The following is a 72,089-nucleotide window of genomic DNA, read 5'->3' as shown; positions in this document are numbered from 1 at the left end:
AGTTCCCCCTTTTTATGTCAACACCAAGTAATCCTGAGCCGTCCGCTACAAAACGACATCACGTAGCAACCGTACACGTGTCCCACGTCTTCACTAACTCCCTGGACTGGCCGAGGCGTCGCCTCGGTTACGAAATCCATCATTACTCACATTAATGACGAGAAGACGGCTAGGCTTAGCAGACAAACCTCCACACGCTAACCCTCTAGGAGTTGGCCACGTGTCAACCGTCGTCTTCTTCAGCTTCCAAGGGAAGTCACCACTTGAGAAGAAACTCCAAGTGACGGAGTCTCCGCTGAGCGAAACCTCGCCAGCAGACCTTCACTTGCCATTCTCCAAGTGACGGAGTCTCCGCTGGGCGAAACCCCGCCAGCGGACCTTCACTTGCCATTCTCCAAGTGACGAAGTCTCCGCTGAGCGAAACCCCGCCAGCGGACCTTCACTTGCCATTCTCCAAGTGACGGAGTCTCCGCTGGGCGAAACCCCGCCAGCGGACCTTCACTTGCCATTCTCCAAGTGACGGAGCCTCCGCTGAGCGAAACCCCGCCAGCGGATCCTCACTTGCATCTCCCAAGTGACGGAGTCTCCGCTGAGCGAAACCCCGCCAGCGGATCCTCACTTGTCATCTCCCAGGTGACTCTCCACTGAGTGAAACCCCGCCAGCGGACCTTCACTTGCCATTCTCCAGGTGACGGAGCCTCCGCTGAGCGAAACCCCGCCAGCGGATCCTCACTTGCATCTCCCAAGTGACGGAGTCTCCGCTGAGCGAAACCCCGCCAGCGGATCCTCACTTGTCATCTCCCAGGTGACTCTCCACTGAGTGAAGCCCCGCCAGCGGAGCTTCTCTCGTCATTTGGTAAACGGGGCGTCCTCCGCTACACAGCGCACCGCTAGCTGACCCCCTTTTCTCATCTGACAAGCTGCGTACTTTATTCAGCGCAACACCGCTCAATAAAATACCACCAAGCACGTCTACTTGACGCTGCTTCCTGCTACATCTAGCGGGGGACTTCCGCCAGCGGCGGATCCCGAGGCCACGCCTCTCTGACAACGCCGCCACGCGGAGTTACGGTCAGAATGTCCCTACGGGACACGGGGACTAGTCAACAGTCTACGACAACCCTGATCAGGTACGTTGACCCCCGTCACTTGGGTGCTAAGATTGGGCTCGCAACCCAACACCCTCTGCTCCGTGCAGCTCCCCCTCAACAAACAATAACAGCGACCATCCGGAGGTCCATCTTAGCCGGGGAGTGGGGGACTCCCTGGGGTGCCTAGCAGGGGCCCACCCGAAAGGGCACAAAGCGTTTGCTCAGTAAATCCATGGCTGACAACGCACTGACGCTAATTATGCTTCTGCAAAGTCTAGCGGGAGAAACGCTTCAAACCGCCGATCAACTCCCCAACCAAGATTGCCCTCCTTGACTGGGGATTTGGGGGACTTGTACATACATGTGCATTTGCAAGCATAATTAGCTATAATGAGCCACGCTCAGGGTACCACCAGGGGTACCAACGCCCACCTCATGAGTGACTGGCATAAAGACAGCTAGCCAGGTTACCGCCTGAGCCCCGGATCAACCCCAAAGCACCGCCGACGCGCCGCCACGCGCCGTGTCAAGGTAGCATCAGAAGCTACTGAAACTGGGAACTGAAGCACATCAGTCCCACATCGAAAACAAGGAGAAGATCATCCTCTTCCTCACCTATAAAAGGTCCTCTCCTCTCTCCTCATTTATGACACATTCAATACTTACCTACTGTTACTTTGTCAACATAAATACATTGACTAACTTAGGCATCGGAGAGTTGAAGACCGCCCGGCGCGGTCTCCCTCTGACGCCCATTGTATTTTATTTGACAGGTAACGAGAACCACTCACAACATAGGTATCGATCCGCCCGCCGGATCAGCGTTAACTAAGGTCCAGCTACCGCTAGACTTTTAAACATTAACAGGTACTGTACTGTATATGAATATTTCTTGAAATGTAGTCACATGCTTCTTTTTCTTTATCTTGCTTCCAGATATGCCTGCAATATGCTTTGACAAGGAATGAAACAAATAATAATGAACTCAGAAACCCTTGAAGCTAAAGCGTTGGAGAAGGTGGAGGATAAGTCCAAATGAGAACTCTGAGGCATTGGCTTTTATCATTGATTAGAGTTCAATAGGTTACACTTTAGAGGTATATGTCGAGCACCTCTTTTATCATTTGTTTGCTTGATCTTTTATAGTATATTGATTTGAGTTGAATTATTTACTGATCTTATATATTGTTATCAAGGCATAAGCGATGGAGGAGGTTTCAGAGAATCTTCAGAAACAATTGAACAAGTCAGTGCTCGATGATGAAATTAAACATCTCCTGTAAAAGATATCGTAAACAGACATAACAAGGTGCTCCGATAGCAGATATGATGGAAAAGGCTAATCCATGTCAAGGATGAAAAGATGATTTTGTCCCTGCTTCATCTCTGTTGCCCGACACCTGTCTACCGTCTCAGAACTCCCGCGTCTTCCTTCTTGACACCTGGTCTGCTGCTTAGTCCTATGGTGTCTTCGCTACTTCGCTGCACAGAGAGGTGGAGAAAGAGAGGGAGATAGCGAAGGAGGTAGTACTGTTTGTTGGCCTCTACGATTCGGATTCGATCTTCCCTGTGTGAATCTGGAAGTCTCTATCTACATGGAGAGAAGCGTCTATCTACAATAATATTTGTTATCAGGTTAGAGTTTGGGTTCTTCTTGATAGCGTTCAGTCTGCCAGATTATCAGGTTTGGTTATCGATCAAAGCTTGATGTTATTCGATGGCGGCTATTGTGAGGTTGCAATTGAAGGGAGCAGAGCAGAGGAAGACGAGAGAAGCTATTACAAAATTGGGATCATATTGATAAAAACTATACCTGAATCCAAAACTCCTTTAACCAAAACCAAATAGTGTTGAACGAAGGTTGGCCTCAAAACGAGTAGGACAGGTTTAGTTTTCGGAGTGGTGGATTCGAAAAGTTTGATCGAGTTTGGGGGATAATTTTCAGCAGGAAAAAGGTAAGTGTTTGGTTTGGGTTTGTATGGATTGTTTGAAATTGTGTTTTGATTATGAAATCTATTTGTATTTGTTGTTTGCTCTACAATCTCACTATTTGTTTCTGCGATTTGGTTCGACATGGTTGCAATTTAGATAGGTTTCTATGTGTGTTTTGCTTCTTAAATCCTTCATCTATAGAATGCAGTTCTGATTTTCCATTTTTTTCTTAGATTACCATTCTTCATGTCGAATAATAGAAATTCAATCGTGGATTAATTCTATATAGGTCTAATAAGTAATCGAATAGGTCTAATAAGTAATCGAAAAAAGCCTGGTATCCCAGTTTCCAAACAAAAATCAACCGACGTATTAAAAAGTCCTGTTTGTCGTTCAGACCCAAAAAAGAAGAAGAAGAAGAAGGGTTTCTGGTGTTTTAAGAGAGAGAGAGAAGAGGATTTGGTTTCGACAGTACCGAATTTGTGCATTTGTGGCCTTAACGAGTTTGGCAAAAGTTTCTGTGTAAACTTTCTGCTGCTACTGCTACTGCTTTTGTCAGTTTTTGTGTGATTTGGGTTTTGATTGGGTTTTTTGTTGTTAGTGGTTTTGAATTGGTATGGGTTTCTGCGTTTTGGGTGTTTTGATTGTCTGCCGGTCTGGGTTGTTGATGATTGATCGGAGAGGTTTCAAGTTATGATTTTAGTGTTTAGCAGTTTAAGGATTTTCATCAGATAGTGGCTCATTTTTTATGGTCGATGTGTTTATTCAATTTGCTTGATTTGTGACTTTATGATTTCAAAGTTAGTTTTTGTTTTAAGATTTTGATAGAGATTGACAATTGTTTGTACTTTTATTCGAGAATATTGTTGTTAACCAAATCAAAAATGAGCCGTCATCTAATTAAAAGTTTGAATTTGGTTAAAGGCGTAGACAGCAGAGAATCAATGCAAATTGATGTTAACCAATCTCATTGAGTAATCTAAGTTTCAAGCTTTAGATATCAGTATCAATAGCAAAAATGTGTCCTTTGCGGGGTACTTCTTGAGTTTCATATTTTAATACATTGTTTCATGGCATTTAAATCTGCATACAGGATTTTGACGAACTGTTCTGTTTTATAATGCTTTCTAATTCATTAAAGTTGAAAAATGATGAAATATCTTTGCCTCTTATTCACACGCGGACCTTGACAATTTGAAAAGTTCCAACACTTATTCCCATAAGATGAAGTTGCTATTGCTGTATGGATAAGGATCATTGTGAGGTTTGAAAGGGCTTTGTTGTGTGTTTGTGGACAGGTAAAGAACAAAAACAAGGAGAATAGACATGGGAAGATTTTGTTGAAAATAGGCATGGGAAGTTTTTTTTTTGTGTGACAATAACACGTATTAAAGCCAAATATTGCTCTTAAAGTCAAAAGAATATTATGAAGATGATTGAAACTACGGTTCTGTCCATGAAGATAGATCGAGAGTCTTTTGCGTAAGCTTTCGGATGTAGTCTTAGACAACTACATGTAGAATCAGTTAAAGAGTTTCTAGAACTCAATGAATTGTCAAATTATTAAAGCTTGGTTGTCCTATTTACACTTTTGTTGGGTAATAGTTTTTTTTTTTTGTTTGTTTCTCTCTCTAAATATTTCATTACTTTGCATTCACATTACAATAGTAGAAGTTAGCTGGACTGTGTTTGGCCTGATTACTAGGTTGACTCTAGGATGATTTACTTTTTACTTTTGTATTGTGATTAGTTACTTTCAAAGATATATATTCCTGCAACTTTATTAATACCATTAAAAGGTGAGCAATTTGGTTTTGGTTGTTGAAATTGGGTGAAAGATTGGTGGTTTTGTTTATAATTTCTTTAAGAAGATTTATAAGATTGGTGAAATTGTTTGCTTTGCTCCAGAAGAGCAGCAACAGAAATAGTACTACGTTTGAAGAGAAGATTTATACTGCTGGATGTATATCTATGATTTCTTGATACTTCCATTATTGTTTTTTTCATTTATATTCTATTCCTATGATCGTATTTACCTTCTTCAAAATTGTGTATTTGATCATAAAGAGTGAGGCTTTGGTTATGCTATTTTGCTTTCTTTTGTTTGTGGCTGCACAACTTAAATCTGACCTATTACAATTTTTCTGTTTGTTATTCTGCAGATATTGGGAACAGTGAGCTGTCAAAATTTTCAAGTATTTCAGATTTAGGTACAAATGTTTGAATAATGTTATTAGGATTGCAAGTGTTAATTTCTGTGTAAATAGATCTTAATCTTATGTGGAGTTGTTTATTGTCCATTTCTATGAAACTTTGGATCATTCTATTGTCAGATTGCAGAAGCAGTTAATTATTAAGTTGTCATCAATCTGTTCATTGTTAGTTTATTAGTTTGAACTAATGTTATCAGTTTATAAATTGATTTACAGATTATAATTCTGAAAGATAATTATCTAAATTTTTAAGTAAATTACATTGTTGAATACAGTAATGACATGGAAAATTGTATCAGGAGAAACAAAGAAAATGGTGGGACAGTGTGATTACAATCAGAATTCTGCTTCAGCAACAACTCATAAGTCAAGAAGATCGAAAAGATGGCGAACAGGTAGACATATCTGATATATTTCGAGATGTTAATTAGTATAAATACTTTTAGCAGAAACTGTTGTCCGTTTATAGGTATAAATTAACTGACATTGTTTAAATTTTAATTATAGTGTGTCAACAACAAACGGCTGAAGCTTCGCATAGTTTCTGTGGAAATGACGAACAAAATTCTGCTGTAATTGCGAACAAGGATCTGTTAGTTGGTACAGCATCGCATATTGATAATTCAATTATGGGAGGTACATTTTATAGAGATTTAATTTTGTGTAATTTTCTGAACATTTACAAAATAATTGCTTTTGATATGCTACAGTTTAAAGGTTTATTTATTTATTTAATATTTTTTTTAATATAACAAATTGTTGAACCGGGTTTTAACTATATCTTTAATTGACTATTATCTGCATTACATGTGCGAGGTCCACTGTTTGACTTTTTTAGTTTTATGTGGAGTTGTTTGATTATTAAGTTATTGTCAATCTATTTATTGTCAATTTCTTAGATTTGATTAATGTTATGAGTTTGCATTATTATTGTGAAAGATAATTATCAAATTTTTTAACTAAATGACATCTTTGAATACAGATATGCCATCCAATACTGTATCAAGAAGAACCAAGAGAATGTTGAGACAATGTGATCGCGCTGAAAATTATGCTTCAACCAATGTGTTCCTTACTAGCGATGAATCTCACCGAGTCACATCACGGAACTCAAAGAGGTGGAAAGCTGGTATTATACCATATATGAAGCGTCAGTTCACTGTTACACTGTTCACAAGAGGGGGTAGAAAAGTTGCTTCTGTCCTTACTGTTCGAGTGTGATATCGAGATGGTGGAAAAGTCGTTTTCACCGCTGGTCTTCTTGCATGATCTGGATAGAGGAAAAGCTTGGTATTACAGAATCGTCAGATTTGCAAGTCGGCGACACCAAAAAAAGAAAAGCTTGGTAAGGTATTTATAGACGGGAAATGAAGGAAGTGAAGAAGAACAGAGACGGGGGAGATCGTGGTGATCGTAAAGTGGTCAGAAGGTATGAGTTTTTTGCCTTTTTTTTTCCTCACACATAAGAAAGACACATTACTGAGTTGTAAGGTAACCGGTTAAAGATTGTTGAAGATTAGTAAAAGATTGTTGAAGTTTCGTTTATAGATTGTGGTTTTGATGTCCGATTGTTGTTGTTATGGGTGAATTTTTGTCTTTTGATAGCTGGGTGCTTTTGTCTATGACAGAATAGATTGGTTCTCTTTGGTCGTCTTTGTTGAAAAAATGGATCTGCAGTTGTTGATTAAAATGGTCTGTGTCTGTGACTGACAAAAGTTGAGGATTTTTTTGATTCCTCATGTAGAAGCTTGGTAATTGTTGCTGCAGTTTTTTTGGTGTTGCGTTTATGTTTGTGACAGAATACATAGCTTCAGTCTGATGTGAGGCTAGCATAGGTTACCTATGGTTTTGTTTTTAAGCTAGATTTAGAGTAGTTATGAATGAGGTGATATAATTTGATTGTTTTACAGTTTGGTCGTGCTTCTGGAATCATACAGGTTAAGACATGTAATGTAGTTTTAGGGTAGAGGTTTCTAATTGTTATTCTTTTGTTGTTAACTAATGTTGAAATTGTGTTGTTGTTTTGTTTAGGTTTTCTTGATTCTATGCGAAAGGGTGTATGCGTGATTTGGGTGCCACTGTTCTTCTGCGTATTGTTGACAATCTGTTTAACATTGTATTCTTCTCTAGGTATGTATTGGTGATTAATGGTTTTGATATTGTTTGAATGAGTTGTGATTTGTTTGCAGGTATGATTTTGTACATGTATGTCTTTTGCATTCTGATTTGAGTGATATATCAAAATGTCAGTCACTGATTACAATTGAATTTTGCATGAAATGATCTATTTTCAGTTTATAATTTAGATGGAATTTACCAATTGGTTGTAAGTATCAATTTATGTATATTTCAATAATTTATGTATATTTTGTCAACAAATCAGTGACTCAGGTGAAAGCAAACATATGTACTGAAAGATTTGAGTAGCATGTTTACTAGATAATTGAGGAGTATAAATGTGCCAGCTCTTTTATATATCAGCTTTTGTAAAAATTGAAAACTGATTAGTCAACCCTTAAGATTACTTTTATTTAGCTTAAATTGACGTAGACTTTTGCAGTGATTTGCAGGAAATGAATTGCTATGCAGTAAATGTTTGGATATTGATTAATTTTGTTTATGAACATTCTTTTGTTTTGTTTGTTGTTCTAATTGAACTCAGTTTTTTTATGAAGTAGAGATTTTGATGATGATATTTGATTTCACAGAGTTTTGGAACAGTGTGCACTCATAGTTTTGTAATCTTTCAAATTCAGGATGGTTGTATAAAAGACTCTATCTGATTTAGTGTGTCTGCTCTGTTTGTTTTCTGAAATTGAACATAACTTTATGTTTACTGGTTTATTTACATATTGGTTTTTGATGTAGTTATGGCACTTGATATGCGGTCCAGAAGAGCAAAGAGATTATTAGAAGAGCATGATGGTGAGAATTGTGATGGTGTAGAAGAAGTGCAAGCAATGGACAATTGTCAGACTTTGTCCGCCGATAGCTGAAACTGGAAATATTGGTTTTGCTATGCAAGCAATGCATCAGAGTAAATCAATGAAATTAAGAAATGGTAAGTAGATATTAAAAGTGAATGTATTTTAGTAGTAATGAATTGAAGCTGAATAACGTTGTTTGGATATTATTTACAGTGGCTCAGTCTCTGGTGGCAGAGAAGAATTATACTTCTGAACATTTGAGGAAACGATTTTGAAGTACTCAGCGAAATGGTGCTCTGATGCTCACTGAAAATTCAGCAAATAATACCAAATTCGGATGTTGATAATACAAGTTAAGAGACAAGTTCTACAAGCAATTTCATTTTTTTAGATTTTAGACTATGTACATAAGCTTTGTTAATTCATTTTGGCATTAATATCACCTCAGATTTTCTACATCAATTTTAGTAGGAAGGAAAAAAAAAAAATTCATGCCTGCAATGCATGGACATTACTTACAACCGCTACTAGTACATCTCATATCAACCATTTTACCCTGCGGGCACTAACATCTAGAGAAACCTCAAGCAACATAAAAAATTTCACTCAATCCTGTATTACCATTTTAACATGTCAACCAAAACGATTCGGCCTTCAGTCTCAACATGAATGGATATGAACAACAAATCCCGCAGCATAGCGCGGGCAAAAATTGCTAGTATTTATTATATACTAAGCGTCCTGCAACTGTTCCTAAGCACTGTTCATCACTGTTCACCTCTAAATGACGGTTTTGCCCTCATTCTAAATTGTTTTACGGCTCTGCCATCGACCTTCCAGACGCTTCTGTCGGTTTCTTCTTTCTTCTTCAGCCGTATAACCAAGATTGCTCTCTCAATTTGGATCTCCGCCGTGAATCCGATTCTCAGCTCTCCCATATCAATATCGTCGACGAACAGGTAATTCGGGCCTTCAATTGCTCCAAAATCTTCCATCAATTTTCAGTTTTGACATATTTCCATATGAACTTTTCAGAAAGTGATAGACATAGATTGCGAGAGAGAGAGAGGCGGAGGTTTTCTGTGTCTTTTGGGTCTTCTCACTCTTCTGCGAGAGTGAGAGAGAGAGGAAGTGAAGGCCAATATTTATTATATACTAAGCGTCCTGCAACTGTTCCTAAGCACTGTTCATCACTGTTCACCTCTAAATGACGGTTTTGCCCTCATTCTCAATCCTCATTCCAAGGAGAGGAAGAACAGGAAACAGGAAGAGGAAGAAGAATTTGATACACCAAGTTCATGCTGGGAATATGTGAGAATTGGATTTCAGAATTTTTTTTTTTTTTTTTCTCTCTGTTTGATGAAAGCTCTGTGGGTTTTGAAGAAGAAAGAAGAACAAGTTCTCATTCTATTCACCAACAAAGGTAGCTATTTTCTTCTTGCTTTACCGATTCCGATCCCAGCCTCGACCTCCATCAAGGTCAACTCCCCCTGTTCGCAGTTCGCTGATATCAGGCTTATCCATCGATTGCAATAAACATCAGCAGAATCTTGGTAAAATTTAGCTTTCATAATCTACCCAGATCGATCAATTTTTTCATCTCTGTAAACCATATGTTTACAACTTCTTATTCTTTCTGATCTTGAAAACTTTGTTCCTTTTGATGGTATTTGTTTTTGTTTTTCAAGAATTGGGAAACTGAAATTTTGTTATTAATCTGACAAAATAGAGTTACAGTAGAAATCAACCGAAGAAACTTGATTTCTAATGAAACTCTGTTTTGCCTATTAATTTTTATGTATTACTGCTTCTATTAGATTATCTATTGTTCTCAATTTTCAACTGATATCAGTTTTTATCTTTTAAAGATTCTGTTTGCTCTGTAATTTCACATCTAGGTGGTTAATTACAACAACTTCAAGGTATGCTTTTCATCTGTCACAATTTCTAATTTTTCACTACTGATCTATAGCATCTACTTTGTACTGTTAATTTCAATAATTCAATTATCTTCCAGTAAAACTAATTGTCTTCCAATGTTTTTTTGCCGATTGATGTAAACTTTAGGCACTTAGTTTCTATGGATGTATAGTTTAGTTCATAGATTGTTTTGAGTTCTTCAAATTTATACTTTCTCAAATTTTCAAGCAAAGTTTTAGATTATAAACGTTGACCATTTTGAAAACTTGGTGACAGTTCAGTTTAGTAGAATCAATAAGAATACAGGGGCAACATCATAGATGCTTTTTTTCTATAGTAAAACTGACCTCACATAAAAAAGGTGGTAAAAAATGACAAGTGAATTGAATTATTAAAAACTGACCTCACACTTGGTGATTTTTAACCCAATCTAATCTGTAATTTCTTTTTCTGCTTTTGATGTAAATTTGGGTCATGCTTCTTATTGAATTGGTCTAATCTGTGGGATTTGGTTAATTGCAGTGAGTGCCCACAAACATAGAGTTATCTCTACTGATTTTGCTGGTTTTCTGTTAAGGGAAAGAGATACGTTGAGTCCGCAACTCTGATTGTGACTCTTTGACAGCCCGTTAGCTTTGTCTCCGTCAATAGTGCGAAGGTGAAATTTGAATTTCGGTATCATATAAATCTAGCATTTTCTGTGGAGATTCAAAATTTGTGTCGAATTGAAATCAGAGTATACGTTTGATATCTTAAATATTTTGAATTTTGTTGAGTTTGGTCAGTTTAAATAAGTCCAATTTAATTCCCTTTCTGTAACTTCATCAGGAACTTGATTCATAGACACATAATTATCGTTAGAATTTTGTGTAGGTTTTAGGGTTCTCTTATATTGTTCAGCTTTGGATAAATTAAGTGCATTTGAAATTTATTGTATATTTTTATTGTTAGATTAAAGGGTTTTTTAGTTATGGTTTCTATTGTTTATTACTTGCATTTTCTTATTTTTTATTTAATTTTGATTCATTAATAAACATGTCTTCTTTTTGTGATTGTGGATGTTGGTGATTATCTTGCCCGATTCTTATCGTCATTTCTACTTGTTTTGTTGTAGTTTTGAGAACTGGAAGGGGTGCTTTATCTGCTTTCAATGTGCTGGCAACAGTGGCTCGGTTTTACTGGTAGTTGATCGTTCGGCGGTGAACAGGTCTTTTTCAGCTTTCTCTCATCTGTGTTTGGTTTCTTCTTTACTGCTTATATTATTATGCAAATGGAAGCTTAATGTTCAAAGCACCTTAAACACAACAACAACAGTTAACAGTACTGTTTGAGTTTCTAATATTTGTATTGTTGCCTTTTGCTTTCTTTGTGGTTAGCTTAATTCATTGTTCATTATTTTTTCTAATCAATTTATGTGCCCATCTATTCTACATTTAGGCTTGAAAACAAAACGATGAAACTGAAATGTGTTATTGGTTTGATTGTATGTGTGATTATGATCTGTTTCTCTAATGCATTAATTAATTTGTTGTCTTCATTTTAGTGATTAGTTATGTACCTGCCTGGGATTTAAGTGGAGAAACAGAGGAGCGACTGTGTTATTAGTCACTGAGCTCGCGAAGCTGCTGATTGCCTACTGCATGTAAGATTGTAAGATTAGCCCAATTTAATTATTTTAGTTCAATTTTGTGATTGTTTACTTCTGCACAGATCAAATTTTTGGAGAAAAGATAATCTGTGTGATTGAATTCCGATGCTAACAATAAAAACTCATTAGACATGACTAAAAATGGGTGAAGGTCATATTTTCAAGCTTTCCTTGGCTTTTCAGTTCAGATATTATTCAAGTGGTATTGTTCTGTTTTGACTGTGATCAAACATTTCTATTTTGTTTTTTTCAAAACTTCATTTGCTTTTGTGTTGTGGTTAGTTACTTTGAAGGAGATGTTTCTGCAGATTTATTAATGTCATATCTAACTATTAACAAATTAGATAATGGCGATTAATGAAAAGAAGTCTGTTTCTACTGTTAATGTTATTAAGGGTTTCTCGCATAATGGTGACTGATGACAACTATTGAATTCGTTCTTACCCTCTGATTTCTTCATGCATTTGGTAGTTTGACTAATTTTTTATGGTTAAGTAAGAGCAAACAATTTTTGTGAGGTGGAGGGGTTTTTTTTTTTTTTTTTTGGTGGCTTTTCAAGGTTAGAACTAAATTGTGCAGTCAAATTTTAAGTGAAGCTATTCAATAAGGATTGAAGCAAACATTGCAAGAGAAGGTATAAACATTGCACAAAGTAAAACCTTATTTTTTCTCAAATATGAGATTCTGAACTAAAGCTATTCATGTTGGAAAGTAGAGCAAAATTAGCATCTTGTATAGCTGTTAACATTTAACACATTCACTCTATATCATCACATTGATTCTATATTATTAGACATTAATACGGCTAGAATAGCTTTCTTGTTTTGTATCCTAGAATCAAGCTGTGTTATTGTATATATGTGCTACAGATTAATAGAGCAATTATCTCTCCAGCAAATCTGTCTTTGTTGTTTTTCATGGTATCAGAGCAGGACTCACAATCCTGACTCTTCTCTAGCCTTCCTAAGCAACAAATTCACAAAAGCAATAATCACCATGGCTGGTGATAACGTCCCATTACCACCACCCAATTCTAGCAAGTCAAATAATCCAACATCTGATATCTCAAATCCATTCTTCACTCACCATTCAGATCATCCTGGATTGGTCTTAGTCTCTAAACCATTGAATGGAGACAATTACACAGGTTGGAAGAGGGCTATGACAATGGCTCTCAATTCTAAAAACAAGCTCGGTTTTGTGAATGGTTCAATCAAAGTTCCATCACTCGAAATTGACCTAGAAGGATATGCAACCTGGTCAAGATGCAATGACATGGTCCATTCATGGATCGTTAACACAATCAGTTCTGAAATTGCTGACAGTATCATCTACTATGCTACAGCTCATGAGGTATGGGAAGATCTAAGTGAGCGTTTTTCACAAGGCAATGCACCTCGCATATTTGAAATTCAGCGAGACATCGCTTCACTCAGGCAAGAACAACAATCAGTTTCTGCATACTACACGAAACTGAAAAGTTTATGGGATGAATTGGCATCCTATTCAGAAGCATCACAAGGAGCACATGCAGATCAACAAAAGCTCATGCAATTCTTGATGGGATTAAATGAGACTTACAGTGCAACCCGCGGTCAAATCCTCTTGATGAATCCCCTTCCAAGTGTTAGACAAGCATATGCTGCAGTTGCACAAGAAGAAAAACAACGTTTCGTTGCAGCGGCGGAGTCCAGTTCAAGCACTGCCGCCATGGCTGTCCGGAGTGGCGGCCGGCCGAACCAGATCGGCAGCAGAGGAGGTCGTGGTGACCGACTGAATCTTCAGACCGGTTATGAGATGCCGAACGCGGCTTCACCGCTCGTTTTGGTTCAGGTCGAGGAAGGGGAAGGCCGCACTGTACCTATTGTGGTGATCCAGGACATTGGGTCCAAACATGTTTTCACCTAATTGGTTTTCCTCCAGGTCATCCCAAAGCAAAGCACGGATCGGGAAATTTCCCCAAGAAGCACACTGCCACACCAGTCGCGCCTTCTATCGCGCCCTCTCCTTCTGCTAACCAGGTTCATGCGACAGGCATCGTAGAAGAGGAGAATGGATCAGCAATTACTTTATCTGAGGCCCAATTCAAACAGTTTTTAGCTGCTCTCCAACAAGCCCAAAAGCCCAATCCAAATACTGACTCGAGTTCTAAGGCAAATGCAGTAACGCAGCCAGGTTTGTCTAGAGTCGCTTCCCGCAATTGGATAATTGATAGCGGGGCGACAGATCATATTACTTCGTGCTCTAAATTATTGAATAAAAATAAAAATTGTGCATTACCACCTGTTTTGCTACCTAGTGGACAAAAAGTGCATATTGAAGCCACAGGTTCTTTGCCTCTGAGTACCGTATATTATCTACATAATGTGCTGTTTGTGCCGAAGTTCAAAGTTGATTTAATGTCGGTTAGCCGCTTGACAAGAGGTCTGAATTGTTCAGTAACATTCTATCCTTATTGGTGTGTTTTGTAGGATCTGGCTACGAAGAGGACGATTGGTTTGGGTAAAGAATGTGATGGGCTATACTATTTGGTGGCACTAGCGACGGAACGAACCAGGCCTTCCATTACCACTCCTTCCAGATCATCTTGCAACCTTGTCCTTTCCCCCACCAATCTTTGGCATAATCGCTTGGGTCATGTCTCCTCTCCATGTTTAAGTCACATAGCAAAAAATTTCTTGCATTTTTCCATTCAGCCAAATAATAATTGCCCTGTGTGTCCTTTGGCTAAGCAGAGTCGATTACCATTCAGTTCTAGTTCTATTTCTTCTACAAGACCATTTGAAATAATTCATTGTGATATTTGGGGTCGTTATCGACACCCTTCCCTTTCTGGTGCTTTTTATTTCCTTACCATTGTGGATGATTTCACCCGATTTACTTGGGTTTTCTTAATGCGGCACAAAGATGAAACACAACCACTTTTGCAGCGTTTTTTTGCTCACATTCTCACTCAATTTGACTCTCGCATTAAAACTTTCCGAAGTGACAATGGTAGTGAATTTATTTCACTTAGCTCTTTTTTTCAAGATAATGGCGTTATTTTCCAACATTCTTGTGTTTACACGCCTCAACAAAATGGGGTTGTGGAGCGCAAGCATCGCCATATTATCCAGGTGGCTCGTGCTTTAAAATTTCAGGCTCATCTTCCTCCACAATTTTGGGGGGAGTGTGTTCTCACAGCCGTCCACATAATCAATCGATTGCCCTCTCCCATCCTTTCTTACAAAACTCCTTTCGAGCTTCTTTACTCAAAACCACCTTCTTTTTCTCATCTTCGGGTTTTTGGATGCTTAGCTTATGCCACAAATGTGCACCCTACTCATAAATTTGATACCCGAGCAATTTCTTCCATTTTCATTGGTTACCCGGTGGGCCAAAAAGCCTTCAAACTGTTTAACTTAACGACTAAAAAAGTTTTTACCAGTCGAGATGTTAGATTTCATGAAGATGTGTTTCCTTATGCCTCCACTCAGCCCACGCTTCCTTCTGCCCCGTTGGCCCATGACCCAGGCCCAATTCCACTTCTCCCTACTTCCCTCGACACCGATTTTGACTCCCAGGTCCCTCCCACGCGTCCTTCTTCTTCTCGTCCTTCCTGTCCTGCCATAGACGCCGATCTTGGCACTTCCTCTTTACCGCCTCCACCTCCGCGTCCTCCTCCTCCCATCCATCAGTATTCCTGGCGACCCAAGCCGCCTGCCCCACCACCCCTTGTCCCATCTCCTTCGTCCTTCTCCACCCCTGTTCCTACCCCCCTGTCGTCCCCGGTGCCAGGATGGTCCCCATCCCCACCATCTTCTCCGTCTCCTCCTCCCTCACCTCCACCCGCAGCTATTTCCGACCCGCCTCCTCCCGGCCCACCACCGATCCGTCGCTCCACTGCGCCGCCTGCTCGGTTTGCCGATATCGACTTCTCCAAGCCTCAATCCAATGCTTGCACTTACCAATCGCCCTCCTTCCCGCCAGGTCCTTCCAAAGGTACGCGGTATCCATTGGCAAATTATGTCTCTTATCATCGTTACACTCCTGCCTACTCCTCTTTTGTGGCTCAGCTCAGTGCCGTCTGTGAACCGACCTCTTATTCTGAGGCGGTTACTGTTCCGGAATGGAGGGATGCCATGAGTTCTGAATTGGAGGCCTTGCAGGCCAACGGTACCTGGACCCTTACCACGTTGCCCCCTGGGAAGATCCCTATTGGTTGTAGGTGGGTTTACAAGGTCAAGCACAAGTCTGATGGTTCGATTGAAAGATACAAGGCCAAGTTGGTGGCCAAAGGCTTCACACAGTTAGCAGGTATTGACTATCAGGACACCTTCTCTCCTACTGCTAAAATTGTTACAGTCCGTTGTCTCCTTGCTTTTGCTGCGTCTCGTGGTTGGTCCCTTTATCAACTCGATGTCAACAATGCCTTTCTCCATGGCAACCTGGATGAAGAAATTTATATGTCTCCACCGCCTGGGCTCCGGAGACAGGGGGAGGAGTATTTGGTTTGTCGGTTGCATAAATCCTTGTACGGTCTGAAACAGGCTTCAAGGCAGTGGTTTTCTAGAATTTCAGAAGTTATTCAGTCTGCTAGCTTTGTGCAATCTAGAGCAGACTACTCTCTTTTTACCAGGAGGCAAGGCAAGTCTTTTACAGTCTTATTGATATATGTTGATGATATATTAATTACTGGCAATGATCCTGTGAGTATAGCTGATGTCAAGAAATTTTTGCATAAAACATTCCGTTTGAAAGATCTTGGAAATTAAAAGTATTTTCTTGGCATTGAAGTGTCAGCATCTAAGAGAGGGATATTTATTTGTCAGCGTAAGTATGCGTTAGAAATTATAAAAGATGCAGGATTATTGGGTGCTGCTCCTGTTGACACACCCATGGAACGTGGATTAAAGTTGTCAGATAAGACTGAGTTACTCAAAGATCCAGAGAAGTATAGGCGTTTGGTTGGAAGATTGATTTATCTCACAGTGTCAAGGCCGGATATTACATATCCTGTTCATATATAGCAGGTTTATGCATCAGCCTCGAAAAGCTCATTGGGAAACAGCTTTGCGAGTGGTACGCTACCTCAAGTCAGCTCCTGGTCAAGGCTTGTTCTTTTCCTCAAATAGTGATCTTCGGCTACGAGCTTTTTGTGACTCAGATTGGGCAGGATGTCCACTTACAAGAAGGTCTACTACAGGGTATTGTGTGTTCCTAGGGCCTTCTTTAATTTCATGGAAGTCAAAACGTCAGAAAACAGTCTCTCTTTCTTCAGCTGAAGCAGAGTATCGTGCTATGACAAGAGCTTGCTGTGAATTAACTTGACTACGTTATTTGCTTCAAGACTTGGGAATTTTACACCAGGAAACGGCATTGCTCTATTGTGACAACAAGGCTGCTTTACATATAGCAACAAATCCAGTGTTTCATGAACGTACAAGGCATATAGAAATGGATTGTCACTATATCAGGGATAAGATTCAAGATGGTTCAGTGGAGACACAATTTGTGAGTTCTGGAAATCAACTGGCTGATGTTCTAACTAAAGCTCTTGGCAAGGAGGACTTCGAACTTATGATTCGCAAGTTGGGTGTGCAGGATATCCACTCTCCAACTTGAGGGGGAGTGTTGGAAAGTAGAGCAAAATTAGCATCTTGTATAGCTGTTAACATTTAACACATTCACTCTATATCATCACATTGATTCTATATTATTAGACATTAATAGGGCTAGAATAGCTTTCTTGTTTTGTATCCTAGAATCAAGCTGTGTTATTGTATATATGTGCTACAGATTAATAGAGCAATTATCTCTCCAGCAAATCTGTCTTTGTTGTTTTTCAATTCAAGCACAGAATATATACACACAATAAAGCCATTAAGAAAAAAAAGAATAAAGAAAAAAAAAGCGAAGCTAATCATGCGCAGAAAATAGTGGTGCCTTTTGTATATACTAATTCATAAACTGCAATAATACGAATGCATTAGTGGGATGAGTATGCTTTAAAAATATAATCAAGAGGTATTGTATTTAGGAACTGATGCATATAGTGGTCTTTTTTTTTTTTTTTTTTTTGGGTTTTGAAGGTTAGAACTAAAGTGTGAGAGATTTTCATTTTATCGATGTTTGTTTCTAGATTAGTGATGCAGGGTTATCAATGTTTCTATAATTTGATTTTGTATGTTCTTTTAAGTTCGCACAGTTTATTTTAAAATTACAGCGTTATAAGAGAAGATTTGTTGGTAGTTTTGTGATTAATTTCAAGATTTAATTGTTATTTTCTTTCGCTGTTACAGATTATATGCAGAAGCATTTACACATCATTCTACTGCCACTGTTCCTTTGTGTATTGGTTAATACTATCTTGACCTCTTATTCTTATTCAGGTAATAAATGCCACAGTTTTATTTGATGAGTTACTGGTTTTATCTGTGTTCATTATTGTTTTTTTTGTACTCGGTTTATAGTTTGTATGACCATAGTTGGATTTCTAAATTCTGTCACTTCATTCTCAGATTGTTGGAACAGTGTGCAGTCAGATTGTTTAACTGCTTTGAATTCAGGTATAAATTTGAGAACAGTTTGAATCATATGTAGTAAGAGTCTTACTACATATGATTGTTAAACTATGATTGGAAGTGTCTGTGTCGTTAGGTTATTTGTTGTATTATTTTTGTTCCGATTAAAACAGAAACAGATCGACATTCCAGTCTTTGTATTAGAGATGTTCAAATAAAAAAATGAAACTATTTCAATTTTAAGCTAATGTATAGTTTTTTAAAAGTAGTTATGGCTCCAAAGATGAGGTGGACAAGAAGTAAGAGATTGTTAGAGTAGTATGAAGATGAAAATCATTATGCTGAAAGGGAAGTCCAAGAAATATCTAATGACCAGAATGTAATTGGTGGTATATCTGAAACTGGAACCGCAGTTTCTGGTAGGGATGAAGACCATCAAATTTATCCAAGATCAAGGCGTGGTGAGCATCCATTATCAAATTTAAACTATTTATCTCCTTTCTGTTTACAAGTTCAAAATAAGTAATACTATTTGTTTCTAGCAAAGGTTGCCCGTGCGTTGCTGCTTCAGCTATGATTGTTTGTGAATTGTTTAAAAAAGTTAGTGATTGTATGCATAAGGATATGACTGAATTTTTTATTAGAATGACTGTGATAAAGAGGACTGAAGGTACATAGATTTTCAAATTGCAAAAGCGTATGGAAGGGCAAACAGTTATAGGTGAATTTCCAATTCATAAATAAATACTCTTTTTATCTACAAATTATAGTGGAAACTAACACTTTATAGACCGACAATGTTTTCTTATTTCATACAAGACCTTTATGGCTGCATCAAAGCAGTAGTACCACATCATGAGGCGTTCGTTAGAAGCAAAAACAAAATGGAAACAAATGTGAAATCACTTTGGAAAATCTGAGGTACAGTATTTTTAAAGGTTCTTTTATCTTAAGATATGCTATTTTCTCTAATAAAAATAACTAATAAACTTTTCAATGCAGTAGAGAAGATCTGAAGATAACTCTTTGGGGGGATACTGCAAGAGAGTTCGATCTGGATGCAATTTACAATTTGCCTCCACCAGTACTAGCAGTATTTACTAGTTTGAGGATTGCTCTATTTCAACGTAACTATAAATTTGAAACATTTAATAAAATTGTTACAATTACTATCTATTTTATAATCATTTTCTCTTCCAATTTATAGAACAACCAACTCCATCGAGCACAAATCACAGCTGCATAATCATTGATCCAGACATTGGCCAAAGAGAAGACTACGAGGAAGAGTAAGTGTTTTTATCATCACAAAATCATAGTCTATTAATATTAATAAATTCACAATCCATTAAACTCAATTGCTTCATGTGTAAATGTGTACACCGATAAAATGAAAAACATTGCAGGTTCTCAAAAGCCGGGGATAAGCGGAAGTTGCTACCAACTCCATCCAAGCGACCACTCCACCAAGAAGCCAAAGATCGTCCCCTCACCCAAAAAAAAAAGATCAATTGAACCAAGCAAAAGGACATTATTCATTTCTGACCCAGAGAAGAAAATCAGGAGGTAAATATATATTACATTACCACGCAAGTTTCTATATAAAAGCATACATTTCTTATTGACATGCTACTTTTAATTACATAATACTTGCATAATACTTCTGTTTAAACTGATAGGGAACCAGAACAAGGAAGCGCCACTTCATCATCACTGGCAAAAGAAGAACATAACAAGGAAAACGAGCAGTAAATTTGCATCACTCTTTTGTACATATGTAACTAACAAGTAGAAGCTGCATTGACTACAATTTTTGGTATAACTGTAGTCAACTAATCAACTGAAACATTTTGTACACTGGAATAACCAATTTTTGAAACAGCTTCTAGTATAACCTTTTGTAAACAAACTTCAGTTGATTCAGCAGCTATAACTGAACCAATCTTATGTTTTGAAGATACAATGCAGCTGCTGTTTTTGAAGATGCAATGCAGCTGCTGTGCTTAACAGTATCTCTCAGTTACTCCTGCTAGGTTAATGAATGACAAATTTGTAGAACTAGCATTTTTGTATTAGGTATGATTCAATGTAAACAATGTAAAACTAAATATATATCAATAATATGTTATAATCTTTCTTTTCATTACAATATACGTCTTACGTCTTACATTTTTTTTTTTTGGCCTGCTCTCTTGCTTTTTTATCTCTTTTTTTATGTTGGTTATGATAGTATGCTCTCGCACAAACGAATTGGTTTTTGCTATGCCTATGTTTTCCACCAATCGATCACGAACAATCGACACCCCATCAATAATCACTTACCTTTCTAAATAATATATGAACAACTATAACCCCCGCAGCAACGTGCGGGCAACGTTTGCTAGTATAAACTGAGTCCGTAAGAGTACTCGCACCACTGTTGATCTGTATATTATTCATAGAAGATTATTTGTTAATATTCAATGTAATTACGTAGTAAAAGAAGATACTGCAATATGAACATTAACTATGAATATTATACTCATGCTTGGATAGAACTCGTTACCGTTGCAACTATAGTGGAGTAATGTAGAGCAGGCCCAGGCATGGCAGCGGTGGCGAATACAGCAGCTGAAATCCTCTGAGGGAACATCTCCATGGCAATAGATATGATGGCACCACCCATGCTGTGGCCAACTAGGATAACCCTATGTAGTGGTGGTAGAGAAGCCATGAATTTGATCAACGGCTCAGCATAATCAGAGAACGAATGGACTTCTTGCACCTGCATCGGGTTTATTCCGGATGCTGCCATGTCTAGAGCTGTAACATTGTGACCGGCAGATTTCAATAGAGTTGTCACCTTGTACCAACACCATGCTGCGTGACCAGCTCAGTGAGCGAGCACAAAATGCTTCTTCCCAAATGGGTGGTTTTGGCATTCTACAATATTGTTACAGGTTGTTGCCAAGCAAACAAATACAAGAAATGGCACAAAATGCTTCTTCACCCTCATATTATTAATCTCCATTTTTGCTATCGCCTTCATTTGGTCTCCTGTACACGTCTTAGCTTTATAGAACTCGAGAGAGATCGTTCATTTTATCTCGTCTTTATTTAAGAATGAATTGTTTCTAACGATTTCATGCATGGGTCATCCAATCATTCCTTGCAAGCTAGCTAGCATGTATTTTATATTGTGCCTTAAATATGGGTTTGTCCAGTTGCACTGTATCTTTGCCTAGTTCTCCATATATAATGTTCCCACCTGGACATGTGTTGCACATAATCTGATCCAAATTATGAAGGTGTACACACACCTCATTGTATAATGCATAGAAGTATTCTGGCTCCAAACTTATTATTTGAATACGAATTCCAAATTCCAACTATGTGTACGTTTAGTTTTTGGGATAATCATTCAGACAGAATGACAGATATATACTTCCTCAGATGTATCCACGAGCAATACAGATCTATTTCATGTTTAGAAATTGGGGAATTTGATTCTACACCCAATTCACACACCCCTTTTAGAATAAACCAATCCATAATAGTGTTTTAATATACACCTAAACCAATTAATTAGGCTTATTCAAAATAAAAAAACCTATTAAATAGGATAAATATTAAAACCCAATGTTGTTAAGAATTACTAAAGCTGCCACTATCAAATTCCTCATTCACCATTAATATTAAAATCCAGTCTTGCTGCTGATGGAATTACTCAACCCTTGATTCCAACAATTGAAAACTCTCCTCTGAGTTGGAGGTTATGTAATCTCCACATTCAAAAGCTTAATCTCTACATTCAAAGCCGGTATCAATATCTCCACAATCATGCGATTATGTTTTTCATTTCAAATTGTGATTGTGATATAAATGGATCACACAATCAGAGGTTGGTGGGTTGCCTTTGTTCAACTGCATATCCCTTTGATCCAATTGGCACGGTTGATGAGCATTGTGTTTGCTACCTATTCAATAGGTGTGTGTCTTCCTGACGAAGAGGTATTTGTTTTGTGATTTTTCAGGGTTTATGCTATTGAATAGGTATAATAGATTCTACAAGTTCTTAATTGCATGTTTATTTTTCCTCTTATTGTTTCTCAATAGATTCTACAAGTTCTTGATGGCTAAAGAATACTCCCACCTAGAGTTTAGGTGCGACCTTCTCCACAATCATGCGATTATGTTTTTGATTTCAAATTGTGATTGTGATATAAATGGATCGCACAATCAGAGGTTGGTGGGTTGTCTTTGTTCAACTACATATCCCTTTAATCCGATTGGCACAGTTGATGAGCATTGTGTTTGGTACCTATTCAATAGTTGTGTGTCTTCCTGACGAAGAGGTATTTGTTTTGTGATTTTTCAGGGTTTATGCTATTGAATAGGTATAATAGACTCTACAAGTTCTTGATTGCATGTTTCTTTTTCTTCTTATTGTTTCTCAATAGATTCTACAAGTTCTTGATGGCTAAAGAATACTCCCACCTAGAGTTTAGGTGCTATATAATAATAGGAATATCTCCACAAAAAAATGTTTAATCACGTTGAGAAATCTACGAAATCTAATAGGAATATCTACACAAACATATCTACTAAAAATTAGCAAATATATAGATCTGAAAGGAAGAGATATACAATAATTAAGGCAATTAATCTTTTTAAATAAGGAATATCTACACAAATATATCTCCTAAATTATGGCATCAGTTATATACTATAATTAAGGCGATTAATCACATTGAGATATCTAATAATAGAAATATCTACACAAACATATCTACTAAAAATGGCAAATATATAGATCAAATCAGAAAAGAAGAGATATACAATAATTAAGGCAATTAATCATTTTTAAATAAGGGAAAAATAACTTGATTGTATTAAATTCTAATTTGTGTTTATAACTAACGCCATATTTAAATTCAAAAAAAAAAATTATATTTGAGGAATATTTTCCTTATTCAATAAGAAGGGTAAAATAGTCAAACTAAAAAAACGTGAAAAAACTTAATTATAGACTTAAAACCTATAAGGAAGGTTTAATTATGTGAATGGGTGTAGATTAAAAGAAAATATAGGAATGAGTTTTTCCTTAATAAGAGCTTCAGTTTTTGGGTTTTTTTTTTCTTTCTAATTTTCTCTTGGAGGTTCCTCACAGAAGTAAGACATTTACATTCTGTTAAACAGCGACAAGCGTGGTCCGTGGTCCACCATTGTACCGATACTGTCTTAACTTAACCACCTGTTAGGTGTTGGGTTTTAATTACAAAAGGACTCAGTCTAATTGGGTGAGATCCACCCACTTATAAGTTATATTTTATTTGTCATTTTTTTCAATGTGGGATATTTTCTCTCCAACACGCCCCCTCACATGCAACCTAGCTCTAGGTCTGCAAGTGAAATTAATTAACAATCTAATTCCCGCATTGAAAATTGGGACACAAGTCTCATATCGGAGACTTGACCAATATAACAATTCAAGGCCCACATCGGACACTCGGTAACAATGCTATCGGAATATTCCGATGGCAATATAAGAAACCCAAATTCGAGCCCATGACAATTGGAGACGCCATTGGAGAGAGTTGATTGAGTTGAAAACCCGAAAGGGTGGCTCAATTCGTAAGGGAATATACTTGGTACCGACAATATGTCTCTCTCCAAGATGTCTTCACAAACGAATGAGATAAATCAGTACTTCTGCCATGATTCTGCCTTCGCTTAAGTCTTTTAGGCTAACTCAGGTACACATGGCAACTCTTTGAAAAATTCAAACTTTAAATGGAAAGAATTGTGGATAATTGATTCAGGTGGAACTGATCATATGACTCACGATCATAGTGTCATCCAAAAACTATCCCTTGCCCATATGTCAGTTGTCACTAATGCCAATGGTGATGAATATCCTATCACTGGTGCTGGTTCGGTATCTTTGACACCCTCTATAACTCTAGATACAGTTTTAGTTGTCCCCTCTTTGTCAAATCACCTGTTGTCTGTGCGCCAAATTACACAACAATTATATTGTTGTGTAATAATTTATCCTTAGTGTTGTGTCTTCAGAACATCTTCACAGGAGAAATTATTGGCTGTGGTTTTGAGAGGGGGGGATTGTACTACATGGAAATGACACATGCTGGTGACCTCCGTGCAAGTGAAGCACACCATATTTAGAAGAATACTTCAACAGGAAATGAGAGAGAAAGCATATGGTTATGGCACCAGAGATTGGGACATCCATCTTTTAGCTACCTGAGGTCTTTGCTTCCTACCTTGTTCAAAACATGCAAGGAGTCTGATTTCCAATTTGAGACATGCATCCAAGGAAAGAGCCGCCGTGCTAGCTATCCCATTAGCAATTCTCGCAATGTCATGCCATTTGATTTGATCTACTCAAATGTATAGGGGCCATGTCCAGCTACTTCTTCTAGTATGCAGTATTTTCTATTATTTGTGGATGATTGTACAAGAATGTGCTGAGTTTACTTGTTGAAGCATAAAAGTGAAGTTTGTTCTGTGGTTCAAATCTTCCATACTATGATCCAAACCCAATTCCAAACTCCTATCAAAGTCTTCCGCACAGATAATGGTGGTGAATATGTGAACCATGCCCTCCATCATTACCTAAACAACCATGGCATTATCCACCAAACCACATGTCCCCAAACTCCTCAACAAATTGGTGTGGCAGAACGGAAAAACCAACATATCCTTCAAGTTGCTCGCTCCATGCTAATTGAAGCCCACATGCTTGAGTATTTATGGGGTGATGACATCCTTAGCACCATTTATCTTCTAAATCGCCTACCTATACAAGCTCTTAAAGCACCAAATGAGGATGCACACGTACGTCCAAAAACACCACTTAAAGCTCTTGGCCAGTTCTTTACCCTACCACCACTTCATACCCTCCCACTTAAGATTTTTGGTTGTGTAGCTTATAGACACATTCCTCGTAATCAGAGAACAAAGTTGGATGCTTGTGCTAAAAAGTGTGTTTTTGTGGGATATGGCTCTACCCAGAAAGGATATAAGTGCTATAATCCTTTTACCCGGAAGTTGTATGTTACCATGGATGTAACATTCTGTGAGCAACAACTTTTCTTTGCCCTGAAGACTTCTCTTCAGGGGGAGAGCACATCTAGAGAAGAGTAGTCTTCTTCAATATTGAAAGTACCAAAAATTGTTGTTGAAGAAAGAGTTGTTGTACAAGAAAGAAATCAAATGGATCCTGAAGAATCAACAACAGGAATGAATGATCAACTAGAACCACCAGAAACAGGAATTGAGGGACAACCCCAGTCAATCTTTCCAGATTCAACTGAAGACCCCCTTACTCCTACCACATTGGTCCCTATTTCTCATGAGGATGTTCCTGAGGTAAGTCTCAATCCTAAACTTGAGTCAGATATTCTTATAAATAATGAGCATGTCTTTGATCATGAGCCTAATGATATCATTGATAATGAGGCTAACCCTGAAATAGGACCCAACACCGAAACAAGTGTACCCCTTAAATACCAATTGCCAGACCGTACAACGAGAGGGAAGCCTAAAGCCCAGTATGATCCAAATCTTGAAGCCAAAACCAAATACCCCATAAGTAATTATGTGTCAACTCATTGGTTGTCCGAGTCATATGCATCATTTGTGTTTCAATTATCTACTATTGTCATTCCAAATAAAGTGCAGGAAGCATTAGCAGATCCTAAATGGATTGAGGCAAAGAAGGTTGCAATGGAAGCTTTGGAGAAGAATGATACATGGGAGCTAGTACCAAAACCTCAAGGAAAGAAAGCAGTGGCCTGCAAGTGGATCTATACCTTGAAGTATGCTGCTGATGGGACACTGGACATGCATATAGCAAGATTAGTTGATAAAGGCTGCACACAAATATATGGTATTGATTATCAGGAAACATTTGCACCGGTAGCCAAGATTAGTACTATCCGTGTACTATTGTCTCTAGCTGCGAACTTGCATTGGCCCCTGAAGCAGTTTGATGTGAAGAATGCATTCTTGCATAGAGATCTGAAAGAAGAAGTATACATGGACCTACCCCTAAGCTTCATTGCACCTTCGCAGGAAGGAATGGTCTACAGATTGAAGAAGTCTCTATACGGACTCAAGCAATCTCCCATATCATGGTTTGGAAGGTTCAGATAGTCTATGAAGGCATTTGGCTACAAGCAGAGTAACTCAGATCACACTCTCTTCTTGAAGCGCAGAAATGATAAGATAACTGCCTTGATTATCTATGTGGATGATATGATCGTAACAGAAAATGATAAGGAAGAAGTGAAGAAGTTGGAAGCTTATCTATCATATGAATTTGAGATGAAAGATCTTGGTGGATTGAAGTATTTCTTAGGCATTGAGGTGGCCAGATCAAAAGAAGGCATTTTCCTATCTTAAAGGAAATATGTCTTAGACCTACTCACTGGAATAGGCATGTTGGCTTGCAAACCTGCAGATACACCTATGGAGCAAAATCACAAGTTAGCAGAATATCCTGATCAAGTGCCTACAAACCGAGAGAGATATCAAAGACTAGTTGGCAGACTCATCTATCTCTCTCATACTCGTCCTGACATTGCATATGCTGTGAGTGTGGTCAACCAGTTCATGCATGCTCCAAGTGAAGACCACATGTATGCAATATACTAGATTCTTAATTATTTGAAGTCAGCTCCGGGCAAAGGGATTATGTTTTCTAAAAATAATCATTTGGAGGTGGCTGGATACACTGATGCAAATTGGGTTGGATGTATCACTGATAGAAGAACAACATCAGGATACTTCGCATTTGTGGGAGGTAACTCTGTTACATGGTATAAGAGCGGGTCTCTCTCCAATTGCATCTCCAATTGTCATGGGCCCGAATTTGGGTTTCTTATATTGCCATCGGAATATTGCGATTGGATTGTTACCAAGTGTCCGATGTGGGCCTTAGATTGTACTTCCTTCCTTGCTGACAACGACGACGACGACCACAACAACAACAACAACAAAAGCAAGCTACACCATAAGTGAAACAAGGGTTGTCTGTCCATTAATATAACGAAAATTTATGTAACAACATGAACATGACCCAACCTCGCGGGCTACGTCAGAAGTGAGCCTTGCAATGTGTTAATGCTCAAAGTCCGGCGGTAGCCGATTCTTCGTATAACGCGGGTCCGGTGGGCAGACCGCTACTCCGAGGATTTGATGACTTCCGCTTGCTGTAACACGAGAGACAGGGCGTCAGAGGGAGACAGCGTTGGGCGGTCTTCACTTCTCCGATGCCTAAGTCAGTCACTGTATATGGGCAGCATAGCAATAAATGAGTAGTAAATGCGTAATTAATAAGGAGAGATGAGAGAACCTTTTATAGGTGAGGGGAAGGTTGATCTTCTTCTTGTTTTCGATGTGGGACTGATGTGTTTCGATTCCCAGCGTCTGGAGCTTCTGATGCTATCTTGAGGAGGCGCATGGTGGCGCGTCAGCGGTGATCTGGGGGCGATCCAGGGCTCGAGCGGTAGCCCGCCTGGCCGTGCCTTCGCTGGTCACTCCTTTGGTGTGAGTCGGTACCTCTGGCGGTACAATGAGCGTAGCTCATCATAGCTAATTATGCTTGCAAACGTACATGTAGGTACACAATGTAACCCTAGAGCTACCTAAATGTTGATACCCTAAAATCAGCACCAAAACCAGAGTAACTAACACAATGTTTGGGTGATGGACGAGAGTCTTCCCTTTTGAATCAAAGCACGAATTAAGTCATAAATCACATACCTTCAAAATGCCATGATTTAGGCAGATAGATTAATTTCTTTCCTTACGACTTCCTACAAGGTACTAAAGGGTACGATGGGATCCAACAAATGGATGAAAATTGTATTAATTAGACAATCTAGTCAATAAGAAATGTTCGATGATGTAGACTGAGATTGCAGTAGATTAAAATGAAAAAATTAATTGAGTTTAACCTAATAAATTATTTTCAAATTGAGTGTAGAACTAAATTAGAAGTCAAGTTGAATCATATTATTCTCATTAGACAATTCTTGACATTTACACTTGATAAATACAAGAAAAAGAGTTCATGATTGATTTCTACACGGCTAGCAGGTGCTTTAACGTGATCTTGACTCTTAAGAATAATTTTGAGCAATCTGGTAGAGGCTGGAGAATAGCTCCAGCGGTCTAGAGAACATGACCATATGATCAGAGCCATTAATCACTTTGACTTCATCTGGTGGATTATCGTTGATCATCAGCCTTGCCAGATCCTCTTTTATTGTCTGATCTTGGTCGCACTTGATGTATACTCTACGAACTGATCCATAATTCTTCTTGCTCAATATTAATTCTTCATGAAACAAAGGGGCAAATCTCAACAATGTCAACTCTAGTGTTAAGTCCTGGCCATTGTTAATAATGATAAAGTAATATGGGGTTCACATCAAAAACCAATTGACAACAGATGGAGTGACCCAAACCCTTATAAACCCATAGGCAAGGTCCAATTTTTCCCATGTGGGATGTAAATATATTCTCAACACGCCCCCGCACGCGTGGCGAATTTTCAAGCCATACACGTGGACAACTTGGGTGACGTGGAGCCCGTGTGGCCGTTAGGCATGCACATGTGGGTAACCTGCTCTGATACCATGATAAAGTAATCTGAGGTTTACATCCAAAACCAATTGGCAATAGATGGAGTGACCCAAACCCTTATAAACCCATAGGCAAGGTTCCATTTTTCCCATGTGGGATGTACATATATTCTCAACAAATAATACTTCATCAACCAAGTGAAAAGAAAAAAGGATAGGGGTAAGAGATAGAGCCAATGATCGATGATAGAGCTAATTAATATAGAAATAAAGAGAAAACACTTTCGAACATTGAATTATAATTAAACAGAAAAAAAAGATGCTCTTTGGAGTGCTGTTTAGATTCAATTTACAATATATTAAATGAGAGAGGAGGTGTGGAAGCTATAAATATATATATATATATATATATATATATATATCGACAGAAATATATGCACTATTATTCTGGCCACCTTTTTTGAAGACTTACCTCTGGTGGCGAGAGCTGATACAAGGAAAAGGAGATGAATTCTGGCCCATAGAGGAACGAAGTTGCAGGTTTGTCGGGGCCCTCATCAAATCTATATTGAGTGTCCGTAAAATAATTAGATTTGCCAAACTGTATTTATTCAAAAGTAAATATTGGAAAAGTTTGAGTCAATCTACGTAGTAAGAAGCACTGAATATTGGATATCATATTTGTCTGAAAATCAGTACCTCTTTAGATATAGTTGAGTAATTGAGAGTCGGACCAGACATGTCAGCAGTGGAAAAAACAGCAGCAGCAATTTTATGAGGGAAGGTCTCCATGGCAATAGATATGGGGATTCCACCCAAGCTGTGGCTAACCAGGATAACCATTTCGTGCGGTGGTAGAGAAGCCATGAGTTTGATGACTTGATCAGCGGCTCATTGTTGTCAGAGGAAGAATGGATTTGTTGTACATACTTGGGATCTATGTGTTGAGGGTCAATACTAGGGCTGTCATTCGGTCAATTCGAATCGGTTATAGGTATTACGAACTTCAAAACCAAAGCTTTCGATTTCAAAATTGAGCTACCAATTACCAACCAAAATTTTCAGTTTTCAATCATATCTACCAAATTCGATATTTCGATTTTCGGGATTATCAGCTGTAGAATAATTAATTCTTTGTAATATCAATTCGAATAAACAATACTAGGTTAAGTAGGTTTTTCAATTTTATAGTCGTAAACTTTGTATTCATCTACTTACTAGAGCTTTCTTTTGTACATATGACATCAAGCTTTAACCATTTTCAATAAAACTAGGTCATTTAACCATGTTTGACTATGTAACTTAAGACACATGTACTATTAACGTAGTATAAGTAGTAACGTTCATACTATTGTGAAATTTTTTATGTTTATTTATTAATATACATGTATGTGTATTGAAAAACTATAGTATATAAAGCTTATATTTAGATAATCGGTAGATTCGATATTTACCAAAATCGATCAACTTTTTTAGTAATTTTCGATTTTGGTTTTATCAGTTTCGCTTACCAAAAAATCGGTTCACCAAACCTAAAACATCGGTTGGTATTCTGTCGGTTTGGTAATTACCAAACTAAGTGGCAACCCTAGTCAATACTATAAGTCAGCAAGGTTCATTTACCTAGTTTTCTCATCAGATTGCAATGCCATGTGTCACAAATCTGGAGGTTCAAAGTTTTTAGAAGAAATGTGCAGCTGAGCTGGGTAGAGAGATATATAAGGCTCTGAGCATTTTCTTCTTTTTTAGGCTTCATTTTTCACTCTCTCCGATTGTATCTTTGACTTCTATTATTCTTCAATTCTGTTAATGGATTCAACTTCAAGCTTTATGTAGATGACATTAATCACATTATCATCACAAGGTCTAATGTTGATTTAATTCAAGCTATTATCTTGGATCTCAGTGAGGTGTTTGATATGAAGGACATGGGAGCATTGACACATATTTCTTAGGACTATGGATATCTAACCAATCTAATGGCATTTTCATTAGTAAAAAAAAATTATGCTTCAGATCGACCTTGTCTCTAAAGCTGGTATGACATCATTTAGCGCTTCTCCTACACCTCAATTGCTTGAAACTGAAGGTGAGTTACTTCCAGATCCTTTACTGTATAGGAGTCTTGTTGGTGCTTTACAATATTTAACCTTTACAATACCAGATATATCATTTGCTGTTAATCATGCATGTCAATTTCTGCATGCTCCTACTGAGTTACATTTGGCCTATGTCAAAAGAATAATTGGATACCTGCAACAATGTTTTAAAAGCCTGAGGCATAGCCGAGGAGTTTTCGGGATAGCCTCAGCAAGGCGTAAGTTTTATGTATAAATTAGCCATATTTATGTATAGAACTAGTTTTATATAGAAAACATGTATATTGCAGGGTAGTGAATCAAACATTGCATTACAAATCCAAATTCCAATTCCAATTGCTATCCCAGATTATTAATCACTTAATCAGTAACATGACCAAACAACATGATAATCCCAGATTGCTATTATATATGAGTACTATGACCAAAGCACATGATAATGCCCAACACTATGGTCTGCCTATTCTGCAAACCTTACCAATACCCACGTTCTTTCCCTCATTTAGTATCAATTGCTAGCACTGCACCGATTGCTATCTTACATGATTTTCGTTCATTTATGCTATTATCATAATCCCACATTCCCAGTTGCACCAAAGTGATTAATTCGAAATAGAACTAGTTAATATAGGCATTATTTCGAAACTACTTCAAAGACTCAGACCATACAAATCAAATTCAAAGCATCGAATTCAAGATATTCATCATTCAGAGCATCGGATTCATCAGCAAGATCGAGGAAATCAAATTCATACCTTAAATCCTTTGTTGCAAATCCAATTCCAACTCTCCAAGTGAGAAAATCTCTTGCTCCAAGTGCAAAGGAGCCTCCTTTAGAGCCAAATCCTTGAGAAAACTCATGGGCTCTTGATGATTTTATCAAATTTGCTGCATGGGATTTAGGATTTAGAAGTGAAACAGTTGGAGTTTTGATGGAGGAGGCTGAAGGAAGTCGAAAATGACTTTAGCTTGAGACCTGAAGGAGTTATAATTCTCAAAACACCAAAACGATGTCGTTTTGGTGTGTTAAAAAAAAAATTTCCTAGGCGTACTCTCACGATGCCTTAAGGCGCGATTTTGCTGTCTTCATCTCCGCCTCTGCGCCTCATCTGCAAAATAGAGGCAATTTCCTTAACACCTCATGCCTTTGAAGCCTTAAGGCGCGCATCCTTTTTAAAACATTGATCTGCAAGGAACTTTGGATGTTGGTTAGTCATACACTAGAGGAAACACTGAGATTACTGAGTATAGTGATTCAGATTGGGGAGGTGATTCAAATACTAAAAGGTCCACACTGGATTCATAGTTTTCCTTGGCAACAACCCAGTTTCTTAGTATGCAAAGAAGCAAACTGCGATATCTAGAAGTTTTACGGAGGCAGAATATCGGACCCTACTTGCTAATATAATAGCTAAGATTAGTTGGATACAACAAGTTATGTGTGATTTACATGCCTTTATTCCATCTCCTCCACTGATCCATTGTGATAACATGTGTTCCATTGCCATGGGATCTAATGTTGTTTTTTATTCAAAAATCAAAAGCCTGGAAACTGATTATCACTTTGTTAGAGAAAGAGTTCAGAAAGGTGGGCTTGAGTTACAAACTTACGATACATCCCAACCAAGGAACAAACTACAGATATTATGACAAAAGGACTTCATGGCCCTCAGTTCAACTCTCACTTTGGCAAACTCAGACTGGGAAAACCCAACTGCGTTTGGGAGGAGATGTTGAGGGTCAATACTGTAAGTTAGCAAGGTTCATTTACCAAATTTTCTCATCAGATTGCAATGCCATGTGTCACAAATCTGGAGGTTCAGTTAGCAAGGTTGTTAGAAGAAATGTGTAGCTAAGCTGGGTAGAGAGATATATAAGGCTCTGAGCATTTTCTTCATTTTTAGGCTTCATTTTTCACTTTCTCAATTGTATCTTCGACTTATGTAATTCTTCAATTCTGTTAATGGATTCAACTTCAAGCTTGCTTATCACTATGCCGGATGTAGGAAGGTCTAGGGTTGTAACATTGTGACCTGCAGAGGTCAGGAGAGTTGCTAGCTTGTACCAACACCATGCTCCATGACTAGCTCCGTGCACAAGCACAAAGTGCTTCTTCATAGATGGGTTTTTGCTCGGTTTATGAGTGTAATAACCCAAAAATTCATTATTAATTTGTGATGATTTCTGAAAATTATTAAGTGGGGTGTTAGTACGATTACGTGGTTTGGGGGTGATGTGGAAATATTTCGAACGAATAATTACTCGAAACATTTTATTTTCGAGGGGTCGAAAGGTTGACTTTTTATTTATTGGGTTTCTCTAAAAACTTCCTTCATGAAAGTCGTAGGGCACGTCAATACGAGTTCGTGGATATGCGGCACATATAAATCAGAGTTCGTACGAGAAAGTTATGATTAACAGAAGTTTCTACCATTTTTAAAAATTACTATAAATAGAAATTTCTATTTTAGAATTTCATAATCTAACATTTTTGGAAAGTTGCCAAAATCAGAAACCTTCCAAACGCTCCATTCTCTCCCCTCTTTACGTTGGACCCCACCCAGCCAGCGTTCCTTTTTTCCGGCTACCTCTGGCAATGTGACCAACCTAGATCGATTCCTTTCCTCCGGCCAGTCCTCCTTGCGGCGGTCTCTAGCTGCGATTCTCACCCACGGTGGCACAACAAGGTGGCGAAACTTGGTGGCAACAAACCCGACTGGTTCTCTCAATTCCGATGATGGCTGGAGGTGAAACCAATCTTGTTGAGCTCGCAAAGGCCTCCTCTTTCGATCCTTTGTGGTGGTTTTGATCGAATCTCAGTATAGTGCTGCAACTCGAGGTGAACAGTAATTTCTAGCTTGCAGCGGTGATCTAGGCCGAGTTAGCTTGAACCCCACATATTAAAGTTACTCCACTTGGTATTATCTCCATTTAGGACGGTTGGATTAAGGTGGTTTTGAGTTTGGTCGGTGGCGCATGAGGTGCACGTGCAGCCGTCTGTGACAGCGCGTCCGACCATGTACTATCAGGGATAGTTTCTTGCTTCATTTATCATCTACTCGTCGATACGAGCATTTCGATATATGATTTGTAATTTTTGGAGATCGTATGAACATGTTAGAGTTTTTTGGGTGTTTTGATTATTTCGATTTTCGATCCGTAAGGACCCAATCATTCGATTGACTTGTAGGTTTGACATATTGATCGTAGGAGTATTCTGAAGATTTTGGGTGGTCTCGGATGTGGCTTAGCCTCTATTGGAGTTACTTTCGGGTTTTTTTAGTTCAAACGGGGATTTTAAACTTTAAATTGCTTTGTGATTCGTTATGCTGAGTTGTGACCAATGTTTTAAAAAGTGCGCGTCATGCGCGCCTTAAGGCTTCAAAGGTTTGAGGCGTTAGGGAAATTGCCTCTGTTTTGCAGATGAGGCGCTGAAGGCGGCAAAATTGCTCCTTAAGGCATCGTGAGCGTACGCCTGGGACATTTTTTTATTTTTTTTAAACAGACCAAAACGATATCGCTTTGGTGTTTTGAGAATTATAACTCCTTCAGGTCTCGAGCTGAAGTCATTTTCAACTTCCTTCAGCCTCATACAACAAAACTCCGACTCTTTCACTTCCAAATCCCAAATTCCAGGCAGCAAATTTGATAAGATCATCAAGAGCCCATGAGTTTTCTCAAGGATTTGGCTCTAAAGGAGGCTCCTTTTGCACTTGGAGCAAGAGATTTTCTCACTTAGGAGAGTTGGAATTGGATTTGCAACAAATGGAGTAAGGCCCGGCCCGTTGATGAGGCCTACTAATTTTGTTTGCTTGACTTTAGTTAGACTTCCTTTTTGTAGTAAGCACTGAGGATGCATTTACTTATTAATTGTTAATGCAACTTAATTTGTAAACTAAGTGTAATTAATGTAATATATTACTCTAAAGAACGAGTCTGTATTGACGTCGAGGGTTCTATACATTAGCATGTACTTGTTTTAAGAAGAAAATTATTACAGGTATTTAGTGTTGATGTCTAAACCATCATGCCCTGTATATTTTGTATTTGTTTAAATTGTTTATTATTTGTGCTTGAAAATCGAGGCGTGACAATGAGAGTGAGATAGAGATTGGTATGGGGCACAAATTCCTTCCAAACAAAGAAATAAAAGAAATCGCACAAAATGTTGAAACTGTTCAAGGAAAACCTAATTTGTGTTTAGCCCAAACTCTAGGTTACTTGACCTAGTGGTAATAGGATTTAATTAGAAGGATCTAAAATCCTATTCAATGTAGAATTACTTTCCTTGTATGATTGAGATTCTATGCATTGTAATCCTCTATATAAAGACCTATTATCAATGAGAATACACAGCAAATTCCTCTCAAATTCAGTTTCTCTACAACACGTTATCAGCACGAGCCCTAACCCTGAAATCTTAAATTCGTAGCCTTCAAATCCCAGAAACCACCACCGCCCACCTTGAAGATCTCAACTCCAGGAGTCCAGAACACGCGGCCCCACCCCTTGAACCGGCCGGAAAACCACCGAACCGGCCACCGGAAGTAGCAAAAGTCCCTCTGCCAGGTTCAAAGCCTTCCTCACCACCTCCTGCAGCCATACTTGTCTTCCTGAAGTACCTCCACCCCAGAAACCTGCAACCGGAAAATCCTCCATCGGAATTGGCCTAAAATCATCCGAACCGGCCACCAGAAAAAGGTTGATACCGAACCGGCAGAAAGAGAGAAAAAAAAAAAAAAAGGAGGAGAAGCAGCCCAAGCCCAGATTGCTGAAGCCCAAGTCCAGCCCACGTGCAGCGAAGCCCAAGTGAAGCCGCCAAGCCGCAGAAAACTCCGCCACGTCAGCATACACGCAGGCGCCTTGTCATTTGCCACGTCATCAACCGGACCTGCCACGTCAGCTACGACTGCCACGTCAGCACCCCGGTCAACATTTTTCCCGCCACTTTCCGGCGACTTTTCCGACGACTTTCCGACAACTTTTTCAGGCCACTTCCGGCGACTTTTCCGGTCAGCTACAGTAACTTTCCGACGACGACTTTTCCGACCATCTTTTAAGGTAAACTTTTCTAAAAGTTCCCGTTTTTGAAGTTTTATTTCAATTTCTTCTTCTTTTCTCGGGGACTTCCAACATCCCTTCTTCTACCCCCCTTTCTTCTTCATAGGGGAGACCAATAGCCGAACTGTGGGGGTTCGTGCTCACTCCAAGCTTGGAGCTTGTAGAGTCCTCCAAACTTAGAGTTTGTTGAGAAGAAAACGATCGACCACATATATCGTTGTTTCGATCTAATCCAAAATCCCTCTTGGAATTGGATTTTCTTAGAAGCGGCTACGCTCAGAAAATTCCTAATTTCTTGGAAGCGACTACGCTCAGAGATTTAATAGTTTTTCGTGGTAGCCTTTTCGCTCCGAAACTAACCCTAATCTTGTGTTGTTTTTCAGGATGAGTAACCTGAACAAGTTGAACTTCGTTCCACTAGAAACAACTGGCGCAGGATACCATAGGTGGGTCCGAGATGTGCGCCAACATCTTAAGGCTGATGGACTTCTGGGAGCCATCCAAGAGCCTGGTCAGAACGTGCTCTCCATTGAGCAAGCTACTGCTTTCGAAGCAAAACAAGCTAAAGCCATAATTCTCATGACAAGGCACATGAATGACGCGCTCCAAAATGAATACCTCAACGAGGAAGACCCAAGAAAGCTATGGGTAGAACTTGAGCAGCGATTTGGCAACGTTCGTGACTCCCTGCTTCCTGATTTAGAAGTGCGATGGCATAGCCTCCGCTTTTGTGATTTCAAGTCTGTGCTTGATTTTAACTCGGAAGCTCTTCGTATCAAGTCTCTGATGGAGTTTTGTGGCCAAGCCATAACTGATACGATGTTGATCGAGAAGACTCTCTCTACCTTCCCCGTCTCTGCACTGATGATTTCAAAGAATTATCGGATTGATGTAAATGCAGGACGTATCACAAGGTTTCATGAGCTCATTGGCGCCATGAACGTAGCTGAAAAGCACGATAATATCCTTGTGAAGAACTATAATGCTAGACCCGCGGGAACTAAGCCTATTCCGGAGTCTAACTATAGTCGCGCCCCCAATGGAGGACGCAAGGAGCGAAACCCTAAGGATAGGGACAATTCTGGACATTCTGGTCCATATGTTCGCCCTAAAGAGGAAGGAAATCACCAAGAGAGGCGTGCACGGAACCGTGGAGGTCAACGTGTGAAGAGAGAGAGAGGCGGAGCCTCCGACCATGGTGGTAACACCACCAAGAGGATAGGTCGTCCAAATCGCGCCCCAATGGCGCCTCGATCAAGGGAGCCTGACCATAATGATGTTTGTTTTCGATGTGGATCAACTGAACATTGGGCCAAATCATGTACCGCAACCCAGAATGTTGCAAACGCATACAAGACGTATCGTGAAGCAAGGGAAGCGAATTACATGGCACAAGAAGATCAAGATGGCGATCTAGATCTAAGGGTGGAAGACTACAAGGATCAAGACCCAGAAACTGGCGATTTTGATTAAGTCCTTTTATTTTCCAAGAGTTGTAGGCGATTGCCATATTACTTTTTATTGGATTAGATTTTCTTTGATCATAGAAACAATGATGTACTCCGTTGGCTTAAGAATAAAATTTCGAGTTCTTTTCATTATGACTCAATTTTGATTCTAAGCATATTACTTTGTGACTACAATGGCTAGGCCATCAATATTAATTCAAGGACATGGAATAGCCCAAGTTCCCCTTGCCAAAAGGCACCTTGATTATTGTCGCAAAAGCTCTCTATGCTCATAGGGAAAATCACACCTATGAATAGCCAACGAATTCCATGCGAAAATGCATGTAGAGAACGGAAATGAGTTCCTTTGCATTACCTCTAATGATTGCGAACAAAGGCGCATCTTAGAAAAGTTTATGTGTCGCTCTAGTGGACTTTATGTCACTATTCGAGCTATTAAATCCAATAAAGTTATGAGAGAAGATCTCTTCGATTTAGACACATATTGGCTTTGTCACAACAGGATAGATCATCCTAGTCATGATATGATGATCCGTCTACAAAAGATTTCACACGGACATCTTTTCTCTCGAGTGAAATGAAGCATGAATCAAAAGTTGATTCTTAGACTAAGTGTGACCGACGCTGCTGCCTAGGGCACCGCCTCCGTCCACCACCAGCCTAGGGCTGGCATAGTCCCTATCCATGACTCCATGGATGGCGTCCATCATGGTGATGGCGCCCTAGGTGATGTTGCAATCACCAACTTACTTCACATGGCGTTTCAAACGCTCAGGCCTAACCAAAATACTTAATGGTTGCTTCTAAGGCCTCTCGCTCGTTTTACAAAGTCCGTTCCTTAGAGAAACTAGGACTGAGACCGTCCTATGCAAAGGATATGACAATACTCATTCTGTTCTTACAAAGAATCCGTAGGGATTTTGTGGATTGATTCAACCAACTTGCGGACGTTTAAATATCTCATGATGTTGGTTGACACGCAAACACACTGGTCACGTGTTGTGCCATTGTCCACTTGTAATGCTGCTTATGCTACACTCCTAGCACATATCATACAACAACGGGCTCACTCCCCGAATCATCCTATTTAGTCAACTGGATTTGACTATGCTAGAGAGTTTACATCGAAAGACTTTCGATGGATATTGCAATGGGCTTGATGTTGGACATCATATTCCCATGTACACACCCAATTGGTCTCACAGAAACGACTACGATGGTAGCCCGAACATTGGTAATGCGCACCAATCTTCTTACATCCGCTTGGGGTGATGCAATATCGCATGCAGCTATGTTATTTCGTCTACGACCTAATGCCACTCAATGTACCTCTACGTTACAGCTAGTGACTGGGTACACGTCTTTTGTACTTACGCACATTTGAGTGAGCCATTTTTGTGCCAATTGCGCCGCCACAGCGCTCTATGATAGGTCTTTACAGACGAATGGGCAATTACGTTGGATTTGAGACTCCAACCATCGTCCGCCACTTAATGCCCTTGCTAGGCGATCTCCTTACCGCTAGATTTGCGGATGTCACTTTGATGAGACAGTCTTCCCGTCGTTCGGGGGAGATAAGAACACGAATGTTCAACAGGAACGACAGAAATTGTCGTGGCCTGTCCCCACTATGTCTCATCTCGATCCCTATTAAAGTGACGAGATCACACAAATATGCTGCAAACATGCCTGCAAGGAAGGACGTCCCTACGAGAGGACGTAGCGCCACCCTACACGGAGGTAGGCATGGCGCCAACGCCAAAGAGAGTGGCACTCTAGCGTTACAGGCCATGGCCCCAGCTAGAATGCATGGGAGGCCCGTGGGTTCGAAGGATACTTTGGCACATTCCAATCCTTTGATCATCAAGACTCAAAATCCGTCTCATGAGTATCTTCCGGGTTATGGTTATCGTTGGGGGACGCCTCAACGTTAAAACCTATTCCTGAGAATATAGAGCTCTATGAAACTTACACTAGTGTACATGAGACGTGGGATAGAAACTCCATCATAATTGGTGATGTAGTTGCGTATTTTGTTGCGCATGAGTTTGTTGAGTTAGATGATATCGAACCACGCTCCTTTGATGAATGAATACCAACGTAGAGAGTTTTTGGCCTAAATGGAAAGATGCGATCCAGGTTAAGATGGATTCTCTAACGAAGAGGAAGGTTTTCGAGCTAGAGATGCCAACACCTCCTAATATAAAACCTATTGACTAATGGGTCTTCGTTAGAAAGCGTGATGAGAAAAAGAGATGGTAATCTCGCCTTATGGCGCAAGGCTTCTCACAAAACGCCCTGGAATCGACTACGATGAGACATATTCTCTCATAATGGATGTCATTGCACTCCACTACCCTGTCAGTTTGGTAGTTTCCGAATAACTGAACATGCAGCTTACAAATGTGGTCACTACGTATCTCTATAGGGATCTAGATACGGAATATACATGAAGGTTCATGGCGAACTTCATTTACCCAAGTCAAGAGGCTCTAGACCACGGAGCGCGTTTACAATAAGGTTGAAACGCTCACTAAAGTGACTACTTGATTGGGAAGGGATATGCCCACGCGTTTCTAAAACAAGTTTCGGATTCTATCGCGGTTCATGTTGGACATGATCTTCATTAGAAGTCCTTAAAGAGTTAAGGGAAACCGCTGAACACTTGAAATCCGAGTTTGAGATGAAGGATTTTGGGAGAACACGATTATGTCTCTGTTTGGAACTTGAGCATCGTGTCGATAGATGCTTAGGCATTTTGACAAGGTCAAGCCTTCAAGCACCCCCCATGATAGTCCGTAGTCTTGATCCTGAAAAGGATCCTCTTCGTCGAAAGGATGATGACGAAGATGTGCTAGAGGCAGAAGTGCCTTACTTAGTACAATAGGCGCATTATTGTACTTATCCCAATGCACAAGACTGGACATCTCATATGTTGTGAACTTGTTAGCTAGATATAGCTCTGCGCCAACGCGACGCCATTGGATTGGTGTAAAAGATATCTTTCGATATTTGAGATGTACGATTGATATGGGCTTGTTCTATCCCTACAAAGAGATGATGGATTCGGACCCATCACACACCAGGTACGCCGCCAACGCTGGCCTGCGTTCTCTATCCCCATCCCAAAACGACATGTGTTTTGGAAGGTTTTGCTGATGTTGGGTATCTCTCTGACCCACACAATGGTCGCTCCCAAACTGGTTAAGTGTTCACCATGGGAAAAGACTGTGACATCTTGGAGGTCTACATAATAGACCCTAGTCGCTATATCTTCGAACAATGCAGAGATCATTGCTCTTCACGAAGTGGTTCGTGAATGTATATGGATTGGATCCATAATTATGCATGTTCGAACAATTGTGGTTTGAAGTCTACCACAGATGAGCCTACGAGCATTTAGGGTAATGCTACTTGTTTTGAACAAATGAGGCAAGACTACATCAAAAGCGATAACACCAAGCATAATCAGCAACAACAGACACTCCTCGAGATCAAAGTGAACTAGGTTCGATCTGAGGACAGCGAGGCAGACTTGTTTACTAAGTCATTGCCCAAAACCACGTTCGAGAAACATGTGGCAAGAATTGGCTTGCGGAAATTATCTGAACTCCCATGATCGTAGTCATCAAGGGGAGGCGCAGACATCAGGGGGAGATGTCTACATGTTCACCTCGAAAAGTGAAGGGTGTGTTGTGCTCTTTTTCCCCTTCGACCGAGGTTATTTTTGTCCCACTGGGTTTTTGTTACTCGGCAAGGTTTTTAACGAGGCAACGAGAGAAGCACCGCGTTTGGGCAACACAAGGGGGAGTGTTCAAGGAAAACCTAATTTGTGTTTAGCCCAAACTCTAGGTTACTTGACCTAGTGGTAATAGGATTTAATTAGAAGGATCTAGAATCCTATTCAATGTAGAATTACTTTCCTTGTATGATTGAGATTCTATGCATTGTAATCCTCTATATAAAGAGGCCCTTATTATCAATGAGAATATACAACAAATTCCTCTCAAATTCAGTTTCTCTACAACAGAAACCTCATTATTCTCCATTTCTTCCTTCTTTTTGGTTTCGTCTTGAGTTCTGTTTCATTTTCTCTTTTTCTCTGTTTCTTTTTAATTTTTATTTAAATTCGGATGGTGAATGGTGATGATCAAGTGGTTGTCGTAAGAATAAACTGAAAGCAACATATAGTTGACCTGCAAAGTAGTTGAGTTCAAATAAGTTTGATTGCCTATTTATTTCGTTGACTAAGCTAGAACTTAAACTAATTAAGATTCCACAATGTTTGGATTGAGATGGATTCCGCAATGATCGTTCACTACTTTAAGCGTTCAAAGCTTGTTCTTTAGAGATTGCGCACTAAATAATTAAATGGTATTTTAGAAGCCAAATATTGAACTTTCTATTGTGTTTACAGAACTGCTTTATCATTACTCTATCAATACACCTGCTGATTATTTCCTTCAAAACGAATACAAACCTGTACATTAGTAAAATTAATATCGATCCTATCTATTAATCACAAACCCCAATTTATGAACACAAGTATAACAAGGTGATGCCATACATAAAGATACAAAGTCTAAACTACATACTTTATTTTGGGTTATATTCGAATTGTGCTCTTACAGATCGTCACATTTTTTTTAAAAGTGATATTATTAAAAAATAGTGACCAAAATGTCAAATGAAATAAAAATGAGTAAGATGACTAATCGATACCTCTGGTGGTGAGAGTTGGTACAGTGATGAAATGATGACACCAAAAACTTCTGCCCAAATAATACTGCAGTAGCAGGTTTGTCAGATCCATCATCAAATCTATATTTAGAATCCATGAATAGATCACTTATACAAACTTTTAGCCAAATTGATGGCTGTTAAGGAATCAAACTAGATTAAATCAATGAACAAATCAGATCTATCCAACCTGAACTGATCATGCTTGTAATTGTACATCACGATTTTGAACGCCTTAATGATTATCAATTTGGTTGAAAATTTACAGAAGTAATGAACTCATATTGACCGAAAAACTGAAAAGTGGAGATGTCGATATGTGTTCGAAAAGTTGGTCTAATAATCGATTGCTTAAAATGACAAAAAAAAGAAGATCACTCACCAGAATACATACATATATATATATATATATATATATATATATATATATATCTACATATCAGCCTCGCTCTGAAATTAAAGTGCCAGGTTGGAGTTTAGGGTCACTTTTTGATCGCATATCCACATCTCGACCGTTCAGTTTTTAGGTACTATTGTATAGATCATCTCTGCAAAATTTCAGCTAAATTGATGGTCGTTAAGGCATTGATAACTGCTTTAACGCTAGTACGGTTCAGGTTAGACTGATTCAATTCGTCTATTGGTTTAAGTGAGTTAGATACCTTAAAGACCATCAATTTGGCTGAAATTTTGCATAGATGATCTATACATTAGTAGTTAAAAACTGAACGGTCAAGATGTGGATATGCGACTGAAAAATGACCATAAACTCCAACCTCGCACTTTAATTTCAGAGCGAGGCCTCGCTCTAGATAGGATCTATATATATATATATATATATATATATATATATATATATATCTGTGTGTGTGTGTGTGTGCGCGCGCTTGTGAGTTAGATTATCAATACTGCAAGGTTTTAACTTTTAAGTTTCAACTTCATTAATTGGAATATACAAAGTAATATATGACTCATGAAAAATAACATGTTGCTAGCGTATGGTTAATATTAGGGCTGCCTGTACTTGGTTTGGTAATTACCAAACCGACCAAATACCAACCGATGTTTTAAGTTTGATAAACCGACTTTTTGGTAACCGAGACCGATAAAACCGAAAAAGTTGGTTTGGTTTTGGTAAATACCGAATCTACCGATCATCTAAATATTAGCTTTATATACTATGGTTTTCAATACACATACATGTATATTAAGAAATAAACATAAAATTTTTATAATTTTATGAACATTACTACATATACTACATTAATAGTACATGTATTTTAAGTAACCTCGTCAAAGATGGTTACATAATCTAGTTTTATTGAAAATGTCTCAAACTTGATGTCATATATACAAAATAAAGCTATAATTAGGAGATGAGTACAAAATTTACGACTATAAAATTGAAGAACCTAGTTTTGTTCTTTCTAATTTTAATTACAAAGAATTAGTTGTTCTAAAGTTGGTAATACCGAAAACCGAAATACCGAATTTGTTAGCTATGATTAAAAACCAAAAATTTTGGTTGGTAGTTGGTAGCTCAATTTTGAAACCGAAAGCTTTAGTTTTGAAGTTGATAATACATATAACCGATTCGAACCGATCGAGTGACAGCCCTAATTTATATATATATATATATATATATATATATATTTGAAATTAAGGAGGATAATTTTCACCACCTAAGCTTTTTATGGTTGAATAATTACATGCATGCTGTGCACCAGCAATGTTGTTCAGTTACATGATGATAAGATGATTCTCATGTGTTTTTTTTTTTTTTTTCCTTTTTCTTTTTTCTCCTAGCCTTTAGGAGTATTTCTCAGCAATTTGTAGGATGTTGGAGAAAAGCTCGAGTGGTCTGGAGAACATGACCATGTGATCAGAACCATTTATCACTTTGACTTCATCGGGAGGATTTTTGTTGATCATCAACATTGCAAGATCCACCTTTATTGCATGGTCTTGGTCGCACAAAATGTATACTTTACGAACCGATCCATATCTATGCTTTGAGAATTTCAGTTCTTCTGTAATAAGAGGGTCAAATCTCACCAGTGTGACCGCTAGTGTTAAATCCTGTCCATGTATAAAATACATCACCAACCAACCAAACAAGTAAAAATGAAAATGTTAACAATACTATAGCATGTACTAGTGTATGCATTCTGTCTACTTTCTCACTTTATTTTTCCTTTTCCACCTATTCACTGGTGACAATATATACGTGGCATATGTTATACATTCACCAGTAGAAATTTAATACTAACAACTTTCACATTTTTCAATTAATTTACCTCTGGTGGCGAGAGCTGGTAGAACGATGAGGCTAGCACCTTCGGCCCCACGAGTGCCGAGGTTGCAGGTTTGGTGTCGCCATCATCAAATCTATATTGAGAGTCCATAAAATCCAAATGACTGCCAACCTGTGCATTAATTTTTCAAAAAAATTTATTCGTCAGTAAACTAATCACTATGACGGGTTTATTGATTAAATCACGTGTGTACCTCTTGAAGTATGGTCAAGAAACTGATATCAGGACCAGGCATGGCAGCGGTGGCAAAAACCGCAACAGAAATTTTATGAGGGAACCTTTCCATGGCAATAGATAAGGCTACTCCACCCAAGCTGTGGCCAACCAGAACAACCCTCTCTCCTTTGGCGAGAGAGACTCCATGAAATTCGTCAACGGTTCAACGTAAACCGCGAAAGAACGAACTTCTTGTATCTGAGTTGGGTCAATTCCAGATGCTGCAAGGTCCAGAGCGGTAACATTGTGGCCTGACTGTTTCAGCAGAGTTGCCACCTTGTACCAACACCATGCCCCGTGACCGGCTCCGTGAACCAGCACGAAATGCTTCTTGGCGACCGGGTTTTGGGTAGGGTTGTAAGAATGGGGTGGAGATGGGGATGATGAGGTACAGATTGGTAGTAAGCAAAGAAACAATACAAACAGCATAAAATGCTTCTCTCTGATCCTCATAACAATCTGCTCCATTACTAATTATTCTTGCCTTGAATTGTTCTACCTCGTGTTTGTTTTATACTCGAGTCTCTAGATATAGTCTAAATTCTTTTATATAATACATGGCTTCAAATCTTCTGTCCCAATTTCCTTATCCCCTTCCCTATCTTCCTATAAAATTCTTACACTTGGCATTATTTCTTGCCTGCTAAGACATCTCTTACCAGTCTACTGAACTCTAACTCAACTCTAACTCAACATCTCTAAATTAAAAATATAAATTTATATTTACAAAAACTACAGTGAATACCAAATGTCGACCAAAACACGGAACCAACGACTCTTCTTCTTCTTTTTCTTCTTCGTCTGTCTGGGTGGCTTGTCTGGAACTCCTCTTCAAAAATGCCATAGCTATAATCAGAAGACGACCATGAGTACTACGTCAAACCTCATCATGATTTGAAACCAATTGATCACATATTGGTATATTGCATCCTTCTACATTTTCATTTGTTTTCTAGGGTGAATTGTTTCACCATTCTTACACTTGCCAATCATGGAACATGAATCTCATGTGCCATCAAACTCAAAAAACCTAGCAATATCAACACCGGTAAGTTTGTGTGCATATACATATGGACAGCTTTGCATTTAATTCATTGTGAAGTCCTTCAATTTTGAAAGACAAAGCAACTGTTCAATTTAGTTCTTTTCCAATTTTTTTTTTCCATATATCGTCATGCAAAGCTTTGGCCCGAAGCTCTTGTGTAATGGGTATGATTGAATGCCCTAGAGAATTGCTAGCAAATAACTATTATCATAGATCATTCAATAAACGTACATACCATTTTGGCAGATAGTTGTGATTGTGGAAGCTATTATCTAATATATTGATCTTATATTTCTTTCAAGGATGTGGAAGCTATAGGTAATTGTGATTGTCAAATGTATAATAAATTGGATTTTGGGAGTGGTATAGACTTGAATGGTTCTGTAGAAGTTGAAAATAATGAAGTTGGAGGTAGTGAAGAAGAGTCAGAATTAAGAAGCCACAAAACCTAATGAAACGGCTGATTCAATTCACTCCAGAATGCGTCAAGAATTGATTCCTGTAGTTGGTATCGAGTTTGAAACAGAAGATGATGCACATGCTTTTTACAATCGATATGCACATAGATTTGGTTTCAATACTAGATTAACTAAAGCACATATATCCTCTAGTTGCCTATTGAGGGACAAGCTCTTTGTTTGCTCAGCCGAAGGTAAACGTGGAAGAGACATGTAGTGCTCTAGAAATTCATCATTATTTTCTGAGAATTTTTTGGAATCTAAATTGTGGTTATTGGATGGTTTCGTGGCTCTTGGACGGAGCGGAAGTGTTTCGGATGAAATTTTATTTTAAGAATATGGTTTTAGGGAGGGTTGCACTGGTTGACTTTTTATTCGTTGGGTTTCTCTGAAAACTTCCTTCATAAAAGTCGTAGAACGCGTTAGTACGAGTTTGTGGACATGTGAAACGCGGAAATCGAAGTTCGTATGAAGAATATATGGCCATTGGAAAAAGTTTCCATTTCTGTCCCTGATTTTGATCTACTCGTCGATACGAGCATTTCCATAAACAACACTTAATTTTTAGAGATCGTATGAGCATGTTAGGGTTTTCACGATTTCAAACCGTTCGATTATTCAATCCGTGAGGATTTGAGTGTTTGATCGATTTGTGGATTTGACATATCGATCATACAAGTATTCCGGAGACTTTTGGTGGTCTCGGATGTGGTTTCGCCTCGATTGGCATCACTTTTGTGGTTTTAGTTCAAAACGGGGGTTCGGACTTTAATCACTTTGTGATTCGTGCACTGATTCGAGACCGTATGTGTTTTGGTACTTGACAGGCTTGTGTTGAGCGGATTGCAGCGATTTGTGCTTGTCTTGGTTAGCTTGTGAAGACACAACGGGATTTAGAGGTGAGTAAATCTCACGATATTCGTTATGAGCCTAATTATCATATTGTCTTGGACTTATTAGGTTAACTATGACTATAGTTGGTAATAGTGGCATTCCTGAGTGAATGACTATTTATATATATACATTTACGTGAAATATATATGTATTGGTGGTTTCATTGTGATGTGAACAATAATTGAAATGAGTTCATTATTGCTCGAGAATGGTGAAATTGTGTATTGAGTTGTGATTGTAGAATTTCATGTGTTAAGATACCATGAGTCTAGAATGACCGTCTTAATTGAGATTTAAGATATGGTAGCTTGTGTAGGAAAATTTGTGTGATGAATCGATAACATCAGTTTGATGAATCTTTGTGATGATTGTCATGTAAAGCTTGTGTAGGAATATCTGTGTAATGAATCGATGACATTAGTGTGATGAATCTTTGTGATGATTGCTATCTGTGTGATGACTGATGAAATCTGTGTGATGATTAGTTGGATGATTGCTATCTATGTGATGACCGGCAAAATCTGTGTGATGATCAGTTTGACGATTGCTATTTGTGTGATAACTGGCGAAATCTGTGTGATGATCAGTAAGATGATGGCTATTGGTGTGATGATCAGTAGGATGATGGCTATCTGTGTGATGATCGGTGAAATCTGTGTGATGACTGCTCGGTAGAGGAGTTGAATTGTTATTAAGTTAACAAAGATCGAGAGAACTGCTATGATGGTTGGAGCTACCTACGGATGTTAATTGATTGTCATTGCCTTATCGAAACACAAATGACCTCTAATCTCCATTAAATATTTGGAATGGTTCTTAAACTTCGAATCAATTTTGTATGAGGCTTTCAACTGTCAGGTCCTTGTCAATCATTTCCGTAGCTTGAAGGCGAAGGATGAGAAGTTTGCTTGGGCTAAAAGTACTTCTCCTTATTAGGGTCGTCGGAAATGGCTTTCGGGTTTGTGTATTCTTCGTTTGTTTCAGACTTTCAGTTTTCGTGTGGAAGTTTTGCGTTGGCTAAATCCCAAAACCAAGAAAAGATAGCTCAGCCGCCCACATTCCAAAAAAGCCGACGGGCAATCATCCAATCCTGTATTCTGTTCGTCGTCCGTGACTCGTGATTGAGCTTTTTCACTTTTCAACAGATAACACGACAGATCAAAATCCTGGATTTGGCCACATCATGCGGGCTAATTAAAAGAAAAGTAAGCGTTTTGGTGCGTAGACTAATCATTTGAATTACTATTATAACAAAGCAAGGTCATATAGTAATAGTACTGTTATTGGTAAAGTTTGTCGTGTTGCGTTATTAGTTTTGTGCTCACGTCTACCATGATGTACTAATATAATAAATCATTCTTAGAAGAAGAAATTCCATAGTTTCTAATCTGAGTTTGATTGCGTATCACACAATTTGATCCTACCGATTTTGTTTGTTTGTTTTTTTTTTTTTAAATGAATGATTCATAGCATTAAATATAATTTTGAATATAGGTTAGAAACTTAGAATAGTATAAAGATTACCCACCTTAAAGATGGGAACTTTGGTGCGCTTAAGGGTGCTCGTCTCCTCTTTAGAAGTTCTTCGTCCTCCAAAGATCGATCGCAAAATCTTGGCTCTCAGAAACAAAGCTCGAATACGACGACTCAAAGTTTGAAGTGAAGAAGATGTCAAAACCACTGTGGTTTCCCTCTCTTTTATGTCAACATCAAACCAATCTAGGCCATCCGCTGAAAAACGACATCGCACGACAGCCGTACAGGTGCCCCACGACCGCACTTACCCTCCAGATTAACCGAGGCATTGCCTCGGTTATAAAATCAATAATTGCTGGCATTAATGGCAAAGATGTAGGCGTGCTGCGGGGACGTTATTCCACACGCTATCCCCATACATGTTGACCACGTGTCAGACCCCGTCAGCCGAAGTGTCTAACCAAAGTAACCATCAAGGGTCACCAATCCTCGAAAGTCTCCTCTAAACGCCACGCCGCTAGCGGAATTTCTCCCTTCATCTTGCAAGCGGAAGTCTCCTCTAAGCGCCACGCCGCTAGCGGAACTTCTCCCTTCATCTTGTAAGCGGAAGTCTCCGCTAAGCGCCACTCCCCTAGCGGAACTTCTCCCTTCATTTGGCAAGTAGAAGTCTCCACTAAGCGCCACGCCGCTAGCGGAACTTCTCTCTTCATCTTGAAAGCAGAAGTCTCCACTAAGCACCATCCCGCTAGCTGAACTTCTCCCTTCATCTTGCAAGTGGAAGTCTCCGCTAAGCGCCACCCCGCTAGCGGAACTTCTCCCTTCATCTTGCAAGCTGAAGTCTCCGCTAAGCACCATGCCGCTAGCGGAACTTCTCCCTTCATCTTGCAAGCGGAAGTGTCCGCTAAGCACCACACGTCTAGCGGAACTTCTCCATCTTGCAAGCGGGAGTCTCCGCTAAGTGCCACACCGTTAGCGGAACTTCTCCCTTCATCTTGTAGGCAGTTCTGCTGAGCGTAACACAGCTCACACTGGTCTACCACCAAGCAGGTCCCCGCGACACCACTTGCCGCTTACTATTAGCAAGGGATTTTCGCCAAAGGCGATTCCTGAGGCATCGCCTCGTCCTGACGACGACCTCCAAGCGGCGTTACAGTCAGGCTACGTCCCTCTGAGACACGAGGACACGTCAACAGTCTACGATGGCCCTGATCAGGCACGTTGACCCCCGTCACTCGGGTACCAAAGATTGGGCTCGCTACCTAACACCCTCTGCTCAGTGAAACTCCCCTCAACAAACAATATACCGACCAAACGGAGGTCTATCTTAGCCGAGAAGTGGGGGACTCCCATGGGGACCTAGCAGGGGCCCACCCGAAAGGGTACAAAGCGTTTCCTTAGTAAGTCCATAGTTGACAACGCACTGACGCTAATTATGCTTTTGCAAGTCTAGCGGAAGTAATGCTTCGAACCGCTAGGCAACTCACCTAGATTGCCCTCCTTGATTGGGGACTTGGGGGACTTGTACTTACATAAGTATTTGCAAGCATAATTAGCTATAATGAGCCACGCTCATGATACCGCCAGTGGTACCAACTACCGCCAACTGTGTGACCTATGGAAACAAAGCCAAGCAGGCTACCGCCTGAGCCCCGGCTCACCCCCAGATCACCTCTGACGCTCCGCCATGCGCCGCCCAAAGATAGCATCATAATCTCCAGAAGATGGGAACTGAAGCATATCAGTCCCACATCGAAAACATGGAGAAGATTAGCATTTTCCCGCCCTATAAAAGTTTCTCTCCTCTCTCCTCATTAATTACGCATTTACTACTTACCTATTGTTATTCTGTTAACATAAATACATTGACTAACTTAGGCATCAGAGAAGAGAAGACCGCCCACCGCGGTCTCCCTCTGACGCCACTTTGTATTTCACTTGACAGATAGCGGAAGCTTTGAGAACATTGCAAGTAACGGTCCGCCCATCGGACTAGAGTTAACAAAGACTTGGGCCACCACTCAATCTTAAACATTAACACTCTAATTTATCGATTTTCAATTTCGATTATTTGCATCGCACCAAATTCTTATATTTCTATTAATGTGGTCTAACTTGTTATTAGTTGTACCAAATAATATACATTCTATATGGAATAATGTGGAGGAAATAGACTTTATCAAAATCGACCATTGAATGTCATTGTGATAAGAAGATATGATTATGGTCAAAATTTTAGCTATTTTTATAGTTTTTTAGGTCTCCATCTACTAGGTTAACCATAAACCCTAAATAACACATAAACTAATATGTTCATAACCGCTCATTCGCAACTTATTTTTTCGATCTGTCAGCTCTCACACTCTCTTAGGTATGAGCTATATCAGCTAATGTAAAAATTTTAAGAAGTTTATCCCCTCATGGTTTAGCTCTCCTTAGAGAAGTAGAAGTGTATAAAGAGTTGACCGCTTTATTTAATATCGAAATGACAGCGGATCGGGTTAATTTTTTTACACAATACCTACTAATACATTATAAATAGATGGGTAATGTCAAATTTATCTATTTCCAATTTCAATTATTTGCATCGCACAAAATCCTTATTTGACTACTAATGTAGGCTAACTACTGTTTAGTCCCTGAAGTATGGCTTCGTCCTCGTTTAAGTCACTACCTTTCTGATTTAATCCCAAAAGTCCCTGAACTCAAAATTTTCAGTCCAACAGGTCCATCTCCTCCATTTTCTGCTGTTGCTTGATGACGTGTCAGTCACTCCTTGCCAGCTCAGCGCCACGTAAGGCATCCATTGTGTAAAGTGACAAGAATACCCCTGCTTTTGTTTTTTCCAAAATTTCCTCCGTCTTCTTTCTTATCTTTTTTCTCCCCCTATCTGCAACTCTACATGAAGGTGTAGAACAGTAACCCAAAATGAATTGAGCTAGATAATCGTTTGCATAGGTCCCAAGATTAAATCTTTTTTTTTTATCAAATAACCAAATCGAAAATCCTCTTTTGTAGTCAAAGAACTACACCAAACTAAGCCAAAACAACAAGAAGATCTAAAAAAAGAAAACTATGACTATCCTTTGCTCTGATTCGACCACATAGAAATAGTCTGTCTTGGCCTTTGAACTCGTAAGATTTGGGGCACTATTTCTACTGCTATCAGAGAATAAAGCAAATGTTTTCTGAAGAACCCCTGATGGTGACGACACAATATTCCCCAATGAGCAACTAAACTCGCCGTGGTTACCGTTTTTGGTGATCGGAGACGACGGGTTTGAGGCGGCGCTGGTGGTGGGCTTTAAGACTCGGCTAAAGGCCCACTAAGTGGAGAAGGAACCCAAGAAGCAGGGGTGAGCCAGGTTGAGATTTGTGGCTTAATCCTGTTTCCACTTCCATTGTTACATCTCAAGCTCATCTCTCTCCCAAGAAGACAGAGAGAGAGCAGCGGCAACCTGTCCCAAAAGTATAGGTGTGTGGAGCAGAAGTCATTACCAGCTCATTTCTCGGAGCCACCATCATTAAGAAGAAATAAAAACAAATCAACAAACAAATCCAACTCTCTCTGCACCAAACCCAGAAATGAAATCTCAAAAATTTGTCACTCTATATCAACCAAAACCACCACCAATCAAAACCTTGAAAAATCCAAATCGCCAAAACTCACAAATTAAACACAAAACCCAGAAAAATTGAACAAACCCCAAAACTGAGGTCAACGCCCCAGAAGGCAACGACCTCGTTCTCCACAGCAACTCCGGCTCTGACCTCGTTCTACACCCACTTCGTACCAACACCACTCCGACCCTTTCACTCCCAGTCTCCCACACTCAGACCCTTTCACGCCCAGAAGCCACCGGAGCCGCTCCTCTGCTTGGATCTCCTCTTTTATCTCAACTCCGCCGTCGCCGAAAAGCCCAAGGTCCCTCTACATATGCTATTAAGATTGAACTCTTCGTTGATAATTGGATTGAAGTTCTATTTCTTTATAGTTTTTGCTATGGAAAATGGATTTGATTTGTGTTATTATGGAAATGATGAACTGTAAGAGTCGATGGGCAGGCATGGGAGTGGAGAAGGGGAAGAAGGAGAACAGTGGAGAAAGAAGATAAGAAAGAAGACGGAGGAAATTTTGGAAACAAACTGAAGCAGGGGTATTCTCATCACTTTACACAATGGATGCCTTACGTGGCGCTGAGCTGGCAAGGAATGACTGACACGTCATTAAGCAACTGGAGAAAATGGTGAAGATGGACCGGTTGGACTGAAAATTGTGAGTTCAGGGACTTTTGGGATTATATCAGAAAGGTAGGGATTGAAACGAGGACGAAGCCATACTTCAGGGACTAAACAGTAATTAGCCCTTTATTAATTTTATCAAATAGTATACTTTCCATAAGGAACAATGTGGAGGAAATAGAATTCATCAAAATCGACCGTAGGATGTTGTCATGATAAGAATAAATGGTTATGGTCAAAATTTTAGCTATTTTCGTTGTCTTTTAGGTCTCGATTTATTAGGTCAACCCTAAATCTTAAATGCCACATAAAACTAATATGTTCATAACCGCTCACTCGTAACTTATTTTTTTTGATCTGTCAGCTCTGACGCTCTCGTAGGAAGGAGCTATATCAACTAATGTAAAAATTTTGAGAATTTTATCTCCTCAAGGGTCGGTTCCCCTTAGGGAAGTAGAAGCTTTTAGAGAGTTCGACTAGTTTATTTCATGTCGAAATGACGGCAGATCAAGTTAATTTTTTTACACAATACCTATTAATACTCTATAAATAGATGGGTAATGTCAAATTTATCAATTTCTAATTTTTATTTTTTGGATCCCACAAAATTCTTATATGTCTATTAATGTGGTATAACTAGTTTATTAGTTGTAATGAAAATTATACTTTCCATGAGCAACAATGTGTAGGAAATAGACTTTATCAAAATCGACCGTAGGATGTTATCATGATAAGAAGAAATGATTATGGTCAAAATTTCTGCTATTTTCGTCGCCGTTTGAGTCTTGATCTATTAGGTCAACCCTAAACCTTAAATGCCACATAAAACTAATATGTTCATAACCGCTCACTCGTAACTTATTTTTTCTATCTGTCAGCTCTCACGCTCTCGTGGGTAGGAACCATATCAACTAATGTAAAAATTTCAAGAATTTTATCTCCTCAAGGGTCGGCTCCCCTTAGGGAAGTAGAAGCTTTTAAAGGGTTGATCGGTTTATTTCATGTCGAAATGATGGCGGATCAGGTTAATTTTTTTAGACAATACATATTAATACGCCATAAATAGATGGGTAATGTCATATTTATCGATTTCCAATTTCGATATATATATATATATATATTTTTTGAAATAAGGCCAGTATGGCTGCCCTCAAGCCTTGATCTTCAATGAAACCGTAGAATAAATTTAGGGGGGGGGGGGGGGGGGGGACATTGTTCCTAAACCCCAAAATATAATAAGCATCGAGAGAACATCCCGATCACCGGCACTCGTAACCGCTCATCACTCGTAACTTATTTTTTCGATCTATCGGCTCTCACACTCTTGTGGGTATGAACAATATCAACCGATGTAAAAATTTCAAGAAGTTTATCTCCTAGTGGTTCAGCTCCCCTTAGGGAAGTATAAGTGTATAAAGTCTTGACTGCTTTATTTGATGTCAAAATGACAGCGGATCGAGTTAATTTTTTTACACAATCTCTATTAATACACTATAAATAGATAGGTAATGCCAAATTTATTGAATTCCAGTTTCAATTTTTTGGATTGCAAAAAATCTTTATATGCCCACTAATGTGGTCTAACTTATTTATTAGTTGTATACGCCATGCGTTCTGAGCAAGTTGGAATACGACGCTTGACAGCGGCCGTGTTCTCCCATGGCGGCTTTCAGGATTCTCGCTTGGAACTGTCGGGGAATTGTGGGTGCTTACAGACGTAGGGCACTGGTCGATCTTATTAGACAAGAAAAACCACGTATACTGTTTCTTGCTGAAACCCTATGTGATGCGAAACAAATGGAGACTTTGCGCATCAAGGTTGGGTTTGATAATTGCTTATGTGAACCAAAGAGTGATGTGTCGAGAGGAATTGCTATGTTATGGATGAACGATGTTCCTTTACATGTTCGTAATTATTCCGTAAGACATGTGGACGTATCGATTAGGGACAGAGGCTCTGCTGATGAATGGAGGTTGACTGGGATTTATGGATATGCACAGACGGGTGATCGTCATGCAACCTGGGCCTTGATGCGGCAACTTGCTGCTCAATCTTCTTTACCATGGTTAATATGTGGAGATTTCAATGAAATTCTTGACAGTACGGAGAAATCAGGTGAAGGGGTGAGAAGGCCCCTACAAATGCAAACTTTCAGAGAATGTGTAGTAGATTGCTCTTTAATTGATATGGGATTCCGGGGAAGCCCTTTCACTTGGTCAGATTATCAAACGAAAGAGCGGTTGGATCGCAGTCTATGGACAACTGGCCTACGTAGTCTATTCAGTCATTCTACGACGACTCATTTGCACCCTAGTTCCTCGGATCATAGCCCTTTATTAGTAGAGATTTGTAATGCACCACCTGTGCAAACTGGCAGAAGGAAAAAGATATTTCGTTTTGAGCAATTTTGGGCGCAACACAGTGAGTGTGAAGAGGTTATTAGGTCAAGTTGGCAAACAGAGGCTGATGGGGACCCTATGAGCAAAGTATGCCGAAAGATCAAGAAAACAGGTGCCGATCTCAATACATGGCAGCGTAATACCTTTCAATTCAGGCAGGTTGAGATGCGAGCGGTCAGAGAACGACTAAATGACCTAATGCAGGAGCCTTTTGATTATAGTAAAAACCAAGAGAAGCAAGAGTTGCATGTCCGTCTTCAAGAATTATTGACGCAGGAGGGGACTATTTAGAGCCAACGTTCTAAGGAGTTGTGGTTAAAGTCTGGGGATAGGAACACTGCTTATTTCCACAGAAGAGCGTCGAATAGAAGGCAGAGGAACACTATTAAAGGGTTGCATGATGGACAAGGTAATTGGGTCATAGAGGCAGTTCATATTGAAAAAGTTGTGAGTAATTATTATCGCAAAATGTTCTCTACTGAGGGTACAAATGAGACTGCAATGAACATCATTTTGCAGATAGTCCATCGGAAGGTGACTCCTAAGATGAATAATGACTTGTTAGCTCCGTATACGGATGATGAGATCCGAGTTGCTGCGTTTCAAATGCATCCGTCAAAAGCCCCAGGTCCAGATGGCATGTCACCATTTTTCTTTCAGAAGTTTTGGGATACAGTTGGAAACAATGTTTGTGTTGCTGTCAAATCTTTCCTAACCTCTGGGAATCTTTTACAGGAGGTAAACTTTACTCATATTACTCTTATCCCAAAAGTGAAAGAGCCAAAGGATATGACTGATCTACGGCCCATAGCCTTATGCAACGTCCTCTACAGGATTTGTTCAAAAGTGCTGGCTAACAGGTTGAAGAAGTTACTGGGGACAGTGATCTCTCCATTACAAAGTGCTTTTGTACCAGGGCGTTTGATCTCTGATAATACGCTGATTGCAACGGAGGTAGCGCATTTTTTACACAATGAGAGAAGAGGAGATGAAGGGCACTTTTCTTTGAAGTTAGATGGTAGCAAGGCTTATGATAGACTGGAATGGAGTTTCTTGCAGAATATGTTACTGAAGTTGGGTTTTGCTGAGGAATGGGTAGAGATTGTAATGGCTAGTCTTCGAACGGTCAGCTATTCTTTTCTCATTAATGGAGAAGTTAGAGGATATGTGAGGCCATCCCCAGGTATCAGACAAGGCGATCCTCTATCGCCTTACTTGTTTATCTTGTGTGGAGAAGGATTGTCTTCTCTCATTGCGCACTTTGTAAATCAGCAATGGATACGAGGTATTCAAATCAATCACCATGCACCGGTTATACATCATCTGCTATTTGCAGATGATAGTTTTCTGTTTGGAACTGCCATTGAAGAAGACTGTCAACAATTTAGAAATATCTTGCATACTTACGAAATAGCTTCGGGACAAAGGGTTAACTTGCAGAAAAGTGAAGTGGCTTTTAGTAAAGGCATGAGTTTGGACCGGCAGGAGGGTTTGGCTAGTCTATTGGGTGTGAAGCGTGTTGATAAACATGATAGATATCTGGGTTTGCCCACACATGTTGGTAGGACGAAGACAGCAGCTTTCAATTATTTGAAGGAAAAACTTACTAAGAAGGTGGTAAGTTGGAGATCTAAATTGTTAAGTGGTGCTGGCAAAGAAATCCTTATCAAAGCAGTGGGACAATCTGTACCAATGTATGTTATGAATTGTTATAAATTACCGTTGGGATTGTGTGATGATCTGCATCAACTTTGTGCTAGCTTCTGGTGGGGGGATTCAGAGGAGAAGAATAAAATACATTGGAGATCTTGGGAACGATTATGTGTTTCTAAACAGGATGGGGGAATGGGCTTCAAAAATCTCCACTAGTTTAATCTAGCTATGTTAGCTAAACAGAGTTGGAGGTTATTGACCAACCCTACCTCTCTTATAGCCAGATTGTATAAGGCTATTTATTTTCCAAATGGGGAATATAGTACTGTAGAATTGGGTCGTACTCCTTCTTTTTCGTGGCGTAGTATATTAGAAGCAAGACAAGTTTTGTTACAGGGACTCAGATGGCAGGTGGGAGATGGTTCCCAAATTAAAATTTGGCAGCATAATTGGATTATGGATGTGTATCCTCGAGGTCCATCATCTCCTCCTTCTCAAGATGCGCCTAAATTGGTCATGGAGCTGATTGATCCTTTTACGTGGACCTGGGATATAAACGTTCTACAAAGGTATTTCACACCAGCTGATATTGATTTAATTTTGACCATACCTTTGAGTCGTAGTGCAACTTTAGATCAACAAATTTGGCACTTTAACAAGAGGGGTTTCTTTACTACAAACAGTGCATATTATGTGGCCAAGGATTTAGCTCTTGGTTTGGTTTTAGCTCCAAAACCGCCTGTCGACCCACTTAGAGTGGTATGGAAAAAGGTTTGGAGTGCCAAAGTCCCTGGAAAAGTAGCGCTGCATGCTTGGAGAATTATGGGAAATATTCTACCAACTCGGATCGGCCTTAATACTAAGGGCTATAATGGCGAATTGGGGTGTGTTTTCTGCAATCATCCTCATGAAGATAGCCTACACTTGTTTGTGAATTGTCCGTATGCTAAAGAAGTATGGAATAGGGCTGGGATACCAATGTTAGGGGCTGCAAGTACTACCATTCAAGAGTGGCTTACAGGGGTTGTCAACAGATTCACCAAGGAGGAACTGTGTAAGATTCTTATGTTGATTTGGGGAATTTGGAAAAGTAGGAATTCACAAGTCTGGGAACAAAAAGGAAGGCATGCCTCTGAGACATGTTTTTTAACGCTTGGCTGGTATGAAGAATTTAAAAAACATAATGTCTCGTCGTTGGTTCGACAAGCAAGGTCAATAAGATGGAAGGCACCAAATCCGGGAAAGGTAAAGATCAATGTTGATGGTGCATATCAGGTGGAATCTAGACGAGGAGGAGTGGGATGTGTAATTCGAGATAGTGATGGCAGCTTTGTAGCTAGACAGGCTCGGCCATATACCCTTCTCACTTCTCCATTTCATGTTGAATTACTAGCTTTGCGAGATGGACTCTTTCTAGCTCAAACACTGCAGCAAGATGAGGTAATTTTTGAAAGTGACTGTGCACTTTTGGTACAAGCTATCCAGTCTCCAACTTATGACCTTTCTACTATGCATATATTGATTGGGGAAGTCAGAACTTTGTTACAGACCCATCCTGGGTTCAGTCTTACTCATGTAAACAGAGAAGCAAATGTAGTTGCACATTTGCTTGCTTCTCATGCGTTGAGAACTAGTGATAGTCAAATGTGGCTTGTAACAGCTCCCGAAATTATAAGGGATGTCATTCGAAACGATGTAATCGTTATCTGATTCAATGAAATCTATTTTCAAAAAAAAAATTAAGACACAATTTATTAATCGTCACTAATATTATAGAGCACTTTTTCCGACCATTTCTCATATATATGGTATACATGTATTGCAATATTACCCATATAAAGAAGTCAAGGGACTTGATCTTCACAATTAGTTTTTCTAAACAATATAAAATGTTAAATTTATAATTAAAATTTAATCAATTCAAAGTCTACTAGAAAATTAAATTTTATTTTTATTTTTATTTTTTTGTTTCTTCCCAATTCATTTTTAAGTCACTAATATATATATATATATATATTTTTTTTTTTTTTTTTTTTTTTTTTTTGAGAATGTAAGTCACTAATATTGTTGGAATGAGATCAATAACCAACAAATTTAAAGTTTTAAACTAACAAATTCAGTTTATTATAAATTTTAAAAAAATGATAAAACAAGAAAAAAAAAAACAAAAAACAATTTCGAGGTGGCTTGATCTCGGGTTGCCACCCTTTATGCCTTCGCCAGCGCACCACAACTGTAGATTTGGTAATGTGGTCTTCAGTCTTTACTTGCAAACTCCATATGGAATGTTGTGGGCAAAACAAGATGGTGGTGCGCCCTCTCTCATAGGGTCCTCTGTGGGAAATGTCTCTAAGTTTGGCCGAGAAACCATAATCAATTTCCCCAAATTTTTTCTCAGAATTTTAGACGGCGGTGGGAATAGACACTAGGTTGCTAAAGCGAATCAGTAAAAGGCCTTGGTCGTGACATTTTGTGAACAGTATATGACTGATCAAGCTCAATAGTAGAAATACAAGAAAAAAACAGTGAGTAGTCTTAACCGGTCAAACTCAACAGGTAAACTTACTCTTAGTAGGTTTGGGTACAAAACAAAAATGTGGAAAATAATAAAAAAACTTTACTTACCCACGATTGTTTACAATCGTGGACGTTATCTCACCTATTCCACTCAAACAGTGAAAGTTGTTTGCAATCGTGCCCGTCAAAGCGTTGCTGTTGCTTAATATTGGAGTAGTCCACGTCTTACATCTACACTTGGGACTCGAAATCATCAAACGACCTCGTATGAATCATACAGTATTATTCAAATAATTCCAACCGCAATGGTATCCTGTCATAGTTAAATCAAATGAACTGCGTTACTTTCTGCAGCAGATTCTGCAGTCTTGAACGTATGTTGCACCTGTACAATTATTATGCTTAAGAAGCTCATACTTATGGGACGGCAAGGGCACGTACAAAGCGGTTTAGAACCACGTATAAATCTGGGCGTTCTCACTCATCCTTTATCAATCCGCCTTGGTAATTATTGCAGACACTGTAAACTCTAATAGGCGATTAAGTGACCAAAGGATTAGCTGATCTAGCTACAAGAGCCAAGAGTCGAAGACAGTTAAACATGCACCGGCGACGACTCTAAAGGCCAACACTCTTTCTTATTTTCCACACTTGACATACATACATGTTGGTTTTGTCCTGCTGATAAGAAAAGTTCAAAGTTGGCAAAAAGAAAAACACAGAGAGAATTACGACAGATGTTATACTCCAAATGAGACTTTTCTTTTCTTCTTCATAATTGACTTTATTGGTAATTTTGTAAGAACAGTTTACATCACATATGTGATTTATTTTCTGAGAAGTTATTCGTGCATATGTATATAGACAGTCACCATTCACCAAAGAGGGTAGCTAATCTACTTCAATTATTCATACAATGATGAATTTCTAGGCTTCTAACTAGTAATTTATAACTAGCTAGGTAATCAAGATCTTTAAGAATATTTCTCAGCAACGTTCAGGAGGTTGGAGAACAGCTCCAGTGGTCTAGAAAACATGACCATGTGATCGGAACCATTTATAACCTTCACTTCATTTGGGGGATTTTTCCTGATCATCCACGTTTGCAGATCCTCCTGTATTGTAAGGTCTTGGTCACACACGATGAAAACTCTTGGAACCAATCCGTACTTCTCCTCGGTGAGTTTTATTTCTTCATTAAATAGAGGGGAAAATCTCACCAATGACAATGCTAGTTTTAGATCCTGTCCATTGATGCATCAACAACACAGAAGAAAACAGGAACAGTATTAGCTCACCAACTGAAAATTGAAACTGGATCATGCTGTTACTTTGTTTTGAAAAATAGATTGTTTCTTACATGCAAGAACATTACACGTCACTTGTAAAGATGAATTAATAGTGCTAAGCACAATGATTCACTTTTCTAAGTTTACCTCTGGTGGCGATAGCTGGTACAATCTCGAAGACAATAGTTTTGGTCCAATGAGTAGCGAGGTTGGAGGTTTGTTGGCCCCCTGATCATATCTATACTGAACGTCAGCTGACACCAATGTTTCCTGAATCTGTAGAGTTTACAACAACATTAAGATCATGTGAATACTCACCCTTAATATATCATATGAACAAAAGTATAGGTGTATGGAGTAGAAGTCATTACCTTCTCAAAAATAGTCAAGTAACTCAGAGCAGGACCAGGCATAAAAGCAGTGGCATAAACAGCTGCAGCAATTTTCTCAGGGAACCTCTCCATGGCAATTGATATCACCGCCCCACCCATGCTGTGGCCAACCAGGATAACCCTCTCTTTTGGTAACAGAGACCCCAGAAATTTGATCAATGGCTCAACGTAGTCTGAGAACGAATGAACTTGCTGTACCTGGATCGGGTTGATACCGGATGCTGCAAGGTCTAGAGTTGTAACATTGTGACCTGTGGAGTTCAATAGAGTTGCCAGCTTATACCAACACCAAGCTCCGTGACCAGCTCCATGAACCAGCACAAAATGCTTCTTCCCAGATGACATATGGTCAGTTGCAACAATATTAGTACAGATTCTTGCCAAGCAAAGAAGCAAAAGAAAAGGCACAAAATGCTTCACTCTCATATTCTCCATTTTCATCAGTCTTTCCTAAGCCTGCATGTGCTCTGGTCTTGCTTATATACTCGGAGGAACCCAAATCCTTCATTTATTCCTCACCAGTTTTCTGTTTATTAATACAAAGATAAGATGATTACGATTTGAAAAGTCAGTTGTAGTCTTTTGAAAAAAACTCAGCTTTGGCGGGCAGACTAATCATTCCGAGGTATAAAAGTCACCTCCTCCTACTGTTTCTAGTGAAAATGATCCTAATGTCTCAGGTAGGACTAATCTTTGGTAGTGTTTCTCTCATTTACGTAAAGCTTGCACTGATCAAGATCTAGAGGCATCACCCATGCACAAATCTATTATGTAATTCTAAGAATTCGTCAAATAGGGTAATGATCTGAACCCATGAACCTCTTTTCTTTCTCTGTTATTATTTTCATGACTAAACAAGATCGTACTCCACTTGTCCTCTCCTTATTTTTCCTTTCTCCTTCCTTTGAACATCTCCAATAATTCAAAGGCACAGATGTCTTCATGGTTCAATCAAACTACCTGCATTATTCACTGTAGCAGATTCTACAATCTAGTACTTGAATTGCTACTGTACAATGCTTAAGTCGTTTGGAACCAAGTATAAATCTAAGAGTATTCTTACTTATCCACTTGTTTATTCCTCCTTTATCCAATACCAGGCAATTAAATTAACAAAGGACTTGCTGATCTTGCTAGGAAAGGCTAGAGCCAAAGAAAGTTAAACATGCAAAGGTGATGAGTCTAGGGGCCGACACCTTTATCTACACACCAAATAGAATAGTTCATACCTATGTTGTTTATGCAAAAGTTTAGCAGAAAGAAAAACAGAGAATTTCATGAAAATGGTTATAAAAGAAAAATAAGCTAGATGCAAATTATAAAAAGAAGCAAATAAGAAAAGCTGGTAACAAAACTCTAGAAGGATCACGAAAGACAGAAATCTGTTAAATCAGATTTAAATTGTAACCTGCTTTTTAAGATACGTCATATTATGTCCAAAGATCAGGAGTTCAGGACCCAATGGATTGATATCCTTGTCTATATCTAAACTCTAAGCAACTGAATAAAAAATAATTTGCCGAACGTATACAATTTCAAGTACACCAAACAGGAAGAGAAAATATTGGAATCTATAGAGAACATAGCATCATATATTTACCGGTTTATTTTTGAAAGAATAGACGGCTAAAAGATACTTATATTGAGCATCTATGACCCGAATCTCCTTGTTCAGAGTGTAAACTGCAACGCAGATCTCTCACTTAGGGAACTAACCTTTCTGTAGTCTGAGATGTAGCAGCCAAGCATGTCCAGAGCTGTAAAGTTTGACTTAATGATCTCAGTAGCATTACCACCTTAATCTTCATATCCAGTGGCATAAACACTGGATAGAAACGGAGAGCCTTCCAAACAATCTTCCTGATTAAACTCCAGAGTAGGAATGGATTGCCGCAAAAGCTCTTCAGAAGCCGCCACAAATTCGGAGACAGCAGCTAGAACATTGCAGGCCAGATGCTTCACATATTGACTCTCCACTGTTAGCAAAACAATCTGTTGGAAAAGCAACAAACTTTGATTTTCTTAAACCATATGATTCATTACTCAAAGATAAAAAAAAAACAAAATTACCAAGTGAGTTAAGATTTTACTCAGACACATACACTCATTCTCAAAATCCAATCCAGTCACCACTCCCTGATCACAAACATTAACTCAATAAACTTCAAAGTTTGGACCTTTACATGGTTTTACCGCCAAGAAATGTACTTTTTACAGTTTCCAGAGAGAAACGGACTCACATTATCAGAATCGGAATCAACTTCTCCAATCCAAAGCTTCACTTGCCGAAGAACCTGAGAGAGACTGACCAGAATTTCTCTCTCTTTCGTTACCGAAACGACATCTGGTTCCTGCAAAAGCCCCAGATTGAAAACCCTAAATTGAAAAGCCCCCAAATTGAAAACCCTAAATTGTGAAAACTCACTGTGTACGGACGGAGAGAATCGTCGATCAGACGGTGAAGCTTCGTCAGATTTGAATCGCTGCACATTTTGAATCGACGCTTCAGCTTCGAAAACCGAGTCTTGAGAGTTCAGAGATGACGAAACGGTGCGTTTAGGCTCAAGGACAGGGGGAAATGGGGAATAGTGCGTTTACCCTATTCAAAAAAAAAAAAAAAAAAAACATACCTCTATATATGTATTTTAGACAATTCTTGCAAAATTATTATTTACGAAATTTGTTACGCTTATTATTTTACACTTTAAGATACTTTCTATTTTCTACAATTGATATTCTTAACATATTATTTTCTTAAGTTTATTAATATCATCCTATATAATTAACTTCTTTCTAGAGAACTCCATCGATACTAACCTTATTAAGCTCAATTCTCAAAGTAATTCTTTAAGAAACAAGTGCTTAACCTTTTTCTGCCAGAAAACAAAATCTTCCCTTTGTTCTTCTCCTGAACCTTCTCATAGCCCTGTTTACGTCAGCCAATTTGCATGCCTTAATGAACCTAAATCAAAGCCTCTGATCGAAAAACGTTCTTCATCATCATCTCTTCTATAACATATCCAAAAATCAGTGCCATCAGATCTGTAATGAAGTCGGTACATCGATCTGAGTAGAGGTTGCTCAGAAATCAGCAGATTTCGAGTTTCAGATTTTCTTTATCCTCTTTCCTTATCAGGATTCCTCAAATTTCTTTGGAATTAATTCTATTAAGAGGTAAGATCATTGTTCAGTTTATGTTTCCGTCTCTCCCTACTAATTTCAAAACTCAATACACTTTATTGAGTATCTTACTCAATGAGGTCCTCCTGTTTTGCCTTGCATGTTTAACTCGGAAGTGACACTCCTTGATATATGAATGGGCTTGGCCAAATTCGTCTTGTCTCCATCTTTTCCTGTCGAGTTTAATGAGGGAACTCACCCATTCGTTTTGACTCTGTGGTGAGTGTCTTATTTTTCTCTCAACTTTGTTCTTAATGTGGTTAATGATATGATTGTTTGGTTTCTGGTTTTGTATCTATATTCCTACAACATGCTCTCGTATTGCTTAGCTTGTATTTGAAATTTGGGTTTACTTGTTCAAACTCCCTGAGTTTTATATCAACCTCTTACAGAATCCTTTTTGGATTGAATTCCTTGCATATCAAAGCCTATTCATGTGCATTTCAATTTGAAAGAGACTCCATTAACTCTCTCTGAACACATCAAAATTGATTGTGTTTTCATTATGTTTTGTCTCTGGTTAAATGATTGGCAAATATTGTGAATCCTCCACTACAGCTCAGTGATGTTATTAAAAGCTAAATATACAAAGCTTGTTATTTTCAGTCTCCTTAAGGAATCTGGAAACCAATTATGTTTCGTTCAATTTCTGACCAGCTCAAATGTTTTGAGCATAACTCTTTCAATTTTCATCCTTTTTACTTGATTCTTTTTGTGATATATTCAGTACACCTTGAAGTTAATTTCTGAAAATTTTTAGCTTGTTTGGCCAACTTTTACCATGTCTAAACCATCAGATTGTCCAGTTCCAAAATAATCCAACTTTGTCATCTTTCACTTTTATATAGTTAGTGACACTTGCTTATTTCCAGATTAGGGCCTCCTATAACTCAAAGGAGATCAGTGGACGATGGCATTGCATCAATTACTCACCCAACATCGCTTAGCTTTGGACTCCAGGACAAGCACCTCTTTAGTGAGTCTAGAGATTGTAGCCGAGAACAGTGCTAATTGTGTTTGTAAGAAACGTATCCTTCGTCATTAGTGCATTGATTTGATTTTGGGTTCTTAAGAGTAAGAGTCTCGCAGTGTTTTTAATCTCAAAGTTGAGGTTTTCACTGCGTAACCCAAATTGTGCTTTTTGTGTGAATTTTTGATTTCTGCTCAGTAAGACCATCTCCAACAAAGATGTTAAAAATTTTGGGTCAAATTTAAATTTGACAGATGATGTGGTATTTGACGATTTTGTTATATTTACACTCCAATCCATCAGTTAAAATGAATGTATATTTTATTAAAACACAAAATGCACGATCACACTTCTTCTCCTTCTCTTTCTCTTCTTGTCCTCCTTTTTATGCGCTTCTGGTTAAATCTCTATCTTCCTCCTATTTCTCCCCTTTCTCCCCTTTCTCCTCCTTTCCTTCTCCTCCTTCACCATCTCTATCCAAAACCGATTACTCATTCTTCAACTCAAATCCAACTGCATAAGCTCAAATTGTTCAATAGCAAAAACAATCACATAAACATCCAAATTCAGGAAAACCCAGGTAAAAAACCAATTATATACATAGATCTGATGAAAACCCAGATATACCTTCTGCAGCTTCTCATAGTCTTGCATAAGACTCTCATGCATGTTAAAATCTGGCCCTTGATCCTAATACAGAGCATATGAAGAAGGCTCCACAGCAACAACCCCTTTTATCTTCTTCATCAAATTGATTCTACAGAAAACCAAGAAGCCAAAAACCCAGAAAAACCCAATTTTTGCTTTCCTGTTTTATCTGTGAAACTTGAACCAAGTTTAGAAGTTTTGATTTGGTCTGGGTACCGGTATGAAGAAAGAGAGAGGTGAGAAAGAATGAGAGAGAAGGAGAGAAAAACAATTAAAAATAGAAAAGACAGAACTCTTGAGTCTGTCAAATTTGACAGGATGAAGCCAAAATTGTCTTCCACGGTGGATTTGAAGAATGGGTTGAAGAGGCTGAGAACTATCTTTTGTATTCGTTGAAGCTTCACAGTGGATTTTGACACCACTGTTGGAGATGCTCTATGGATTGCAATGTGTCTATCAATCCCCGATTTTCAGAAAACACGTTCTGTTCTTGTATTTTTAGATTACCATTATGATATATAATTAATGTTTATTAGAAACACTCGTACATTGCTTGGTACGTTAGAAGATTTAAACAGAATGATTTCGAATTTAGTTCATTTTTGGCAAGGATGTCTTTGAATAAAGACTAATGAATAGATATGGAAACTCAACCAGATATGTTAATTCTGAAATAAAAAGAAATAATAGATGGAACTGATAACACTCTCCTAGCTGCTGATGTAATCGATCAGAAGAAAAATTTACACCACCGAGGTGATTTTATTTTATGAAAAGTAATTCATCATACTTTTCATTATCATTCTGTACAACTAACAAAGTACCAGGTGATCATTATCTTTAAGCATATTTCTCAGCAACCTGGAGGAGGTTGGAGAACAGCTCTAGTGGTCTAGAGAACATGACCATGTGATCAGAACCATTTATCACTTTCACTTGATTTGGTAGATTTTTCTCAATCATCCACATTTGCACATCCTCTTCTATTGAAAGGTCTTGGTCACAGTCGAGGAAAAATTCTCACCAAAGACAATGCTGGTGTTAAATCCTATTCAGTAATGCATCAAAAGAAAAGAGGACAGTGTTAGCTGACCAATTGAAATATGGATAGGTTTAGCACGTAGAACACTCATCAACTATGTATTTTAAGGTTACCTCTGGTGGTGATAGCTGATACAGCCTTGTCGACAATTGCTTCGGCCCAAAGATAATCGCTGTTGGAGGATTGTCAACACCCTGATCATATATAATTATATATACTGGGAGTCTGTAACCACAATTCTCTGTAACAACTGTATAGTTTTACAAAGACAATAATCTTGGTTAATGTTCACCCATAATTTCATATGAAAGAAAGGGTAGGTGACTAGGTATGTCAGTGGGTGTGGAAGTCAATAAGGCATCACCTTTTGATAAATGGTCAAGTAACTGAAATCAGGACCGGGCATGAAAGCAGTGGCAAATACAACAGCAGCAATTTTCTCAGGGAACCTTTCCATGGCGACCTATATGACGGGGCCACCCATGCTGTGACCGACCAGGATACCCTTCTCTTTTGGTTGCAGAGACCCCAGAAATTCAAACAATGGCTCAGCGTAGTCGGAAAACGAATGAAGTTGTTGTTGCTGTGTTTGGTTGATCCCGGATGCCGGAAGGTCTAGAGTTGTAACATTGTGACCTGTGGAGTTCAATAGAGTTGCCAACTTATACCAACACCATGCTCCGTGACCAGAACTATGAACCAGAATAAAATGCTTTGTATGCTCCATTTTCATATCAACTGATGATTCTCTTTCCTATACCATGCGTAATCTGGTCGTACTTTTATACTGGGAGCTAGCTAGCTTGCCTCGGACGAATCCAAGTCTGTTATTTCTTCCTCATCAGTTTTCATTGGTTAATTATTATTATTATTATTTTAGAAGAAGGAATTGCCTATTATTAAGCAATTTAGATAAGTACAACAGGTATTAGCAATGTTTTAAAACGCTGAAGGCGTACCCGAGGCGTTTTCGGGAGAGCTTTGCAGCCTTGAGGCATAAGGCGTAAGCCTTACGTACGTATAAATCACCTATATTCATGTAATTTCTACTCTTATATATACCACATTATGATTCAATACTGTGGAGCTATATACTCTATTGTCCCTCTAGCATCCAACATTGAAATAATGCTCTCCTTCCTTGTACAAAGTTTAGAAAGACCAAAGTCATAAATCTTTGGGAAAAAGTTTTCATCCAAAAGGATATTATGTGGTTTTATGTCAAAGTGCAGGATTCATTGTCATTTTCCCTAATCAGTGAAATCCAACGGAAGAGAATGACAAACAATAAGATACCAGCAGTTCCTGCAATAGTAGCAGCTGGCAGCAGAACAATGAGATGTTTCAGGCATTAATGGATATAGGAGCCTGGAGAACATTAAACAGCTGAAGAATAATAGGATTGCGGATATTACTACGACAACCTTCAATTTCCAGCAGAACTTAGAGACTGGAAAGAAATCAAAGAAGCAGCATTCTTAGAATATAAGTATACAAGCCTTAAATAAAAGTTATAAATAGAGGCCTTGATATTATCCACTCTCATCCATGCTACAAACAAAGTACTACTAGAGAAATGAGAATCTGTTTTCTGAAAACTTAACAATTACTAAATAGTGAAAATGTTGCTAAACAAGTACCATCATCACAGGTTTTCTCATGAGGTCTATCACTACAATTTCTACTCAATTAACACAACTATTATAATGACGAAAAATGTGGAATATCTTCCAGCTGCTACTTCAAAAGAGGACCGAGAACATTAATAGTAACCAAACTCAAAACTCAAACTGAATCCAACAAAATCTAAATCAATTCTAATGGGATCACAAAATCTGCAAAATTGACAGTAACCCAAAAAAAAGATGAACCCATAAGATCAAAATCTGCAAAATGACAGTAACCCACAAACAAGAATATCTAAAAGATCAAAATCTGCCAACTATTGCAACCAAATTAATGGGGTTGCTGGACATGTATGATTGTCTAGACAGGAAATCGGGAACAACCTGAAATCGGGAAATCGGGAATCATACCTTCAAAAGTTCAAATGGCATGTTGCGAATCCAAGTATCCAACTCCATTACCTTCAAATAGGCTGCTGCAAATCGACCTCCAATCAAGCTCAAATTGACTGCTGCGAATCGAAATCGAACTCCTAACTCGAACTCTGGGTTAGGGATCGAATTTCATGCCTTTTGGAACAGAGAGGGCTGAGATCGGATCTAAATGCTTAATTGCTCTGGGGTCGCGACATGGAGAAGCCTTTAAACCCGATCAATTTCAACACGACATCACTTTTCTTTTCTTTTTTTCTGCGTACGCCTTTAGCGCTTTGGAGGACGCCTTTCACGCATTGGAGAACGCCTCACCAGCGTCGTCACCTAGCCACCGAAACACACTCAATTTCAAGCCTGGAATTCCCCTTTTGAGCCTAAGGGGCGCGCTTTTTAATTCATTGGGTATTAGTACATCGGATAGCCAGTGAGGTCTACCTATTACCCCATGTGGAAAAGCAGGGAACAAAAGCGCAACCTAACTAAAACATGCGCTGCCTGAATACAATTCCTAGGACATATGTACAAATAACTGTAAGAAAGAAGCAGAAAAATGTCTTCGCTTCTTCTATTACATCACTTGCAACCAAAACAATATAATTGAGAAGATCGCAATGACAACATTATAGTAACGACGGTAGAGTAGCAATAACACCAGGGGAAGACTTCCATGTACCCACTGCAAAGCCTAGCTTCGTAATAATTTGAGGAAGGTCCACAGTTATCAAACCCAAATACTAATATCTTCCGATTTGTTCCTATTTAATTTTGCCATATAGACCACCACTCCCAAAACAGTAAGAAGAAAATGATGAAACAAAACACAAGTAGGTGATGGAATCTTGAATTAGCAGAAAAGGGATGGCCCATAGAATGAGTACATCATCGGCTTTCACAATAAAACATCTGCAATCCCCACTAACAACAACACAACGAGCAGGATAAGTCAAACAAGCATAAGAAACATAACTTGTATTCTTTTTCAATATTGTTTCCAAAAAGGAAAGCAATATTGGATCAATGAGCCCCCAGTAACTATGAGAGTTAAAATAGTCGCTCCCTGGATGATCCAATCCTAGAGCAATCCCTGACAAAGCATTTATTTTTTGGAATGGGTCAACCGAGTTGAACCCAAAGGCGCCTTCCCTTTAGAAATAGCACGTGAAGTGGAACATACTTTTGAGTTTAGTCTTGGGGTTCTTGGAGGGAGCCAAATTTGAGGAATTGCAATCACCAACATCCTGGAGAAATCCCACCAAACTTTCAGGTGAAGAGGCACGCAAGGGAGAGCAAGATGTATTTATCTTCAGAGAAGTCAGAAGATGGTCATCAGAAAGTGGGATATTCTTTCGAGAAATTCGATTTCAAAGCCTTTGAGCGAGCAGCTTTCTTTAAATTAGTAACACAGCCAAAAGGAAAAGAAAGACTTTGAGAGCAATTGGTACTTCCACCAAACCCGAATTGAGATGAAAATGATCCGAAATATTGGGAGCAATAACCAGCAAAGGATAAGAAGATGACTCCTCAACTGACTTGGGGAGAAGTGCATCCATAGAATGCAACTAATGCAACGGCAATGTGCCAACCGTTTGTGCAGGTAGTGTAGATAAACCACGTGACTGTTCATAAGGGCCTAAAATGGAATGGGCCTACTAAATTGGAACCCAAAATGGAAATACGAGGGGACTGAATAGAGGTACCCCAAGAAAAATGACCATCACCAAAACCAGTGTGTAAACTATGATTGTAATCGCCATCAACTCTTGGTAACCACTCACTGTGAACCACCACTGCCTCTATTCCAGTGACCACAAGGCCAAAGCCGGTGACACCTCCACCATGATTACCCACCAAACCAACAGAAGGCGATGGAGAATGGACAGAGCGATACCCCGGAAGCATTCTTGAAGTATTGTGCAGCGAAGAGCTATATGGAAACTCCAGCAGATTATTTGGATGTTCTTTACTCATTAGACAACCACTAGTTGTATGAAAGAGGACACCACAAAAATTGCAGAATTCGGGGCAAAAGTTCATATGAAAACTCCACCTCTAAATCTCCAATGTCAACTTGAGGCACAGTAATCCTTTGGAATATAGACTAATTAACATCCAGACGAACTCATACGAAGAGTGCTCCCAATACATTCAAAATCATTATCACGATCAACATCAATGAACTGACCAAGAGTGTCCCCAATACTTTTCGCCAGAGACTCGGTCATACTTAGCCAATGGAGTTTATGAACATGAACCCAGAAATTAACCTGAGTTAAGTGAATTGTAGATGAGGATGCTACCGTTACCGGTGCCATCAGTATTAAGATATTATTGTATGACCATGGTTCTCCATCAAGAACTCGTTGCATATCACTCATCAAAGTAAAGCGAAGGAGGAAGAGATTGTTGTCAACCGCCTTCACTACCAATCCTTTAGCAAACTTCCATAATCTGATCATTTGGCGCATGAAACCTTGTGAGAACACTGATCTAGTCAACCTGTTGCACAGGAAACTCCCTGAACCATGGAGAATAGCTGTGCGAGAAAGCATAGCAGAGAAACCAATTGAACGATTTTCAGTTAGAGGAATTGCCGATAGAATCAAGCAATTACTAAAAGAGCAGTGCAAAGCCAATCTTAGAGCTAAGATGGCCAAGAAACAACTCAAAGGAGTTGAAAATTTTTGTTATGGAATACTGGATATGCCAACCAACTGGGGATGTCATGAATCCAAGTTCCACAAAAAAAAAAAAAAAAAATATTACTCGAAAAAATTCAAAAAGAGTAATAAGAAAATAGATTGGAAATTCAAGAAAAGTTCCAATTACAGAAAACAACAAGATGAAGATCCTAAAAAGAAATTCTTCAAGAAAAAGAAGAATAACCGAGTCAATCCTCAGAATACTCAACCAGACAAGAAAGCTTGCAGATGCTGGTTATGTAAAGCTGAAGGGCACTATGCCAATGAATGCCCGGAAAAGGGTAATGTGGTGACCCGAGAGAGGGGTCCCACAGCGCCGCTACCCCGAGCCAATGAGAAACCGACATGTCACGAATGACATCCCGATAACTCATCAACCCGAAATCGCAAGGCCTTTTGGG

General features: G+C 38.9%; 4 protein-coding genes, 3 long non-coding RNA genes and 2 pseudogenes across 13 annotated transcripts in view; 4 read left to right on the top strand and 5 right to left on the bottom strand.

Annotated features, from left to right (window-relative positions):
- LOC112183778 (putative inactive methylesterase 20) overlaps positions 1–21,244 on the bottom strand; it is a 34,289-nt gene extending 13,045 nt beyond the window's left edge. Inside the window, 2 exon segments of the mRNA XM_040513273.1 lie at positions 12,158–12,170; positions 20,789–21,244. Coding sequence (XP_040369207.1) covers positions 12,158–12,170; positions 20,789–21,244 — 469 coding nt within the window.
- Positions 5,094–8,637, top strand: LOC112187682. Its single transcript, XR_002931160.2, has 7 exons — positions 5,094–5,233; positions 5,536–5,631; positions 5,744–5,872; positions 6,219–6,665; positions 7,268–7,366; positions 8,105–8,297; positions 8,377–8,637. It is a non-coding gene; the product is annotated as an uncharacterized LOC112187682 (long non-coding RNA).
- On the top strand, positions 18,040–18,622 carry LOC121051964. The gene is made up of 3 exons (XR_005807654.1): positions 18,040–18,102; positions 18,232–18,279; positions 18,504–18,622. It is a non-coding gene; the product is annotated as an uncharacterized LOC121051964 (long non-coding RNA).
- On the top strand, positions 18,884–20,379 carry LOC121048953. 3 transcript variants are annotated; one of them, XR_005807653.1, is made up of 5 exons: positions 18,884–18,955; positions 19,054–19,155; positions 19,240–19,327; positions 19,442–19,800; positions 19,914–20,379. It is a non-coding gene; the product is annotated as an uncharacterized LOC121048953 (long non-coding RNA). The 3 variants fall into 3 exon arrangements; XR_005807652.1 differs by having other exon boundaries at positions 19,237–19,327; XR_005807651.1 differs by lacking the exons at positions 18,884–18,955; positions 19,054–19,155; positions 19,240–19,327 and having other exon boundaries at positions 19,334–19,800.
- A 7,117-nt stretch (positions 21,245–28,361) lies between the features above and the next one.
- Positions 28,362–33,043, bottom strand: LOC112183777 (annotated as a pseudogene).
- A 10,916-nt stretch (positions 33,044–43,959) lies between these two features.
- LOC112190383 lies at positions 43,960–45,216 on the bottom strand (annotated as a pseudogene).
- Positions 45,217–57,347: 12,131 nt separating this feature from the next.
- LOC112183776 lies at positions 57,348–58,601 on the top strand. Its single transcript, XM_024322114.1, has one exon. The coding sequence runs from the start codon at positions 57,348–57,350 to the stop codon at positions 58,599–58,601; it is 1,254 nt and encodes a 417-aa protein (XP_024177882.1).
- Positions 58,602–60,136: 1,535 nt separating this feature from the next.
- Positions 60,137–63,670, bottom strand: LOC112190703 (salicylic acid-binding protein 2). 5 transcript variants are annotated; one of them, XM_040513392.1, is made up of 7 exons: positions 63,515–63,670; positions 63,330–63,440; positions 63,192–63,225; positions 62,806–63,081; positions 61,069–61,419; positions 60,845–60,973; positions 60,137–60,652 (listed from the first exon to the last, which is right to left on the bottom strand). In XM_040513392.1, exons 4-7 carry the CDS (start codon positions 62,836–62,838, stop codon positions 60,383–60,385), a joined length of 783 nt encoding a protein of 260 aa, XP_040369326.1. In that variant the 5' UTR covers positions 62,839–63,081; positions 63,192–63,225; positions 63,330–63,440; positions 63,515–63,670; the 3' UTR covers positions 60,137–60,382. The 5 variants fall into 5 exon arrangements, with proteins under 5 accessions (XP_040369326.1, XP_024185937.2, XP_040369324.1 ...); XM_024330169.2 differs by having other exon boundaries at positions 61,069–61,615; positions 63,160–63,225; positions 63,515–63,669; XM_040513390.1 differs by having other exon boundaries at positions 61,069–61,615; positions 63,515–63,669.
- A 3,057-nt stretch (positions 63,671–66,727) lies between these two features.
- LOC112183775 (methylesterase 4) lies at positions 66,728–70,957 on the bottom strand. Its single transcript, XM_024322113.1, has 3 exons — positions 70,765–70,957; positions 67,410–67,565; positions 66,728–66,906 (listed from the first exon to the last, which is right to left on the bottom strand). The coding sequence occupies exons 1-3, from the start codon at positions 70,955–70,957 to the stop codon at positions 66,728–66,730; spliced, it is 528 nt and encodes a 175-aa protein (XP_024177881.1).
- Positions 70,958–72,089: the final 1,132 nt, after the last annotated feature.

Source organism: Rosa chinensis, chromosome 2 (assembly GCF_002994745.2).
Source record: "Rosa chinensis cultivar Old Blush chromosome 2, RchiOBHm-V2, whole genome shotgun sequence".
Classification (NCBI taxonomy): domain Eukaryota; kingdom Viridiplantae; phylum Streptophyta; class Magnoliopsida; order Rosales; family Rosaceae; genus Rosa; species Rosa chinensis.
This window is presented reverse-complemented; position numbering and strand designations above follow the sequence as displayed.

Excerpts from the sequence above, each read along its gene's own strand:
- LOC112183776 (XM_024322114.1), top strand. The coding sequence starts at position 57,348 with ATGGATGTGTATCCTCGAGGTCCATCATCTCCTCCTTCTCAAGATGCG.
- LOC112190703 (XM_024330169.2), bottom strand. The coding sequence starts at position 61,530 with ATGAAAATGGAGAATATGAGAGTGAAGCATTTTGTGCCTTTTCTTTTG. Across the intron at positions 60,974-61,068 it reads ACTTGACTATTTTTGAGAAG|ATTCAGGAAACATTGGTGTC; the intron begins GTAATGACTTCT and ends TAAACTCTACAG. Across the intron at positions 60,653-60,844 it reads ACCAGCTATCGCCACCAGAG|GATCTAAAACTAGCATTGTC; the intron begins GTAAACTTAGAA and ends ATCAATGGACAG.
- LOC112183775 (XM_024322113.1), bottom strand. The coding sequence starts at position 70,957 with ATGAGTAAAGAACATCCAAATAATCTGCTGGAGTTTCCATATAGCTCT. Across the intron at positions 67,566-70,764 it reads AGAGGCAGTGGTGGTTCACA|GTCACAATGTTACAACTCTA; the intron begins GTGAGTGGTTAC and ends TGAACTCCACAG. Across the intron at positions 66,907-67,409 it reads CCTGGTCGGTCACAGCATGG|AATTTTTCCTCGACTGTGAC; the intron begins GTGGCCCCGTCA and ends GTCTTTGGTGAG.